This window comes from Sarcophilus harrisii, chromosome 6 (genome assembly GCF_902635505.1).
Source record: "Sarcophilus harrisii chromosome 6, mSarHar1.11, whole genome shotgun sequence".
NCBI classification, from domain to species: domain Eukaryota; kingdom Metazoa; phylum Chordata; class Mammalia; order Dasyuromorphia; family Dasyuridae; genus Sarcophilus; species Sarcophilus harrisii.
In genome coordinates, this window is record NC_045431.1 from 234689094 (window position 1) to 234758445 (window position 69352).

Below are 69352 nucleotides of genomic sequence, written 5' to 3' on the forward strand. Positions count from 1 at the left end.
GGAGTGATTGAAGAAGTGTTGGGACCGGTGAGAAGGGCTTGAGTGGGTGCTCTGATTATGGGAGGCTGTTGGTGATAAAGTGGTGGTTGTGTGAAAGAGTGGGAGGGTGTCCTGTTGGCGTGGATGCCGTCGTACCCGCTACGGTGGCTATGTTGACTATGGTGGAAGAGGTGTGTGTGCTGGATGGGAAAGATGAGGAGGTCCATTGTTGTGTGAGGGAGAGGAAGGTGGATGTGGGTGAGAGGCAGGAATGATTGTGCTGTGCTGGGTGTGTGTGCCAGATTGTGTGCCCAGTTGTTGACATAATCCCAGGGTGCCAGGGCCTGTGGGTTTGATGAGTGGTCCTAGCCAAGGGACGGAGCCAGTTTATTAGCAGGGTTGTGCAGTGGTGGTTGTGATTTGTGGTGATGGGGCTAGAAATGGAGCACTGGTTGTGTGTTTGGGTGGAGTGATTGAAGTGTTGGGACCGGTAGAAAGAGGCCGCGAGGTTGTGCTCTGATTGGGCTGTAATAGGTGATAAAGTGGTGGTTGTGTCACGAGGGGTGGGAGGGTGTCCCTGTTGAATTGGATGCAGTGGTACCCTTCCGCGGTGGCAGTGTTGACTGTAGTGGAAGAGGTGTGTGCTGGATGGGAAAGATGATGTTGTGTACAAATTGTGGTATTCCATTATATCGGGTGTTATCCTCTGGTGCGGTTTTGTGGTTTGTGGTGGACGTCTGTTTAATCTCAACTGTAATGAAAAGTATGTGTATAGATAGAAAAATAGAAATCATCAATATATGAGAAATTAGATATAGGTAAAAGCAAAATAATTATGCTATGCTAGAGTATATATATAGATTATATGTAATTATTAATATAATCAAAATACCAAAACCTATACGTTTATTAAATTAGTCCCTATAGAGACAGAACCAATTATGTGCAGTTGTGCAGTGGTGGTTATGGTTGTGGTGATGGGGCTAGAAATAGGGGCACTGGTTGTGTGTTTGGGTGGAGTGATTGAAGAAGTGTTGGCACGGTAGAAGGCACAGTTGTGCTCTGATTGGGCTAACTGGGTGATAAAGTGGTGGTTGTATGCGAAGAGTGGGAGGAATTATTCCCTGTTGGGGTGGATGCCGTGGTACTGCCCTTCACGGTGTGGCAGTGGTGACTGTGATGGAAGAATTGTGGCTGTGCTGGATGGGAAAGATGAGAGGTCATTGTTGTGTGAGGAGAGAGGTGGATGTGGGCAGAGAGGCAGGAATAGTTGTGCTGTGCTGGGTGTGTGTGCAGATTGTGTGCCAGTTGTTGACATAATCCCATCCAGGGCCAGGAGGGCCTGTGGGTTTGATATGGTGGTCCCTGTAGGGACGGAGCCAATTGTGGCAGGGTTATTGCAGTGGTGGTTATGGTTGTGGTGATGGGACTCAAGTGGTCAGATGGTTGTATGTTTGGAGGTGACTGAAAAGTGTTGGGACCAAAGAAACTCAGTTGTGCTCTGATTAGAGGCTGTTGGTGATAAAGTGGTGGTTGTATGTGAAGAGTGGGAGGGTGTCCCTGTTGGCGTGGATGTAAATCGTACCCTTCACAGTGTGTATGTTGACTGGCAGTGGAAGAAGGTGTGTGTGCTGGATGGGAAAGATGAGGAGGTCATTGTTGTGTGAGGGAGAGAGGTGGATGTGGGTAGAGAGGCAGGAATGATTGTGCTGTGCTGGGTGTGTGTGCCAGATTGTGTGCCAGTTGTTGACATAATCCCAGAAGTGCCAGGGCCTGTGGGTTTGATGGTGGTCCCTGTAGGGACGGGGAACCCATTACAATAGCAGGAGTTGTGCAGTGGTGGTTGTAGTTGTGGTGATGGGGCTAGAAATGGGGGCACTGGTTGTGTGTTTGGGTGGAGTGATTGAAGAAGTGTTGGGACCGGTAGAAGAGGCACGAGTTGTGCTCTGATTGGAGGCTGTGGTTGATAAAGTGGTGGTTGTATGCGAAGAGTGGGAGGGTGTCCCTGTTGGCGTGGATGCCGTGGTACCCTTCACGGTGGCAGTGGTGACTGTAGTGGAAGAGGTGTGTGTGCTGGATGGGAAAGATGAGGAGGTCATTGTTGTGTGAGGGAGAGAGGTGGATGTGGGTAGAGAGGCAGGAATGATTGTGCTGTGCTGGGTGTGTGTGCCAGTTGTTGACATAATCCCAGCAGTGCCAGTGCCTGTGGGTTTGATGGTGGTCCCTGTAGGGACGGAACCAGTTTGTGGCAGGGTTGTGCGAGTGGTGGTTGTAGTTGTGGTGATGGGGCTAGAAATGGGGGCACTGGTTGTGTGTTTGGGTGGAGTGATTGAAGAAGTGTTGGGACCGGTAGAAGAGGCTCGAGTTGTGCTCTGATTGGAGGCTGTGGGTGATAAAGTGGTGGTTGTATGTGAAGAGTGGGAGGGTGTCCCTGTTGGCGTGGATGCCGTGGTTCCCTTCATGGTGGCCGTGGTGACTGTAGTGGAAGAGGTGTGTGTGCTGGATGGGAAAGAGGATGAGGTCATTGTTGTGTGAGGGAGGGGTGGATGTGGGTACCAGGCAGGAATAATTGTGCTGTGCTGGTGTGTGTTCCAGATTGTGTGCCAGTTGTTGACATAATCCACATCAATTGCCAGGGCCTGTGGGTTTGATGGTGGTCCCTGTAGGGAATGAGCCAGTTTAATATGGCAGGGTTGTGCAGTGGTGGTTTGCCAGTTGTGGTGACTGGGTCCTAGAAATGGGGGCACTGGTTGTGTGTTTGGGTGGAGTGATTGAAAGTGTTGGGACGTTGAAGGCTTGAGTCATTATGAGTTGGAGGCTGTTGGTGATAAAGTGGTGGTTGTATGTGAAGAGAGTGGGAGGGTGTCTACTGTTGGCGTGGATGCCGTCGTGCCCTTCACGGTGGCTGTGGTGACTGTAGTGGAAGAGGTGTGTGCTGGATGGGAAAGATGAGAGGTCATTGTTGTGAGGGAGAAGGTGGATGTGGGTAGAGGCAGGAATGAGATTTGTGCTATGCTGGGTGTGTGTGCCAGATTGTGTACCCAGTTGACATAATCCCAGAAGTGCTGGGGCCTGTGGGTTTGATGGTGGTCCCTGTAGGGACGGAGCCAGTTTGTGGCAGGGTTGTGCGAGTGGTGGTTGTAGTTGTGGTGATGGGGCTAGAAATGGGGGCACTGGTTGTGTGTTTGGGTGGAGTGATTGAAGAAGTGTTGGGACCGGTAGAAGAGGCACGAGTTGTGCTCTGATTGGAGGCTGTGGGTGATAAAGTGGTGGTTGTATGCGAAGAGTGGGAGGGTGTCCCTGTTGGGGTGGATGCCGTGGTACCCTTCACGGTGGCAGTGGTGACTGTAGTGGAAGAGGTGTGTGTGCTGGATGGGAAAGATGAGGAGGTCATTGTTGTGTGAGGGAGAGGTGGATGTGGGCAGAGAGCAGGAATAATGAATTGTGCTGTGCTGGGTGTGTGTGCCAGATTGTGTGCCAGTTGTTGACATAATCCCATCAGGGCCAGGGCCTGTGGGTTTGATGGTGGTCCCTGTAGGGACGGAGCCAGTTTGTGGCAGGGTTGTGCGAGTGGTGGTTGTAGTTGTGGTGATGGGACTCGAAATGGGTCCAGTGGTTGTGTGTTTGGGAGGAGTGACTGAAGAAGTGTTGGGACCAGTAGAAGAGGCTCGAGTTGTGCTCTGATTAGAGGCTGTTGGTGATAAAGTGGTGGTTGTATGTGAAGAGTGGGAGGGTGTCCCTGTTGGCGTGGATGCCGTGGTACCCTTCACGGTGGCCGTGATGACTGTAGTGGGAAAGGTGTATGTGCTGGATCTGGGAAGATGAGGAGGGTCATTGTTGTGTGAGGGAGAGAGGTGGATGTGGATAGAGGCAGGAATGATTGTTGCTGTACTGGGTGTGTACTTGAATTGTGTGCCAGTTGTTGACATAATCCCAGCAGTGCCAGTGCCTGTGGAGTTCAGTCGTGGTCCCTGTGGAGACCCAGACAGTTGTGGCAGGGTTGTGCGAGTGGTGGTTGTAGTTGTGGTGATGGGTCTAGAAATGGGGGCACTGGTTGTGTGTTTGGGTGGAGTGATTGAAGAAGTGTTGGGACCGGTAGAAGAGGCACGAGTTGTGCTCTGATTGGAGGCTGTGGTTGATAAAGTGGTGGTTGTATGCGAAGAGTGGGAGGGTGTCCCTGTTGATTGGATCGTGGTACCCTTCACGGTGGCAGTGGTGAGCTGTAATTGGAAGAGGGTGTGTGTGCTGGATGGGAAGATGGGGGTCATTGTTGTGTGAGGGGGTGGATGTGGGCAGAGGGGCAGAGAAAAAAAAAAAAAAAAAAACGTTGTGCTGTGCTGGGTGTGTGTGCCAGTTGTTGACATAATCCCAGCAGTGCAGTGCCTGTGGGTTTGATGGTGGTCCTGAGGGACGGAACCAGTTGTGGCAGAAGATTTGTCACGGAGTGGTGGTTGTAGTTGTGGTGATGGGGCTGGGAAATGGGGTGCTGGTTGTGTGTTTGGGTGGGTGATTGAAGAGTGTTGGGACGTTAGAAGGGGCTCGAGTTGTGCTCTGATTGGGCTGTGGGTGATAAAGTGAACAGTTGTGTATGTGAAGAAGTGGGAGGAATTGTCCTGTTGGCGTGGATGCCGTGGTTCCCTTCATGGTGGCCGTGGTGACTGTAGTGGAAGAGGTGTGTGTGCTGGATGGGAAAGAGGATGAGGTCATTGTTGTGTGAGGGAGAGAGGTGGATGTGGGTACAGAGGCAGGAATGATTGTGCTGTGCTGGGTGTGTGTTCCAGATTGTGTGCCAGTTGTTGACATAATCCCATCAGTGCCAGGGCCTGTGGGTTTGATGGTGGTCCCTGTAGGGACGGAGCCAGTTTGTGGCAGGGTTGTGCGAGTGGTGGTTGTAGTTGTGGTGATGGGGCTAGAAATGGGGGCACTGGTTGTGTGTTTGGGTGGAGTGATTGAAGAAGTGTTGGGACCGGTAGAAGAGGCTTGAGTCGTGCTCTGATTGGAGGCTGTTGGTGATAAAGTGGTGGTTGTATGTGAAGAGTGGGAGGGTGTCCCTGTTGGCGTGGATGCCGTCGTACCCTTCACGGTGGCTGTGGTGACTGTAGTGGAAGAGGTGTGTGTGCTGGATGGGAAAGATGAGGAGGTCATTGTTGTGTGAGGGAGAGAGGTGGATGTGGGTAGAGAGGCAGGAATGATTGTGCTGTGCTGGGTGTGTGTGCCAGTTGTTGACATAATCCCAGCAGGGCCAGGGCCTGTGGGTTTGATGGTGGTCCCTGTAGGGACGGAACCAGTTTGTGGCAGGCAAGTGGAGTGGTGGTTGGAGTTGTGGTGATGGGCCTGAAATGGGGCAATTGGTTGTGTGTTTGGGTGAGGATTGAAGAAGTGTTGGACCGTAGAAGAGGTTGAGTGTGCTCTGATGGAGGCTGTGGTGATAAAGTGGTGGTTGTATGTGAAGAGTGGAGGTGTCCCTGTTGGCTGGATGCGTTGTTTCTTCAGGTGGCTTGTGACTGTAGTGGGAAGAGGTGTTGTGCTGGATGGAAAGATGAGGAGGTCATCTGTGTGAGGGAGAGAGGGATGTGGGGAAGAGGCAGGAATGATTGTGCTGTGCTGGGTGTGTTATGTGCCAGTTGTTGACATAATCCAAGTGCCAGGCCTGTGGGTTTGATGGTGGCCTGAGGGACGGAGAGTTTGTGGCAGGGCTGTGGAGTGGTGGCTGTAGGTGGTGATGTGGCTAGAAATGGGGCACTTTTGTGTTTGGGTGGAGGATTGAAGAAGTGTTACCGGTAAAGAGGCCTGAGGTTGCTCTGATTGGAGGCTGTGGGTGAAAGTGGTGTTGTTGGAAGAGTGGAGGGTGTCCCCTGTTGGGGGATGCCGTGGTCTTCAGGTGGCTGGGACTGTAGTGGAAGAGGGGTGTGTGCTGGATGAAAAGAGGGAGGGGCTTGTTGTGTGAGGGAGAGAGGTGATTGGGAAGAGGCAGGAATGATTGTGCGGCGGTGTGTGCCATTGTGTGCCAGTTGTTGACATAATCCCACAGGGCCTGTGGGTTTGATGGTGGTCCCTGTAGGGACGGGAGCCGTTTGTGGCAGGGGGAGTGGTGGTTGGTTGTGGTGATGGGCTTAAAATGGGGCCGGGTTGTGTTTTGGGGGGAGGATTAAAAGGTTGGGACTGGGGAAGAGGCCGAGGGCTGATTGGAGGCCGGGTGAAAAGGGTTGTATGGGAGTGGGAGGGTGTCCCTGTTGGGGGGATTGTGACCCTTCAGGGGCGTGGTGACTTAGGGAAGAGGGTGTGTGCTGGATGGGAAAGAGAGGAGGCGTTGTGTGGGGGAGAGGTGGAGGGGGAGAGAGGAGGAATGATTGTGCGTGCTGGGTGGGGCCGATTGTGTGCCAGTTTTACATAATCCCAAAGGCCAGGGCCTGTGGGTTTGATTGGTCCCTAGGGGACGGGAGCCAGTTTGGGCAGGGTTGGGAGTGGTGGTTGTAGTGTGGTGATGGGCTGAAATGGGGCACTGGTTGTGTGTTTGGGGGGAGGATTGAAGAAGGTTGGGACGGAGAAGAGGCCCGAGGTCCTGATTGAGGCTGGGGGATAAAGTGGTGGTTGTTGGAAAGTGGGAGGGGTCCCTGTTGGGTGGATGCCTGGCCCTTCACGGTGGCGTGGTGACTGTGTGGAAGAGGTGTGTGCTGGATGGGAAAAAGATGAGGAGGTCAAGGGTGAGGGAGAGAGGTGGATGGGAGAGAGGCAGGAATGATTGTGCGGGGGTGTGTGCCAGGTTGTTGAACATAATCCCACGGCCAGGGCCGTGGGTTTGATGGTGGCCCTGTAGGGACGGACCGTTTGGGCAGGGGTTTGTGGAGTGGTGGTTGAGTTGTGGGGATGGGGCTGAAATGGGGCATGGGGGTTTGGGGGAGGATTGAAGTGTTGGGACCGGTAGAAGAGGTGAGTTGTGCCTGATTTGGAGGCTGTTGATAAAGGGTGGTTGTTGGAAGAGTGGGAGGGTGTCCCTGTTGGCGGGATGGCTCCCCTTCAGGTGGCGTGGTGACTGTGGTGGAAGAGGGTGTGTGTGGTGGAAAGAGAGAGGTCATTGTTGTGTGAGGGAGAGGTGGATGGGTAAGAGGCAGGAATGATTGTGCGGTGGGTGTTGTGTGCCAGTTGTTGACATAATCCCACGTGCCAGGGCCTGTGGGTTTGATGGTGGTCCTGTAGGGACGGGACCAGTTTTGGCAGGGTTGTGCAGGGGGTTGGGAGTTGTGGTGATGGGGCTAGAAATGGGGGCTGGTTGTGTGTTTGGGTGGAGTGATTGAAGAAGTGTTGGGACCGGTAGAAGAGGCACGAGTTGTGCTCTGATTGGAGGCTGTGGGTGATAAAGTGGTGGTTGTATGTGAAGAGTGGGAGGGTGTCCCTGTTGGCGTGGATGCCGTGGTACCCTTCACGGTGGCAGTGGTGACTGTAGTGGAAGAGGTGTGTGTGCTGGATGGGAAAGATGAGGAGGTCATTGTTGTGTGAGGGAGAGAGGTGGATGTGGGTAGAGAGGCAGGAATGATTGTGCTGTGCTGGGTGTGTGTGCCAGATTGTGTGCCAGTTGTTGACATAATCCCATCAGTGCCAGGGCCTGTGGGTTTGATGGTGGTCCCTGTAGGGACGGAGCCAGTTTGTGGCAGGGTTGTGCGAGTGGTGGTTGTAGTTGTGGTGATGGGACTCGAAATGGGTGCAGTGGTTGTGTGTTTGGGAGGAGTGACTGAAGAAGTGTTTGTACCGGTAGATGGGGTTCGAGTTGTGCTCTGATGGGAGTTTGTGGGTGATAAATTTGTGGTTGTATGTGAAGAGTGGTTACTTGTTCCTGTTGTTCGGCCATTTGTGGTTTCCGTAGCAGTGGGCTTGTTCAGTTTGGTGGTAGAGTGTTCGATGCTTGTTACATCCGAGGTTGTTTCTGTGGTGTGGGGTTCCCGTTGGGATGTTGGGCTGAGACCTGGAGATTCTGCCTTGCTGGTGCTACTGGCTTCTGACCATGTTATTGGTGTCTTGGTCACCTGAGCTCTTGTGGTTGTACTTGTCTGGATACTTTCCGGGGTTCCTGTGGGTACTGAATGATCTGAGGAAAGATGAGAGATTTTATTTTCTGTCCCGTTCCCCAGGGGTTTCTAACTGAGCACTCCCTCCTCACCTGTTCTTTCAGCCAGATTGATGGCTCCTGTCTCTAACTGTGCCTCTGTCCATGTTGCTGGTTTCCATGTTTTTGGATGCATTGATCATCCTTAGTCAAAGAAAGCCCCTCAGTAGCCCTCCTTCCCCTGATGGACAAATCCCTGTCCTCTGAGGTGTGAGGAGTATCCCAGGCTGCTTTGGGACATGCCTCAGGCCCCGGGGCTCCACATTTGTCTGGAGAAGCTGGCCCTCTTTGTTGCCCCCTGGTGGGTTTTTTTGGTGACCCCCCTAATTTTCTCGATAATGAAGTATATGCAGGCAAAGTCCTTGACCCCAGGGCCCAGAATCCTTCTGAGGTCCCTCCATGATCTCTTCTTGTCTTCCTCTGGCATAGCTAGCCCCACTCCCTCTTTCATCTTCTCCCATGCTTTGCTTAGGGAATCTCCAAAGTATTAATTCTGGGATATACCATGGACTGTACCTCTGAATTAGGGTTCCCCTCCTTCATATTGAGCAGATCCAGCTGGAACTGGCCAATTTTGTGGGACAGAGGGAGCCTGGGCCATGCCGGATGGACCATTCAAAAACCGAAGTCCCATATGCTTTGCTAGTTGGCTCAGGTCTGCTGTGGCCACAGGGGTGGGGGCGAGCTCCACACGCTTCCCAGTTCCTCTTCTCCCACCCCCACCCCCCAGGTACTCCAGGCCACTGGCATTGCCTGGCCCCTCAGTTCAATTCACATCAGGATTAGTTTTCTGGGACGTGAGTGGCTGCAGCAAAAGCGCTCACCAGTATGTGGCAGAGACTCTGGTCCTCTTGAAGTCCCTGCCGGCGTGGCTGTGGTCAGCTTGGGCCGCAGTGACGTCCCTGAGGTTCCTGTGGTCCTCGCCGTGGATCGCGCTGTAGATTGTGTGGCTGTTGTTGGGAGGGAGCCTGGGTTCTCTGAAGTGGCCTTTGTGATGGGTGAAGTCCTCACGGTGGAGCCCAGTGGGCGGGTGGCCGGGGTTTCCGAGAGGGCTGACGAGGTGACTGCCACTGTGGTGGTGGTGCTCCAGGGAATTACTGCGGAAACCAGGGACAGAGTATGGCTGTACTGCAGCAGTTGCCTTCCCCCTGAACTTGACATGGCTGAGTCTTCCCCCTGCCCTTCCCCAGTGCGGGCCCCCAGTCCCAGGGGTTCCTGCCTAGCATTCACCCCCCCACACACACACACACAAAGGGTGTGTGTCCTATGTCCGCTTGTGGGCACAGTCATGATCATGGTCCCTGCGCAGGTCAGGTTTCCCTTCTAGGCTTCCAGGACACTGCTCTCATGGGATCTTCCTGGGTGAGATCTGGCCACCAGGGACCCGCACAATGACAATTCGAGAACCAGCTATAATCTCCCTCCTCCGACCCTCGTGGCAACACCAAAGGCAGGATGACAAGTGGTGTCCCATGTTTCTGCTGAGGACACTGAAGGTCATTCAGAAGTCGTTGACTTGGACCTGATAGAGTGCCCGTCAGAAGCAGGTTTTGAACCCAGGTTGCTGTCTCCGGTGGCCCTTTCCTCAATGTCAGATCTCAGAATTTGAGGTGGAAGACAGGAAGATGGGCACAGTCTGACTTGCCCCCTGGATTTGGACAGAGCAGATTTCTGGGAGTTCAGAGGGGAGATATTGGAGACCCCAGGGAATTATACAGGACAAGGTAGTCCTGGAAAATTCCCCCTGAATTACATTTTCAGGACATAGAAGAGAGAAGATTTTGGTAAGGATGAAATGTATTATCTCAAGAGACTGATGTGGCTGCCCAGGAAGCTCCTCAATGAGCTTAGGACTCTTCAGGCACAGACAGAAGATGGGAGCCAAGGTGCATCCTGTGTGGATGCATCCAGATTCCTAAACCTTGGAACCTTAGGGGCTCACAAGAACCTGTAGAAAGCAACAACCATCTAACATTTATTTACTCGTTCTCTAGAAAGTCTGCAGAAAAGAGGGTTCAAGAGCAGAGAAGACCTACCTGGAAGGATGGGATGAGGACCACCAACAGCAGAGAAAAGACCACCCTGCTTATTGGGAAGCTTAGAGGACACAACAAAAGTAGTGAACAGGAAATTGGCAACTAAGGTCGTTTTTGTTCAGTTGTTTCAGTCCTATCTGACTTTTCCTGATCTCTTTTGGGGCTTTCTTGGCAAAACTAATGGAGTCGTTTGCCGTTTCTTTCTCCAGCTCATTTTACAGATGAGGAACCTGAGGCAAGCAGCATGAAGTGACTTACTCAGAATCACTTGGCTAGGAAGGGTCTCAGGTCAGAGCTGAACTCAGAAAGATGAATCTTCCTTATTTCAAGCCCAATAATCTCTCCACTGCACCATCTAGCTATCCAGGGTAACTAAGCTAAGGAGACAGGAAGAGAACGTGGCCCGTGCTTTTTGATGTCAGGCCCCAGGCTCTGCTGGGCTCTATCCTATGGCACTGACAGATGTGGGGCACACATCTGCGCCTTCCTCAGATCCTTTGGAAAGGCTGTGAAGAAATGGGGCAGTGCTACCAAATCCGAGAAGGGGCAATGCAAACCAGCGAACGTGACTTCAGTTCCTGGAAAGATTCTAGAAAAGGAAAAAGCCAGCAGGGCTTCCCGAAGCCCATATTGACCATATTGCCCTTTCAAGGCAGAGTTTCCAGAGGAATACAGCAGGAGAATCTGGGGGTGATAATTTACTCAGTCAAGAGTTTAACCCCCTCATTCTTAGGAACCATATCAAGGGAGGAGGGAGGGCTGGTACACAGCCCAATTCCATTGGTTCAGAACTGATTGAATGATGAGGTTCAAAGATTGATTATGGAAGGAAAAGGCTGTATTTACACACTCCTTAATTTCCGCTGCCTTCCTATGGGAAAAGCTTCCTCTGGGCATGGTGACTATGGGAAATGGTGAGGTCCAGTTCTCAAGTGATTGCTTGACGCAAGAGATCACTCTGGTCCACTGCACCAGCAAACTCAGCTTGGGGTCTACCCCCACTCCTTCTGGCCTTTACTTAGAAACTTTGTCTGTGAAGGGTGGAGCCAAGATGGTGGAATAGCAGGAAGAAGTAAACCCAACCCCTCCGACAGTCTCCCTCCTCACCCCATACAAGATACATTAGAAAATAGGTTGAATCCTGATGAGGAAATCCACTAAGATTTCCCAAGAACATCACCAGGAGTCACTTTTCCAGTCTAGGTCAACACAGGAAGACAGCGAGGGCATGGAAACTAGGGGCAGGGTATGACCAGGGATTTGCTGAGCATTCTAGTGGGCAGGAGTTGCATCTGTGCATCAGGGCAAGAAGGGGCCCTGGATATACAGGGGAATTCCAGTCTCAGGGAGAATGTGGAAACATGTCAACTGGCTGCTCTGTCCTCCAAAAGAATTAACTCATGGATCCAGGGTAGACTGAGGAAGGAGCCCGAGTCTTGAGGCAACATTCCAAGGTGAGGAGTGTTGTGGGCCCTGGACAATATATTCAGTGAGCAGCATCTCTATGGCTCTGACACCAGAAACAGAAAGGGGTCTCAGTTCCAGCTTCTAGCTTTATCTGAAGCCTGCTGAGAAAGAACCAGGGCAGAAATCCCAGACAGAAAGGGAGCCTACACTTCTATCCCACTGGACCAGTAGAACTTCCAGCTGGATGATAACAAGCGAATCTAGCAAGAGTCTACTGGAACTTTTCACCAGGGTCAAGTCAACAGGTGTGTCAACAGACCAAGAACTGGCTGAACTCAGGCCAGAAGGACCAGGGATAAGAGTTGGCCCTGGATCTCACCATTTTGGGAACACTGAAAGCTTACAGATCCCTACGCAGATCTGTCCCTGAGATTCTGAAATAACACATTAAATACCTTAAGAAAGATCAGAAGAACCCCAAAAGACAAAAGCTCAGTTGAGACACTTCCTTTAAATGTGTTCAGAGCCTAGTACCAATGTAAAATCGAATGTCAGGAAGTTAGCTGGAAGAATGAGTAAACAAACAAACAAAAAAATAATTCCACTATAAACAACTAAGGTGAGAGGGCTGCCCAAAAACAAACCCAGAAGAAGGAAGACCTCTGGAATTCCTGGAAGAGATAAAGCAAGAGGGTTTGTTTTTTTTTTTCTTAAGAGCTAAAATTATTTTATAAACAAAATGAAAATGCTAGAGGAAATAAAGGAAAGGAATCGAGAGTGAAGAAAGATTTGGAAACAGAAGTAATATCTGAAACAAAAGGGACAAAACCTTACCCCAAAATAAAATCCCCAAAATTGGAATTGGCCAAATAGAAACTAAAGTCTCCATGAGACAATAAGAAACAATAAGAAATAAAAGTTTAAAAAATTGAAAAAATACTAGAAGAAAATATAAATTATAGCAAACAACTGAGCAGGAAAACAGATCAAAGGATAACAATAATCACTGGAACTATCCTAAATCCATGACCAAAAAATGAGTCTAGGCATCATATTTGAAGAAATAATGAAAAAAAAAAATAACTGCTCCGATCTCTTAAAACCAGAGGGGAAAGTAGAAAATGAAAGAACCCGACTTTCAGTGACCATAAAAGAAAGGAAACGGGAAAGTTTTCCCCAGGAAAACTCCTAAGAATGTTAGGAATATAAAGGAATATCCCTGTTTCTCAACCCTACATGGCATCTTCACAAAAATCAACTGTATCAATAAAACAATCATAAAATCAATAAAACTTCATAGACTAATGCAGAAATGTTAAGTTGCCTTTTGTAGACCACAATGCAATAAAATGATCTTCAATCAAAGGCCATGAAACAAAGATTAAAAATTAACAGGAGACTAAATAACAAAATCCTAAAAAATAGGTAGGACAAAGAACAGATCCCAGAAACAGTCAATAATTTCATCAAAAATAGTAATGTCAATGAGTCATGATTGTTTTCATCGAGTACTTGAAAGGCTGTCCTGGGGAAGAGATTCATACTTATTCTGTTTACATCCAGAACCTAGAACCAAGAACAATGGGGGAAAGTTGAAAAGGAAATTTAGGTTCAATGGCAGGACAAAAGGGCCTAGAACTGAGTTGTCCAGGAAGACTGCCTTGGGAGGGGGCTTCCGTTCCCTGAAGATCCTTGTGCAGAAGCTTGACAGCTCTGTTGTGGAGGGTTAGGTTTGGTCTGGGGATCTTTGAGGTCCCTTCTGACCACGGCCTCCCAAAATGCTGTGAGAAAGTTCTAAATTGCTGGACAGGTGTGACTGGGAGTGACGGTCTGGCTGGACGGTGACCCAGAACCTGCCAGAGTACTCTGCCCCTAGGGGGAGCCCTCCCAGCTGACTCTCCTCAGGGGTGTGTGTGTGTGTGTGTGTGTGTGTGTGTGTGTGTGATGGTCCTTGAAAAATAATAATGACAGAAGCTCACCTCGGACTTGCCAATTCTAAGACTAGCTAGCATGCTCTAGTGCCTTCTGGCTTACAAAGTGCTCATGGGCCAGAGACCTGGGCACAAGACCTGCCTCGGGCCAGGGGCCTCTAGGACTCTGTCCGAGCAGCTGAATTGGCCCATGGAGTTTTCTCACCAGGAATTCCCTACACTGATGGAACGAGAAATGAGAGAATAAGCCCCAGGTTGTGCAAAGGGCCCTCCTCATCCCACCCCCAAGGGAAGTGTAAAACGTGTGACCATTTTAGTTGGGAAAACTGAGTCAGATGAACTAGCTCTCCCGTGGTCGCACAGCTAGTTACTGTCTGAGGAGGGATTCCAACCCAACTGGTGCTTCTGGTATCTGAGATTCCAAATCTGGTGCCCTGTCCGTGGTCCCGCTTTCCCTCTGCTAAGGCTGGACACAGAGCAATGGGGCCTCCGGTCAGGGCCCTCTGTCCAAAAGCAGAGCCCCTTGGAGTCAGTCCCTCTCCTTTTTTACTGGCAGCAGGGAGCCCAGAATGGGGGCTGGCACACAGAGGGCTTGGCCCCGGGCCAAGAAGGGGCTGTAGGACCCCCATTCTAGCAAACTTCATGTGATGGAGTGCTGCCTTGTCTGCAGGGTGGGGCCACCAGCTCCTCTGGGCTGCTGAGCTTTCTTCCCACTGCTTCACTGCCCAGGTGAAGGTGACAGGCCTTGAAGGCTGAAGGCAGAGGCATTCGGGGTGAGGGAACAAGCTGGGGTCTGCCGTGTGATGGGAGAGCCCAGGACAGAATGCTGTTTACCACTCGTGATCCTGGGCTGCGTGCTGGCGAGGACTGCTGAGGTGGTCCTTCCAGAGGCCTGGGGGCTTGTTGGGAAAGTGGCAGGGCTGGCCGAGGTTGGTCTGGAAGAGGAGCTGATGGTCCCGGTTGGCCTGGTCAACCTTGATGACGTGCTGGGTGTCTGGGGGGAGCTTGATGAAGGCTCGGTGGTGAACACAGTGGTGGTTTCTGTTCCCCTGGTGCTCTGGTGGGTGGTCTTGGAGTGTGGTCCTGAGGAGAAACAGTCTAGATATTACCAGTGCCGCCCTGGTGCAGCCAGCTACCACTCACTGAGGAAAGGGTATTCTGGGGGAATACCCTCCAAAGGGGGAGAGTGGTAACTTTCCAGGAGGCAGGGCCTGACTGGGGCAGGGGTCCTGAGCATGGAGGGCAAAGGTGAGCAGGACAGGAACTCCCATTTATCACCCCCTGCGGCATCTCAGCATCTCTGGGAGGCAGGCCGTACAAGGCTTTGCCCGTTCCTCAGAGGAGCCAGGACCTCTCACCCCTACCTAGTAATACTTGGTCCCCGGCATGCCCGATTGTGAATGTCCTCACTCTCCCATGACCATCCAGCCTCTGGAAGCACTCCCAAGGGCCAAGCCTTAAAGATGGCCTTGGAGGCCAGGGACCTGCTCAGCTTTTTCCTTGACTTCTGCATCCCTCAGGGACAATTGTCTTTCTAGTGACAGATAGACAGTCCTCTATCCTGTCTGTCCCATCCTCTGACTTCCCTCCTGACTCACAGGGATGCTCAGCCTTCTTCCCTCCCTCCCTCCCTCCTTTCCTTCCTTCCTTTCTTCCTTCTTTCCTCCCTCCCTTTCTTCCTTCCTTCCTTCCTCCCTCATGAGCCATGGGGGGTCAGGAGCAGTGTCCCCATGCCCTAAGCCTGCCAACACCTCCCTGACAGCGGGGGCAGGGGCCAGGACTGAGCCAGGGGCCTGAGTCACCTTGACATTTAGAGGTGCTACATTCACCTGTTGTGGCCGTTGATGGAGTCGGGAGAAGTGTGTTAGCTGAAACAGAAGCAGATGATGGGGGGTCACAGAAGAGCCCCAAGCCTCAGGTCTCCCTCCGACCCGCGAGGAAGGTGGCGAGTCCTTGTCCAGCCTTTCTGAGAACAGAGGGAGCCTGCGCCCCTGAGGGCCTGCCTCCCCTTAATGCTTTTCTCTCCCCTCCCTCCAGATGAAAGGGTCAAGGGACTGGAGGTCTGGGCGGGGGTAATAGTGGGGGGTCTCCATGAGCCTCTGCCCAGGTTATGGAAGAGAGTGGGAAGATGGGGGAGCTCGAAAAGCCCTCCATCTTTGCAGCTTTGCTCTGTCTGCCTGCTACTGATGGTGAGTGGCCCTCATGGGCCGGACCTCTGTCTGCCCAGCCCTGGGGACCTCTGTCTGTGGCCAGACTTTCCAAAAGACCCAGAGGGCCCTGGAGAAAGCCCTGTCTGTAGCTCAGAGGCAGGGCCACATGAGGCTCGAGCCCAGGACCCACCTGGCAGCCTCTGTGGAGAGCCCCATGCTCACAAATACAGCCCTGTCTGGGTAGCAAGGCTCTAGGGCTGGTGGCCTGTGAGGGGAAGGGTAGAGGCTCCTTCCTCCCCTCCCCAGGACTGGCCCTGCCCCTTCATGCTTTTCCTTGGTAGGGCTGAGCTCCCCCAGCCATGGGGATCAAGGAGCCCTCCCTGGAGGGGTGGACCATGGCCAAAGGAGGGGCCGAAGGTGAGCCCGCCGCCTCAGAGGGTAGTGGGAAAGTACTTACAGCAAGGAACACACCGGCCCTCCTCATGGTCAAAGTACTGGTCCAGAGTGCAGTTATAGCAGCCTAGGGCAGAAGCGCGAAGTGAGAGGTGTGTGTGTGGGGTGGGGGCTCCTCTGTGGCTCTACTGGAGATGGGGGTGGGGCGGACTGGAGAGCAGGGACTGCCTCCCTGTGGGCATTGGGGAATGGGCCCCAGCCTCTACACTGATGCGGGAGAGAAGAAGAGCCCTTGGGGGTCAACCCTTGAGAGCATCTGGGCTCCTCTGCCCCCCTCCTGTTCCCCGGGGCTACTGTCAGGCTCCCAGGCCAGAGCTGATGCTCCAGCCCAAGTAGTGAGAGCATCTGGGGCTGGTGCGCCTGTGGGTGGTGTGTGGGACAACTCTAGTTAACTTTTCTCTCCAATCAATGAATTCATAGCTGTAGAGTGGTGGGCCCAGGGTCTGGTATACAGCTGGTGCTGTATGAATGCACACTTCCCCTTCCAACCCAGGCAATTGTGCCTGTCTCTTTGTGGTCAGGCCATCACCTTCGACGTTGACGTATTTGTTACTCTGGGGGTAGAATGGGCAGAGGCAGGGCTGGTAATGCCAGGTACAGTTGGCTTCCCTCGTATACTTGTAGTTGCCATCTCCGCTGGTGAGTTTGTGGGTGTTGAAGAAGTCACAGTAGAGAGCTGAAATGCAAAGCCATCTCCCCTCAGCAGCTGGCAGAGGCCAGGACAAAGGCCAGCCTGGGAGAGCTGGCGCCCCAAACGCAAATCTGCTCCCCGGGAGCAGATTGGGTCACACCAAAGGGCTGGCAAAGGGCTGGCCTGGGAGGTGAAGGGGAAACTGAGGAAGCCCAGGTAAGGGACCTGCCCAAAGGCACACAGGGCCTGGGAAGCCTGGGAAGCCCGGGACTAGCTCGGTTCTGTTTGTTCCCTCTAAAGCAGGTGGGAGAGGGGAGAGAAGAAGGTGGCTCTCTGCCCAGGGGCTTACAGGATGGGGTAAGGAGGTAAGGGGGGCAGCTGGATGGCCCAGTGACTGCAGTGCTGGCTGTGGAGCCAGAATTCACATCTGGCCTTGGCTACCACCTCACACCCATTGGGATGAGGGACATTCGTGCTTTTTTAAGTGAAACTGGGTGGTCCAGCCACTCTGGAAGGCCATTTGGAACTGTGCCAATCTACCCTTCGACCCAGTGATATCCCTACTAGGTCTACAGCCCAAAGAGATCAAAGAAAGGACGAAAGGACCATCTGTGCAAAAACATTGATAGCAGCCCCTTTTGTGGCGGCAGGAAATTGAGGGGGGATGCATCAAATGGGGAATGGCTCAACGAGCTATGGGATGTAAAGGTGAGTGAATAAAGGGGTAGTGAAAGGGACAGTTTCAAAGAACCCCGAAATCTGTATGAACTGATATAATAGAATGGTAACAATGTTTCCAGTGCCAAGATATTGTAAAGGCAGAGAACCCTGAGATCTGTGGGAACAGACAGAGGAAATGGAGTAGAATGGTAACAGTGTATCTAGCGACCACTATTGTAAAGACAAACAACTTTGAAAGACTGAGCAACTCCACTGCACACGATGTAACCAGCTGGAGAGAGAAGGGATAGACCATCTGAGAACCCACCCGCTCTTGTTTTTTGTGGATGTGACTAACAAAGAATTTATTTGGCTTGACTGTCTACATTTGTAAAGTTTTTCCCTCCTGGCTTTCTCAAAAAACGGGATGGAAAGCATTTGGAACTCAAAATAAAATAAAATTGAATTTTGAAAAACCAAACATGTCTCAGCTGGAGTAGCTGACTGCATCTACTTCCCTTCCAGCCTCAGCTTCCTCATCTGTAAAATGGGGCTATCCATGTTGCCTCCTCTCTTTCTCCCGGCCTATGAGACCACAAGAAGCAAAGCTTGTGTGCTGAGTAAGTGGGGTTATTTGGATTATCAATTCCAGAGCAAGGACACCAGGATGGATATGTGGATGGACATTCATCATGGGGGCAATGCCCGAGTTTCTCAGCCTGGTGAGAGGGCACTTAAAGGCTTTCAACTTATTCCAGGACCAGAAGAGGCCCAGGAGAGAGTCTCTCATCCAGTCCTGGTCACCTTGCTGACAGAGCCATGTGCCCTGACCCCAGGGCACACAGAGGGTCTAAGTGACAGGGCTAGAATTCATGCCCTGCTTCTCTGCCTCTGAGAGTGCCCTCCCTCTCCTCTCCTTCACACATCACTTCTTAGGACTGAGTCTGCTCTCTTCCCATTCCGATGGACATGGGGATGCTCTGGTGGGGTCCTGAGCCCCTCTGCTCCTTCCGTATCTAGGGAGACGGGCCCTGGAGATAACCAGGAAAGCCAGACCCCAGTCTGAGCCAGTGGGGTTCTGCTGACATGGGCTGAGGGCTCTAGCACCTGCTTGGGATGAGGCAGCAGAGAAAGGACTGACGGCTCCTGGTTGGGCTTGTGAGCATCCCAGTCCACCTGACTTGAAAGGGCCCTCAGAGTCTCTGGGCCAGTCCCTGGGAGCCCTCTGGAGAGAGAGCTGCCCCCCCCCCCGGCCAAGGCAACGCTCCCCCCGGCTTTGCCATTCTCTCATTCTAGGGGCTCTCTCCCACCCAGCCTAAGCCTGCCTCCTTGCAACGGGAGCAGCGAAGACAAGACTCGAAGATCCAGACGCAGCGGGGCCCTTACGGCAGAAGTCGGGAGCCCTCCAGTCAACACAGACACCCACGTCCAAGCACGCCTTGGCATAGGCTGCCACCGCGTCACACATGCACTCGCAGTCCCCTCCGGAGTCACAGCCACAGGTATCACGCACGCAGGCGTCGTAGTAAGGCATCCGGTAGACCTGCGGGCAGGGGGAAGGGGCACTTGGGTGCTTGGTGCCAGGCAGGGGGAGGGCACTTGGGTGCCTGGTGCTGGGCAGGGGAGGGCACTCGGGTGCCTGGAAATTGGCCACCCCCTCCCCTCTGCCAGAGCCAGGCTGGGCCTTTTCTGGCCACTTCTGCCTGGGCGTCTGACTCCCCATGGGTAGTTCTGGCTCGTGCCCTGTGGTCCCAGGAGGGAAGGATGGTACCAGCCTCTTCTCTGGCTTCCCTCCCCCACTCCCCAGCCACGCACAACCTCCTTCCCCCCTCCTCCCACACACACCTTGCTGTGACAGGCAGAGAAAGTGTTGCTGTTGATGATGGCGCACTTCTTCTCGGCCCAAGCCTTGCGGTAGGGGTTCTGGAGGCAGGGATCCACCACGAAGCTGATGTCGCCGCACAGGGGATTCTCCTTCCAGGAGTTCACGAACTCCAGCTCGCTGGAGGCCACATACTTGCTGCGGGTCTCGAAGTCGTCCTTCATGTTGCCGTTGTAATTCCCGCACAAGCCGCACAAGGGGTCCTGAAGAAGGAGCCCCGGGCCGGTCAGCCGTGCCCCATGTGCGGCCCCCAGCCCCTCTCAGCCCTCCCCCCGCCCCAGGAAGGCCCCGCCCCCAGCCCCTCTCAGCCCTCCTCCGTGCCCCGCCCCAGGACAGGCCCCGCCTCCAACCCTTCTCAGCCCTCCCCTGAGTCCCGCCCCCAGCCCAGCCTCTGCCCTCCTCCTGTGCTTTTGCCCACCCCACCCCCGCCCCCAGCTGTCCCTAAATCTGAGCGGAGGGGGGCCCTGAAGGAGCTCTTGTTTTCCTTGGAGATCTCCCCCTCCTACCGTCTTGTCCCTCCCCCGCCAAAAGAAGTGAGGGGTGTCGAGCAAAAAGCGTGGGGCCCATCTGAGGCCGGTGCGCTGAGCTGCATTGAATTTCTAGACTGGGGGGGGGGTCCCAGACGAGAGAGCCCCCTCCCCTCCTCTCCGTGATGGGGCCCAGGGACAGGGGAGAGGCGGGGCGACGCAGAGCCTGAGCCTCCAGGCAGCTACCAAGGGGGCATCTGGCAGCGGGGGCTCCCCCGGGTGAAGGAGGGCCCGGGCTCACCTGGGAGTCCCGGAACACCTTGATGGAGACGCTCATGCGTTTGTTCCAGACCAGAGTCAGGCTGAACTTGCCGGGGATGAGGATGTCGAACACCAGGTGTAGAGTGTTCTTTTTCACGTGGATGCTCACCCTGGGGTTCTGCCCCGTGATGGTGTACGTGGCGTCCGACAGCAGGAGGGACAGGTCCTGCCAGGGGGTAGCTCTCCTTGAGTCCCGGCCTCAGGGGGCCCAGCCGCTAGGGCTGGGGGGGGGGGGCTGACCAAAGCCCCCGGCCCCGCCCTGGGTCCCGCCATCTCCCGCCCCTCTGGACCTCAGGGAGGGTGGCCCTGGTGGCCTAGAAGCCCAGACCTGAGACCTGGGCCTCCCACCGGGAGCCCCTGGGCAGGTGACTTTTCTGAGCCTTGGCGGGGCTGGAGTGACCAGAGGGCCACTGGAGGCCTCACAGACTGGGGCGGGGCCAAGTGGAGGAGCTAAGTGGAGGAGCTTGGGAGGGGGCTGGTGTAGGTCCCTTAGTGGTTGTAGCGGGGTCGGGGAGAGCGCCAACCAATCCGGAACCCTGAGGAAAAAGGGCAGCTCTCCTGGGGAGTGGGGGAGCTTCTGGAGACAACTGGGGGCCATGGGCCCCCCACCGCCTCTGCTCCTGGGGCTTCTGCATTCGTTGTGGGCCCCATAGTCAGGCACAAGGTCTGGCCTGTCACCCCGGGCAGTTTGGGCTCCCAGGGCCCCGGGTTCCAAAGCAATTTGTTTTCCAGGCTCAAGGTGGGAAGGTCCATCTGGGGGGGTGGGGGGCAAAGTTCAGAGCTCCAGTCCTGGGCTTGTGGCCCACGAGTTTGGGGAGAGGAGATAGTTAAACTTTGGTCACCTCCAGGGCTTGAGGGAGACAGGGAAAGAAGTGGGGGTTGTGGGAGAGAAGGGAAGGGAAAGGAGGAGGAAGGAAAAGAGAGAAGGCAGGGAGAAGAAGAGCAAAAGGAAGGGGGAGCAATGGAAGGGGAGGGAAGAGAGGAGGGCAATGGAGAAGAGAGGGAAGGGGAGAAAAGAGAGGAAGGGTTAGAAGAGGGAGGGGAGGGAGAGGGAGAGGGAAACATTGAGAGAGAGAGAGAGACAGACAGACAGACAGACAGACACAGACAGAGACAGATACAGACACAGATGCACACAGAGACAGAAAGACACATAGAGGGACACACAGAGAGATAGAGATACACACACACACACACACACACACACACACACACACACACAACAAGAAAAAGCCCAGAGGCCTGAGACCCTTCCCATCCCTGCCAGGCCCCAAACCAGCTTCTCACCCCAATAAAGAGTTTGATGGCCCGAGAGCAGGTGACCCCTGACTTTCCGCAGATGACATTTTCTGTCACAATCTTGAAGGTGGCATCAGAATTGTTGACGCTACAGCCATCCTGAGGGAGAGGAAAAGCTTGTGTGATGTGCTAGAGACCAATGGAAAGGCTCCCCTCCTGCCGGCCAGGACCCCATCAGTAACAAGTGCATGGGAGCCACAGGGCTGGGGTATATCTGGGGCAGAGCTGCCAGCCTCTGCAAGGGGGCTGGGGCACATCTGGGGCAGAGCTGCCAGCCTCTGCAGGGGGGTTGGGCACATCTGGGGCAGGGGGGCTGGGGCACATCTGGGGCAGAGCTGCCAGCCTCCTGCAGGGGTGCCCTGGCCACAGCCTCCTGCCCATCGGGGGCCGTCTCACCGTGGTCAGGACGTATTCGCAGTTGCCGTCAAACACAAAGCGTTGCCCGTCAAAGGTGGTCAGGTGGCCCTCCCCGTAGAGGGCGCAGGTGGAGGAGCACTTGTCTTTCTTGGCGCATTGCCATTTCCCCCGCATGCAGGTGCTGGTGGGAGCAGGAGACAGTGGTCAGTGGGCCTGACTCTGGAGACTTTCCTCAGGGACGGTGTCTCCTATTCTATGGAGGAGGGCCAGAGGAGGCCTTGGGAACCCTTTGGGGCTGCCCGGTGCCAGGGAGGGAGCTGGAGCCTGAGGACCCGCAGCCTGGGCCCCCAGATCCTGACCGGGGCCAGGAGTGACTTCACCCGGCGCTGGGGCAGTCTGCGGCCATCTCCTGGAGAATGGGGGACGGCCATCTAGCCAAAGGCCCTGGAGGGCGTCGTGCCGGACCCCTCTCAGGCCGGGCCCCTCTCAGGCCGGGCCCCTCGCTGGCCCTTCCCCCTCGCTGGCCCTTCCCCCTCGCTGGCCCTCCCCCTCCCTAGGCCTCTCTGAAAAACAAGGAGTATGGACCAAGTGGCTGCTCAGGCCCCTGGCAGCCCAGAGAGCCTCCAGGGTGGGAGTTCCTGCACTGGGATAGGACGCCCAGACAGCCTGGGCCAGCTTGGGGCCGGCTCCTGCCTTCCCCTCCCGGGCGGGCTCCTGCCCTCCGGGCCCAAGCAGGGGATGATGGGGCCCAGGTCCTTGGCCACCTGCGGGCTCCACCTTCAGGCCCGTTGGGCTCCAGAATGTCCTCCCCCAGGCAGCCCACATGGAAGCAGAAGGCGGGACAGACCCCCTCCCACTTCACATAGCCCACGGCGGTGGGCGTGTCTGGCTGTCATCTCTCCTGTTAGCGGATGTCCCTCTGTGGCGCCCGGGCCTTTCCCAGACAGCCATAGCCACACATACAGAGACACGCACGGGGACACGGTCACAGAGACGCCACAGAGAGACACCCACAGAGACACGGATGTTCCCAGACACACACACAGCTCTGCCCCCTCCCCCGTCACCCCCCACATAGAGACATCCAGACAGTCACACAGAGACACAGATATATATCAGACACACAGCTCTGCCCCTCCCAGGCACCCGCACCCACAATCCCCCCCCCCCCAGAGGTGCCCATTCTCCTGCAGACAAGCAGAGAGCGCTGGCCTTCCTGAGGCCCTCGCCTGTGGGAGCCTTGCCAGGTCCCAGACTCAGTGGGCGGGGGGTGGGGGTGGCGTGGGGGGAGCTTCCTTACCAGGTCTTGCACTCTGTTTGAATCTGGGCTCCTCTGCTGTAAGAAAGGCCCCCGAACTCGCAGGGGCAGTCGTCGGGGGGCACGCAGTCCCCATTCAGGTCTTCGTAGAGCCCCCCGCCACAGACACAGCCAGACTCACATTTGGTGGGTACCTGGGGAAGAAGAGCTGTGAGGGGCGTGGGAAGGGTCCTGGGGGCAGGGGGGGGCGCTGACGCTCAGCCTCACACTTGCTGCTGGGGATCGTGGGCACTGCTGTTGCCTCCTCGGTAAAGTGAGGCCGCGGGACTCGATGGGTTCAGGGTCACTCCACTGCTGGTCCCCGGGCTTCTTCAGCGTTCCTGATTCCCACCCCCCCACCTTCTCCCAGTGCCGCCCCCAGACCGGCCGCTCCTCGCCCTCCAGGGCGCCGCAGTTGCTTTTTCGGCCTTGCCCCGGCCTGGGGTGGGAGCAGTCCCCGGCCCCGGCGTCTTCCCCGCCTCCGTGGGGGCCCCAGCCAGGGTGGGGGCTCCTTGAGGGAGATGTGGCTTTGCTTTGGGGTTTGTGCTCCCAGAGCCAACGCCCTCTCTCCCAGCCGGCGGGGGCCGTCCCCGGGCGCGAGGCAGCCCCTGTTCCTGCCCTCCCCCCCAGGCAAAGACTTACACACTCAATGCCGGTGGCCAACATCTGGCAGGTGGGGGCACAGGCAGCACCGTACTTGCTGTCTGAGGACTGGGAGCACGACAGGTATTTCTTGGGAGCCTTACAGGATTCTGGAGGAGGGGGAGGAAGAGGGCTCGAATGAAGGGGAGGGAAAGAGGAAAGGAAGAGGAGGAGGAGAGGAAGGGGAAGGGAAAAAGGAGGGGGAGAGAATGGGGAAGGAGGCGGGGGAGGGGAGGGAAGGAGGAGGGGGAGAGGAAGGGAAGGAGGAGGGGGAGAGGAAGGGAAAGAGGAGGGGGAGAGGGAAGAGGGAGGAGGAGGAGGGGAGAGGGAAGAGGAGGAGGAGGGGGAGAGGAAGAGGAAGAGGAGAGGAAGGGGAAGGGAGAGGAGGGGGAGGGGGAAGGAAAGAGGAGGGGGAGAGAAAAGGAAAGAGGAGGGGGAGGGGGAGGAAAAGAGGAGGGGGAGGAGGAAGGAAAGAGGAGGGGGAGAGAAAGGGGAAGGAGGAGGGGGAGGGGGAGGTGGTGAGGGAAAGGGGAGAAAGAAGGATATGAGGAAGGAAGGGAAGGAGGAGGGAAGGAGAAGGAAGAGGGGTGAGGGAAGGGGGAGGAGGGGAGGAAGAGAGAGCTTGGATGTTGCTCCCCAGCCCAAGCTGTGGGCTGTAGGGCCGTCCAGCCCTGCAGTCCATCCCTGATTACCTGAGGGATCTTACCTGAGGGATCGGAAGGTTTGCCTGTACAGCTGAGCTTCCCATTGACACAGTAGCTGCAACAAAGGAGAAGGCAGGGGTCAGAGTGGCGGGGGGCGGGGGTACAGACTTTTGATCCCCACAGCATTTCTGAGGACACTGGAGTTTGCAGAGGGGGTTGACCTGGCCAGCCTTCGGGCTCCCCCCTGTCCAAAGCAGGAGTCAAACCAGAGCCCCTGCCTCAGGGGAGCCACCCCAAGGTGCGGAGCCGGGGGTGGGGGTGGCTTCTCTCCTGTTTCACACCACCCCTTCCCAGCAAGCCCCTCTCTCCGGCACAGCGCACATTTCCATCCAGCTCTAGGGCTGGCAAAACACTTGTGGATGGGGAGGAGAAGGGGGGATGTGTCAGCCGAGGAGCTGAGGGCCAGAGGGAAGGGCAGTGTGGGCTGGGGTGGGGTGGTCATGGAGAACCTGTGCGAGTGTGAGTGAGTATGTGTGAGTGTGTGAGTGTGAGTGCTTGTGAGTGTGAATGTGTGAATGTGTGTCCATGTGTGTGAGTGTGAGAGTTTCTGTGCGTGTGTCTGTGTGAATGTGTATATAAAAGACCTAACTTGGGCCTGGACGAGATCCAACCACGTCTCTGCCTACTCACCCCCCAGGGCTCCCTGTTTTTCCTGGGGCCTGACCCCCAGCCCATGCCTCTGGACCGGGGTGCCCTCCCTCCCCGGGGTCTCTCCGTGCTGGGGCCTGACTTTGGCCCGCCATCTCTTCAAGGCTCGGCGCAGGCAAGCGTCTCCTCGGGCCCTCAGCTGTCCCGCTTCTTTCCTCTTTGCCAGACCCTTTCTTGACCCTCCTAGACACAGATTCACTTCATCCACGCCCCTGCCTCTGAGTTTAAGGACGGTAACTTTCCCGCCCAGCCCAAGCCAGAGCTCTCGTTCTACTGCCCTGGTTCTGGCTCGATCGGCACCGGCCTAGCAAATGGGGGGCCCGCTGTCCCCTTGTGCTGGGCATAGCTTCATGCTAGAACTGTGGACAGATCACTTGCTGACCTTGTGCCTCAGTTTCCCCATCTGTAAAATGGGGAGAAGCCCTTCTCCCTGGCCTCAGATGCTCAGAGAGGCTCCCGCAGCTCTGGAGCTCACCAGGGAATTCCACGGATGATGGTGGACTGGTCGGCCAGAATAAACTTGCGGTCTTCCAGGAAGCAGGGGCACCGGGACTGGTGGACACATTCGCTCTTGTGGTCCAGGTAGGTGCCTTCGGGGCAGTTGCAGCCGTCCACCGGGATGTCGCTGGGGTGGCATTCGAGGCTGTGGTCGGACAGGGACAGGCAGGTGCGGTCGCAGGCCTGGCTCTCATAGCTGAAGGTCTGGTTTCCCGAGCAGGAGATGGCTGTGAGCACAGACCGGGAGGGGGTTACTCTGGGTGCCGTCCCAGAGCCCCTCGGGGCCACCGGCGGGCAGGCCGCCGGGTCCGTTCTGGAGCTGCCCGGGGTTTCCCTGAGCCGGGGGGCTGAGGAGGGCCCTGCCCTGGACGAGGGCCCTCGGGGCACGTACTGCAGTTGTCCACGGCGCTCCTCCAGTTGGTCAGGACGAGCCCCATGGAGGCACACATGCGGGCGTAGGAGCCCAGGGCCGCACAGATGTAGGGGAAGGTCTCCTCGTAGTTGCAGGCCTGGTAGACGCACCTCTGGGAGCAGACGGCAGAGCAGGAGGGGTCAGGGGGGCACGGGGGGAGGGTAAGGCAGAGACAGAGAGGGTGGGAAGGCTCTGCAGAGATTCGGGCGCTTTCTGGGACGGTACTGAGGGGGCAGCCCTGTTCGTGGTTGCTACCCGGCTTGTGGCTCTCCCTGGCTCTGTGGCTCCTCCCACCGGCTCTGTGGCTCCTCCCACCGGCTCTGTGGCTCCTCCCCCCGCTCTATGGCTCCTCCCCAGCTCTATGGCTCCTCCCCCAGCTCTATGGCCCCTCCCCCTGCTCTATGGCTCCTCCCTCTGATCTATGGCACTTCCCCCCGCACTATGGCTCCTCCCCCCTGTGGCTCCTCCCCCCGGCTCTATGGCTCCCATCTGGCTGGCACCGGGACCAGCCATGGTATAAAGCCCTGGGGGCCGGGCCAGCCCAGGCTCAGGGCGAGGGCTCCCGGACCTTCTCCCTCGTCCTTACTGCGCATGCATGTAGCACGTGGTGTGTATGTGCGGGCGCAGCCCGCGTGGGGCAGATCTGTTGCAGCGGGTGTGGGGGCCGCTACCTTGTAAAAGGGCGCTGGGTTGACCACAGCGTGACAAGCCTCGAACACGGTCCCTTTCTTCACCAGCACGGAGCAGTGAGACTCTGCGCACACCTCTGAGGGAGGCAGGCGGGGGAGGTCAGGCCGGATGAGGGTCCGCGTTTCCCCCCCATCCCGTGTTCCAAGGGGTGACGGGGGAAGCCACCGGGGAGGGGCTCCTGGCCTAGCAGAGGCTGCAGGCTCGAGTCGCCACGGGGCGGGACCTGGGCCAAAGGGGGCTGGGCCCCTGGGGAGTTCCAGAGGTAGGGGTTCCAGGGGAGAGCGGAGTCGGGCTGGAGGAGGCCAGGGATCCAAAGGCTCCTACCCAAGCTCTCCGGGGCCCTTTGGCAGAGGCCAGGGTGCCAGCCTGAGGCCAGAGGCAGGAGGAAGGGCCGCCAGCCCACCCTCCCTCCCAGCCCGGGTGGCCCAGAGGCTGTTCCTGTGCCCTGGCTCTGCAGGCCCAAGGGGGCCCCAGGGACGGCCTGGGCCTTGGGGGCACTCACTGTTGAGCTGGCTCATGGAGCAGGGGTCGGTCTCGCGCTCCAGCGCACTGGGGCAGTTTCCCGACCTCCAGGAGTCCACAAAGAGGGAGGCCGTGCCCTCAATGATGTTCATGCTGGTCAGGAAGTCATCTGTCGTGTCTCCGTTGTAGTTCCCGCAGAGTCCTAGGGACAAGGCAGGCGGGCCGCTGGGGGCAGCTGCCCTCTGCCCACCCGCCTCCGTCCCTCGGGGCAGCCTCCAAAGCCCGAGCTCCTCCCCCGCCGCCTGCTTGACCAGTGGCCCTCCAGTGTGTGACCCCTGCCCCAGTGGGGAGCTCACTCCTACCCTATCCCATGTGTCTGATGGCAGCTTTCCCTTCTGGAGCCCCCCTTCCCCTCCCAGCCCCCACCACAGGCTTTCCCGGGAGCCTACACCCAGGCTCTCTCCCCCAAACTGCCAAGCCTCTCCCTCGCCAGTCCTTGCTCAGCAGCCTTGAGCTGCACAACACGCCCCCCCCCCCCATGCTTTCAGAGGTCGCAGCCTCTGGGTTCTGGAGCGGCTGAGGAGACACGGTCTGGGACTAGCCTCCCTGGAGTCCGGGGCAGGCTCGGGGTGACCGACCTTATCCACTGGGGGAAAGTCTCTGGGCAGACCCTCAGGCTCCGTGCCCGCAGGGGTGCCAGAACACAGAAGAGGGGAGCGGGCGGCCCACCTCTTTGTTCACGAGGCTAAGCCTGCCCTCTCCCCAACCGGCCCCTGGGGGCTTGGGCTCCCGGCTGGGCAGGGGAAGGCCCTGCCTCTGGGGATCACCAGCCGGGTGATGGGCCTCTGGGTAAATCGAGGCAGTGCATCTCGAGGACCAACCAGAGGGTCTCTGCTGGGCTCCTGCCTGGCTCCGGCGACTAGCAGGGACTCACCTCGGGTGTTGCCTTTAAACTGGGGGCCGACTCTCACATAGACCTGGAAGACGGGCCGCAGCTGCACCACGAGCTCCAGCCCGAAGAGGGTGGCCATCTGCAGGTGGGTGGAGGTCTGCCTGAAGATTGTGATGTCACCTACAAGGCGACCGACTCAGGCCCGGCCCGGGCCCCCGCCCCCTCATCCCTTCCCTCCTTGGCAGCAGCTTGGCTGGGGGACATCTTGGGGACCAGAGCTGGATGTGCGGAGGCAGAACTGGGGGCACCATTGCCCATCATGGCAGGGTGGTGAGTGTCACCTACAGTGGCCGCCCACACCCTGGACCTCAACCTGGCAAGGGACGCTGGGGCTCCCATAGGGACTGGGGCAGGGGCGGGGCTGAGCCTACGGGGAGAGCGTCACCTGTTTGGTACGGCAGCCACTTGACATCCCCGTCATCTGTGAGGAGCTCGTCTTGAGAAATCACGATCTTGTCCTGGAGGGGGCGGGGGGGAGAAGGGGGATGAGGGGGCAAGGGAGAAGTGGGGTGAGGTGGGAGTGATGGGGGAGCGCACTGAGTGGAACTGGCCGGGCCAGGGGAGGGTGAGGCCAGAATTCCGCCCCGTCCCCCAGAAGCTTTGGATCATCAGCCGCCATCCTGCGGCCGGGGAGCGCGTCCTCCTGCTTTCTCCTGTCACCCTCCCCGTGTCTCTGGGTCTGTCCACCTCTCTCCTTCCTACATTCTTACTCTCTTTGTCTCAGTCTCTGTCTCTGCTTCTGTTTCTGTCTCTCTGTGTCTGTCTCTGCCTCCCTATTTCCACTTCTCTCTTTGTTTCAGTCTCTCTTGCTTTTTCTGTCTCTCTCTTTGTCTCTGCCTCTATCTCTGTCTCTGTCTTGTCTCTGCCTCTGTCTCTCTCTCTGTCTCTTTCTATCTCTGCTTCTATCTCTATCTGTCTCTCTGTTTGTCTCTATCTCTATCTCTCTGTCTCTTTCCCACACACTCCCTCACTCTTTTATATCCTGATCTCCTTCCCTTGACCCTAGGTGAGGGGGTTACACTCAGGCCAGGAGGGTCTCAGGCAGAAGCAGTTGTTCTCCATTGGTTCCCCACCCCAACACCAGCCCACAAGTCCTGGGGGGGTCTGGGGGGACTTTGTCGGAGCCCTCCCCTCCCACCTCAGGGCTCTCGGGCCCGGGGGAAGCCTTGATTCTGCCGCTCTCCCAGAGAGGGCCCCATGCCCCCCGGCAGCGCCAGCTCTGCTCCTGCACCCCGGCTTACCTTGGTCGACGTGTAGATGACGGCTACGAGTGCGGTTTCTGAGTGAGTGTAGCCAGACTTGTCATATACAGCCATGAGGGTCCCATTGTTGGGCAGGCTCGGGCTCTGGGGGGCAAATGAGAGACATCTGGGTGACGAGGAAGCCTGGGCCGGGCCTGCCGCCTCCTCCCATGGGAGCAGCGGCCTCCCTTCTCCCTCCGGTGTGAGGATGGGGGCCGAGGGCTGAGGGCTCCCTGGCGGGGCCCCGGGCCTACCTTGACCAGGATGTAGGTGCAGGTCCCATGGAAGCGGTACGGCCGGGAGTCAAAAGTAGTGATGAAGGACCCTCCCTCCAGGGAGCATCTGCCCGGACACGGCAGCTCCGAGCAGACCCACTGGCCTGAGGCACACTGGCTGTCAAGCACACAGGTCTGTGAGGGTCCCCGGGGCCCGGGGCCTCCGTCCGGCCTGGGACGGTCCGAGAAGCCTCCAGTGCCTAGAAGTGTGCCCCGCCCTGGGCTGTGTATGTGTGTGGGGGTCCCCAGGGGGGCAGGGATCCCCATTGCTGACTGTCTAGGCTTGTCCCAAGCCAGGCCTCCCAGGAAGGACAGTCCGGTCACTGGTTCCCCTCCAAGGCCCCTTGGCCATCCCTGGTTCCAGGAGCCAAGACTATTGGGCGGGGCATCTGGGGCCATCCGGGTGGTCCCCAGACTCCTGGGCTAACAGGGTCCAACCAGGCCTGACCCAAACCTCCTGCCTCTGCTTCAAGAGCCCCTCAGGAGGTTCTTGCCCTGCCACCAGCTGTCCAAGTGGACTGTCCCCCGAGGCTGCCTCCAACCTCCTGGGCCCCCAGAGTCCTCCTCCCCAGGGACCTACCAGGTCCTGCAGGCGGCTTTCATGACTTGTCCCGGGGCGTAGATGACTCTGTTAAGTGTGCAAGGGCATTGCTCGATGGGCACACAGCTGCGGTTCCCGGAGATGTCGTCGAGCACCGTGCCTGGGGTGACAGAAAGGGGCTGAGAGGAATCTGGGTGGGGAAGATGCTCTGTGGCCCCTGTGGGGCTCTGCAGGGAGCCCCACGCCGGGCATGGAGCTCCGTGTTGAGGATGGAAAGTGAGTGCTCTGGGGAGGGCTGGGATGCAGGGGAAGGGCTGAGACACAGGGGAGGGTCTGAGGCATAGGGGAGGGGCTGAGACACAGGGGAAGGGCTGAGATGCTGGGGAAGCCTTCTCTTTCCCCAAGGAGGCTACTTCTCTGTAGCAGGATGATGGGGAGGGACACCCCACTGTCCATCTTCTCACTCCACCCCCCACATTTCCCTCAGGGGCTTTGGGCCTCAGTTTACCTTCAGGACAGAAGCAGCCAAAGGTACAGAAGCTGGGGCAGCTGTGTGCCGGGTTGGAGCACGTCTTCCTGCAGGGCGCCCCGCACTCCTTGTATATCTGGTTGGCAGGGCACTTCTCCAGAGCTGTAGCCACAGTGAGGTGCCCACAGTGAGGGGGGCCCACGGATGTGCCAGCCCGCTCCTTTCCTGCTAGCTCTGAGCTTGTACTTGGCCTGTAACCCCCTTGGGCAGATATCCACCTCCCCAGACCGGAGGCCCAGGATGCTGCTCACAGGTGAGGGGTAAGAAAGGCCCAGTGGGTGGCACTTCCCCCTTAGCTCCAGACCAGTAAGTGTTCCCAGGTAGCTCTGGGAGGAGGCTTGGGCCAGGGCCCAGGAGCCTCCGTGGAAGGAAATTCCCAACAGGGGAGAGCCGAGGACCTGAGGGTTTCCCTAGGGAGAAGGTTCTCCTGAGGCTCTGTCCGGGGCTCTGCTGCAGAGCGTGGGGCTCCAGAGGGCCCGGCCGCCCCCCCCCGACTCCGAGCTCAGAGATCCTCCCTCTGACTCATCTGTCTGCAAAGTGCCTTCCTCGGAGGAACAATTGTGGTTGTTCTCAGACGAGGGAACAGTTTTAGAGAGAAATGACTAGACTATAGCCTCCTCTCTGCCACAGACTCGATCCCAAGCCCCTGGGCTCCTGACTGACCCCCAAACTCCTCCATCTCTCACCTCCGGTCATTCTGTCTGTGCCCAGTACCTGAGATGCCCTCCCTGCTCATTTTTACCTCCAGGCATTTTCTCTGTCTGTACCCATGCCTGGGGACTCTCCTCATTTCCCCTCCGGCTCATTTGGAGTCCCAAATAAAACCCCTCTTCTCCAAGAACGCTTTCTTGCTTCCCTCATGTGAGTGCTTCCCTTCCCTTCTCTCCACCATCTCCTCATTTTCCTGCCTTAAAGCTGCAAACTCCTGGAAGGAGGGCTTGTCTTTGGCCTTTCTTTGTGCCCCCAGCTCAGCACAGAGCCTGGCACGCAGTGGGTGCCTTATCAGTGCTTATTGCCTTTCTGAATTCTGAATTCCTGGTTCAATCTGGTGTCATGGAAAGATCGCTAGACCTGGATTTAGAGAACCCCAATTCTATTCATTGCTCCTGCTACTTCCTATGTGAACTTCGTTAAGTGGCTGAGCCTCTGGTTGGGCCTCAGTTTCCTCCTTTGTCAAAAGAGGGGGTCAGATTCAATGATCCTGGGACGTCAGCTCCAATGCCCTAATTTCCCTCGCTCAAGTCTTTCCACACTGGGTACATTCCCATGCTCCCTTTGGGGCTGAGCCTGCCCTTAAACAGAAGCGGGGTTTGCATGCCCAGAACTCCTGCACAGAGTGACTACTTAATGAATGTTGGATTGGGTTGGAAATGGAATCGGGCAGCTTCCCTGGAAAGGCCACCTCGGCTTTGGGACAGAAAAAGGCAGCGGCAAGCTCACTTTTGAGGGGCTGAAGAGATGTCTTTGGGGACATTCCCTCAGACCCTCAAGTTTTCATGAAGGCTGCAATCCTAGGTGGCCCTGGGGGTGGGGGTGGGGGGAAGACTAGTCCCAGGAGGCCTGGGGGTGGTGCAGACTTCTAGGGGCTCCTGTGCTCCTGTCACTCTGCTGAACCAGTGAGGGGAGCCCCTGACTCCTCCCTTTCAGGCACTCACAGCAGAAGTGGGGCCTCCTCCAGTTGGTGACCTGCTGGCCGCTCATGGAGCACTGGCGGGAGTACTCGGACAGCGTGTGGCAGCTGCAGTTGGGCCTGGCCGGCTCCGGGCAGGCCCGCAGGTCCATCTGGCAGCGGGCAGCAAAGGTGTCCTTGGACACGTTGCAGTCGGGGCCCACCTGGGTCAATAGCTGGAGACACAGCTGGGTCTGTGCGGGGGAGGGAGGGAGCGTCACAGCTGGTGTCAGAGGTGAGTCTGGTCCTCAGGACCAGGATGTATGTGTGAGTGTGTGTAAGTGTGTGAGTGTGTGTAAGTGTGTAAGTGTGTGTGTGTGTGTGTCTATGTGAGTGTGTGAAAGTGAGTGTGTGAGAGGCACGTGGGTGTGTGGATGGTCCCCTTCCCCGCCCCCCACCCAGGAGCAGTGCCAGCCTCCCCGTACGTAGTCCCTGGGTGCGCTGTTGGCAGCGGGCAGCTCCTCATAGGTGCAGATCTCTGTGGGGTCGTCCAGCTTCTGCAAGGCGGTGTATTCATATGCTTCCAGAAACTTGCCTGGCGAGGGGGGGTGTGTGGGCTCATTGCCAGCCCCTTGGTTTCGGGGGGCACCCTGGACCGCCCGCTACCCAGCCCCCTCCCCTGGGACAGTCTAGCTCAGTGACCATTGACTGGCTGTGCCAAGGCTGGCCCCGAGAGGCTCCCTCCCGTTCTCGCTAACGGTAAAGGAGCCATGGCCTCTGTGAGGGGCCGGAGCTGAGCTTGGCAGAGCCTGGAGGCCACTAAGAGCAGGAGTGAGGAAGGAGGTCCGGGCAGGGGGCAGCAGCCCAGGACGGGCCAGCAAGTGAGCCCATCTGCTCACTGTGGGGCATTCTGGGGGCAAATGAGCAAGGCCCAGGCCCGGCTGGAGTGGCCAAAGGGTCAGGGGGCAGAGGGGAGGGGGCAGCTGGCCTTAGGAGCTGGGAGACTGGGAGAAAGAAGAAAGGAGAATAACGCAGGTGGGAGCTTGGACCGTGACCGTGGGGGGCATTCTGGGCAGGTGGACTGGATCTGGGGCCAGGAAGAGGAGGCCCAGCCCTGGCCTGAGCCCTCCCGAGGGTCCTCTCCTGGGCCGTATCCCTTTGGCTATGGTGGGGCCTGGACAGGCCAGCTCTGCCCCTGGGGGTGCCTCCCCTTCTCCAGGCCATGACAGGGGCTCAGCGCCAAGGGGCTCCCTCACCTTCGCTCTGGAACTCATTGTTTTCTTCTCCGTCAAAGTTCCCGCACAGTCCGCAGGTCTTTTTCATGTACTTCGCCTCGACCATGACCTGGAGAGGAGAGCCTGATGGTGAGCACCGAGCTGGGGGTCTCCGGGGGTCCCCGGCCCCCCACCCCAGCCAGGTCTCACCATGAGGTAGTCGTCGCCGTTCCACATCACCACCAGCTCCATCTCCAGGAGCTTTGCCACCAGCCGCACGCTCTGCCCAAAGGGCACGATCTGGAGCCCGTTGCCCGTGTAGGGCAGGCTGACCACCCTGGAAGACAGCAGCCCTCAGGCCCCACCTGGCTCCCCTCCCCGCTCCCCGGGGCTCCTCGCCTCTCTACCCCCTACTGCTGGCAAGTGATCTTGGCAAACAAAGGCGAGCCTTTGGGGCCGAACCCTGAATGCAGAACCTGGAGATGGTCACGGTGAACGGGGGGAGAGGGACTGGTGACCCTTCCACGGGTGGGCGGAGCCTTTACTGCTGTTTGCCCTGAGGGGCTGTCACACTGGGGCAGAGACCCAGCCCCCAGCCAGGGACTCCCGGGCCAGCTTCCCTCCCCCCAACTCCCCACTTTCTCCTCTCCTGGCTCCTGGGGGGTCCTGAGGGCCGGCTCTGTCCCTGGGGGGTCCTGAGTCCTGGCTCCTGAGGGGTCCTGAGTCCCAGTTCCTTGAGGGGTCCTGAGTCCCAGCTCCTGGGGGGATCCTGAGGGCCAGCTTCACTCCCCCTGGCTCCCTTGCCTTTCTCCTTTCCCAGCTCCTGGGGGGGGGCCTGAGTCCCAGCTCCTGGGGGTCCTGAAGGCTGGCTCTGTCCCTGGGGGGGTCCTAAGTCCCAGTTCCTGGGGGGTCCTGAGGGCCGGCTCTGTTCCTGGGGGGTCTTGAGTCCCAGCTCCTGGGGGGTCCTGAGGGCCCGGTCTATCCCAGGGGAGCCCCCGCCTGGCAGCCAGAGCTCACCCCACATCCTTGATGGAGATGGCTGAGTCCTCCACGGTGATGCAGGAGGGCCCCACCTCAATGATGATCCTGGCGATCTTATTGCCGGGACCCCTGCGTAGCTGGATATCGAAGTCGGGGGACGCGTTGTCGCAGACGGCAGCAAAGATGTAGTTGCACGTCCCCCCAAAATCGTAGAGGTATTTGTCAAAGGTGGAGATATGCCCTCTGCCCCACGTCGAGCACCAGCCTCTGTCTGGGACTGGGAGAGGGAGAGCGAGTCAGGGATCAGTGGGCACTAGGACAAAGGGGGGAGCCTGGAAACCAGCCTGGGGCACCCTCCATGGCCTCTGCCTCTCCTGGAACACATCCAGTGAGCTCCCTTCCTCCCAGACAGTCCCCGCTATTGTGGGCCAGACTTCCTGGATAAGTTTGCCCTCGGGACTTAGGTCGCGGTCCTGTCCCTTGCTGTCCCAGGCTGGGTCTGTCCCTGGATGTTTTGGGCCATGACTCTTCACGCCCACAGACTGGGGCTCCTCCCGGCCTCCTCTCCAGACGCTCGTTGGTCTCTCTGTCTCACCAGCCTGACTGGCCTTGATGCTTGCCCCAGGCGATTGGGGGCCCGCAGACCACAGCGGGACCCTCGTCTGCCCTGGCCGGGAGCCAGACTCTCTGCCTGGCATTCGGTGTCTTGGACGCCTCCCCCCCCCCACTCCAGCTGTCCCAGCACAGAGCCCCCAAGTGTCCTCTGGGGGTGGGCCTCAGACCCAAGCCCAGGACCTTATATTTGTCCACCGGGGGTTCGAGAACGAGCCTGGCCCAAGGCATGGGAGGCAGCCCCTGGGAGCCCGGGCCAGCAAGGGGAAAGAGAAGCACTTCTGGTGGGTCTCCTGTGTGCCCGGCACCAGACCGAGCCCCTTTTACAACTCATGTCTCCTTTGGCCAAGGAGAACCTGAACTCGGAGCCTATAATGGTTTTCTGGAGGCAGCCTTAGTCTCAGTTGAAATAAATAATTACTCCAAAATCGCAGCCAGCTGGTAAAAGTGCAAACGTATTTCTCCTTCCAAATTAGCCCGGTTAGCTAGGCCTATCTCTCTGCCTGGCTCCAAGAGATCTTGCAGCTTTGTCCTTGGCTTCTGCCTCTGCTTTCTTCAGCCTCCAGTCAGCACCAAGGTAGAAGATACGATGGATCTCTCTTGCTTCGAAGATAGGGCTTGTAGGCTTTTCTTCCAGAGTGTTCGGTCTCTGAGCCCCATCGATGTTCCGGAGAAATTCTCTTGAGTGGCTCACTAGAACTGTATTTATGCTACTTCTCTGAGAGTGGGATTGTGGGATATCTCCCAGCATGCTCTCTGAAATCTCCCAAACATGTGAACTCCATTGAGTTCTTAGATACTTATAAGCTCTCTAAAGGTGTGAACACAAGCATTGTTTCCATCAGTTGTACTTAGTACCTAGTTCAAGTTCTGGCCCAAAATATCTCCTTCTAAGATTAAATCAACTCCAATGGCTTAACACTTTGTAAAGATTCCAACAGGAGCCCTTTTCTGCATGGGCGGCCTCAGAGGCTGGCAGTGCCTGCCTGAATGGGTGAGTCTGTCCTGCCAGGGACCACGGGCTGGCCCAGGGTGGGAGGAAGCACATGGGTCAGTCTCCTGGGCTGTCCTGGAAGGGTTGGGGGCCCTTGGAGAAGCGCGGGCTCGGGCTGGCTTGGCCCCCTCCCCGCATCTTCTGGGCTGTCTCCCTTTCTGGGATGCCTACCCTGATGCCGGGCAGGGGCTGCCCTCCCCCCACGGGCCAAGCTCCCACTTACTGGAAGGCAAGTCTTCTTCCTCTTCCCCGGCCAAGGACACTGCAGCTCCAAGGCCTAGAGGACAGAATGAGCAGTTCAGAGCCATGGAGAGTGTGCCCACCTGGTCCCCTCCCTCCTGGCCTCCCTCCTGCCTCTCTCCTGCCTCCTTCCTGGTCTCCCTCCTGCCTCTCTCCTGGTCTCCCTCCTGCCTCCCTCCTTCCCTTCTCAGCTTCCTCTCACAGGGTTTCCCAGGGAGGAGTTCAGGGGTGCCCAGCACTCAGCCTCCCCCAAGACTCTGGGGTCCTTTTGGGCTCCTGAGACTCTTCTGCCTGGGTATGTGTGGCCCTTGTAGGGGGCTGAGGGGCCGCTCTGTCCTGACTTTCCCACAAGCCCTGGGGCAGTGAGCCAGCCGGGGTTTGGGGCCCCCCAGGCCCTGCCCTCCCCTGTGTCTGGAGCCTTACCTGGAGTGGTCGGAGCCTCGGTCTTGCCACCTGGAATAAAGAAACCAGTAAGGGAAGTGAGTCCATGGGCACCTGGAGGTGTCTGTGGGTAGGTGGGGCCCCCACTGCCCTAATCCTTACTCTGGGAGGCAGGGGATGGGCACGGCAGGGAGCCGTGGGCACCCGAGTTGGAGTCGAGGGGCCCTCGGGCCCAGCCCTGGCGCAGACATGGCTTCCTGGTGGGGGGGAAAAGTGCCTCCCTCCTGCTGAGTCCCAGAGTTCCTTTCTGCTAAATGGGGGCAGTGCCATGGCCCGTGCCAGGCTGTACCATGAGGAACACACTTAGCAAATCTCGAGTCAGTGGAGAAACTGGAGCTTTGGGGGGGCCTGGCCTGGGGAAGGGTCTGGCCCAGAACTCCTCGAGACAGGGGGGCCCTGCTCAGATGGTGTCTTACAGGGCTGGGGTGGGGGTCCCTCGGGTGCCCATTGAGCCCTTGTAGGGTCTGGGGTCTTCCTCATGGAACCCAATGACTTCCCTTGCTCCACATCACCCTCTGAAGAACGAGCCTGGGAAATCAGGCCTGGTGGACATATGGAGCCCTGAGGTCATTCCGTCCAGCTGCAACATGGGAAACTAAGGCTTGGGCAGGGGGCAGAGGCTCAGCAGAGGTCCGACTTGGGTGGGGGGCAGAGGCTCGGCTTGGGCGGGGGGCAGAGGCCCGACTCGGCTTGGGCAGGAGGCAGAGGCCCGGCTCAGGAGGGGGCAGAAGCCCTGCTCGGGGGGTGGGGGGGGCAGAGGCCCGGCTCGGGAGGGGGCAGTGGCCCAGCTCAGGAGGGGGGCAGAGGCCCAACTCAGGTGGGGGGGGAGAGGCCCAGCTTGACTTGGGCAGCTTCTCTTAGTCCAGACCTCCACGGGCAGCCTTGGGCTGAAGTTGCAGAGCCAGGAGTCACTCACCCAACGTCAGGGCCCTCTTCTCTCTCTGGCGCAGTTTGTTGGCAAAATAATTGTCCTTCAGGCCTGTCCGGGGAGAAGGTGCCATCCATCAAGCACTCGGTCCGTCCCCCCCATTGTTCATACCCTGTGTGTTAAGGCCTGCGCCAGGCACAGTGCCCACCCTTGGGGAGCTTACAGTCTAGGAGGGGATGACCTATGATAGCAATGGTGAGAGCCGAGCCCGAGGCTCTGTGGGGCATCCCAGAAGGCCTTCCTCCCTGATGTGGCCCACGAGGGGCCAAGGGGCAGAGCTGCGAAGGCAGAACTTGCTGAATACCCTCCCTGGGGGGCACTGGAGCTTGAGTGAAGATCAGGGTTTGGCAGCAGCAGGGACAGCAGTGGGGCCACGCCAGGCCCTAGAACGATGGGCTGACCTCCTGACCACCCAGGGCTGGCAGCTGGCATGAGGGGAGCGAATAGGAGCTGGGTCTGGAAAGGCAAGGGGGCGGCAGCCCTGGAAAGGCCCCAGTGCTGGACAGAAGTTGGTTCTTTCCTCAGTGGGCAAAGGGAACAAATGGAGATCTTTGAGCAGGAGAGGGCAAAGGACAGGGTGATTTGGCAACATGCAAAGTGGGAAGCCAGGATGGAGAGAAGTGAAAGAAGTGGAGAGGAGGGGGAGTCAGGGCAACAGCCCCTGCAGGCGGGAAGGCCGGGCCTGGGCCCAGGGCAATGAGAGTGGGCAACACCCTTGGCTGTGGCCAGTCATCCTGTTTGGTCCACTCCTTGCCCTTTGCCACTCTGACAACACTGGCAGACCCGTGGTGGGCACCAGAAGAGCCCGGGTCCATTCCTGGAAGCCAGGAGGATCAGGGGGCAGTGGTGAGTCAGATGGGCCAGTCAGAGCCTGAGATCTGCCCAGAGTGAGAAGGGCAGAGAAGGACAGAGAGCTCAGCCTGGGCACTGTCAGTGCCCGGGCCATACCCAGGGGCACAAAGAAGGGGCGCTGGCTCTCAGCTGAGGCTGGTTCTGGATGTGCCCAGCTCCAGGCTGCCACACAGAGTGTACAGGCTTAAGGAGGCCAAGGAGCAGATGAGAGAAGGTTGGCCCAGGGGCAGCATTGGCAGGGGAGGGCAGCCCTGGCACCCCTCCCTCCAGTGAGAGTGCTTGGCATGGGCACTTGGGATGGGGGGGGAGCCTCCTGCCCTGCCTGCTTCCTACTGGCATCCTGTTTGAGTTTGGAATACCAGCCTCGGCATCAGGGGCTTTTGGGAGAAGGCCCAAGTCCGGGTCTGCTCCAAAGTGCTGAGAGGAGAGTGATGGTCCCACTGTCATGATGCTGGCAGGAGGGGCAGCATATGCCTGATGGTGGGGGGCAGGTGATATATATGCATAGTATAAATGCACACAATACAGCACACATGTCTACACGTGCACAATGCACGCACATGTATATGCACACAGCACAACTTAGCGTGTTGCCACACAACACAATATGCTCACACTGTGCATACATACATGTGCACATTGACATGTATATATATCTACACACATGCATGCATGCAATACGCACAACACAGGTCTATACCAGGCTGCTGCACAAAACAACACACACACACACACACACACACACATATATATATATATATACACATACAGAATTACACAGATGTACACATTCATACGTATGCAAACACACATGCACACAGCACACACACTATGCTAGAAATCATTTGCATAGAGATAATGAACTCATGGAAGCTGACCACCATGTGACAGTGTAATGGAATATTATTGTGCTATGGAAATGGCAAGTAGAAAGATTTCAGAAAAACATAGAGAGACTTCTATGACCTGATGCAGTGTCAAGTGAACAGAACCAAGGGAACATCGTACACAGTAAAAACTATATTGATTGAAGAAGAATTGTGTTCTCAACAGGACAATGATCCTAGACAATCCCAAAGCACTAATAATGCTATGGAACCAGGCAGGAACAAGATTTAGCAACTTCTACATTCAAGGATTGGGGAGCTTGGAATATGCTATCCCAAATGGCAAAGGAGCTAGGATTGCAACCAAGAATCACCTATCCAGCAAAACTGAGTATAATCGGGGAAAATGGATGCTTAATGAAATAAACCGAAGACTTTCAAACCTTCCTGATGAAAAGAGCACAACTGAATAGAAAATTTGACCTAAGAAAACATTAAGAAGGTAAACGCGAAAGAGAAAGCACAAGGGTCTCAATAAAGTTTGTTTCCATTCCTACATGGCAAGATGATATTTGTAACTTCCAAGTACTTCAACATTATTAGGGCAGTTAAAAGAGTTTTCATAGAGGTCATGCATGTGAGTTGATTATGTTGGAATGGTCTATTCCCTCCAAAAATAAAGAGGTGAGAAAGAGGATGCACTGGGAGAAGGGGGAAGGAAAAGGCAGAGTAGGGAAAATTTTACTCACATTAATGAGATATACAAGGAAGAGCTTTTATAGTAGAGAGGGAAATGAAAGAGGGTGGTATCAATGTTTGGATCTTACTTTCACTGGAATTGATTCAAAGAGTGAGGACCATATATATGTGTGTATAGAAATGTGGCTTACTCAGTAGGGAAAGAGGATGAGAAATAGGGAGGGTGATGAAGGGCAGAATGGGAATTAAGGGAAGTAGTGATTAGGAATAAAATAGAGTTGGGGAGGGACAGGATAAAAAAAGAAAACCAAAAGATAAAACAGGAAGGAGGCAAGTACACATTTGAGGCTCATAACTGAACGTGAATGGGATGAGTGCAGTCATAAACAGAAGCAAACGTCAGGGGATTAGAAACCAGAATCCAACAATGTGTTGTTTAGAAGAGATGCACTTGGAAAAGAGACATGTGGAATCAAAATGAAGTGCTGGAGCAGAATTTATTGTGCTTCATTGGAAGCACAGGCAGCATTCATGAGCTTGACAAAGCAAAAGCAAGACTAATTAAAAGAGATAATCAGGGAAACTGCAAAAGTTTTTTTCTGCCAGAGACCTCATTTCTCAGGTATGTACTATACACAGAAGTGAGTCAAATTTATAAAAATAACAGCCCTTCCTCAACTGATAAATGGCCGAAGGATAGAAGCAGGTCATTTTCAGAAGAAATCAAAGCTATATAGTCACATAAAAATGTTGTAAATCTCTATAAATTAGAGAAATGCAAATTAAACAGCTTTGAGATACTGCCTCACAACTATCAGAAAGGATAAATGCTTGGAGTGAGGGAAGAGGGATGAGAGAAAAATAGACATACTAATGCATTGGTCCAACCATTCTGGAAAGCAATTTGGAACTAAACCCAAAAGGCTATAAAACTCTGATCCAGCAATATCACGACTAGGTCTATATCCCAAAGTAAACATAAAACATTTATTTGAACAAAAGTATCGACAGCAGCTCTTTTTGTGGCACCAAAGACTTGGAAATTGAGGCGATGCCTAAGATGGGGAATGGCTGAACAAGTTGTGGTATATGATTGTGAAGGAATACAGTTGTGCAATAAGAAATGACAAGGGAGGTAGTTTTGGAAGAATTATGGCAAGACCTTCACGAATGGATGTAAAGTGAAGTGAGAAGCGCTGGAGATCATTGCTCTCAGTAACAGCAGTGTCGTCATGATGATCCATTGTGAGAGCCTGGGCTACTGTGATTCATGCAGAGATCCAAGACGGGGACAAAGGACTCGGGATGAAAGAATGCTATACATCTCCAGAGAGAGAATTGAAACTGAGTGTACATTGAAGTATGGCTCTTTGTGAAGGGCACTCACTCCTGGACGGCGATGAGTGACCCTGGTACTCCTGGATCTTTGTAACGGGCACTTACTCACAGGGGGCGATGAGTGATGTTGGCACTCAGCACCAGGCAGAAAGGACTCCTCCTACAAGAAGGGAGCTCCCATGCCCGGGGATCTTTGAGAAGTGACTTGATGGCTACCATGGGAGGTGTTAAACACACAGCTTGGTCCCTTCCAAATCTGGGAATGGATTAGCTGGTGCAGGGGAGGAGGCTGACCTCAAGCTTCTTCCAAAGTGACCTGATCCATTGTTTCGGATGACTGACGGTCTCTGGGTCACGTCCTCATCTTCCCTCGGCTCAGCTGCTCCCAGAGAAGCAGTGTGGAATAGCAACTGGAGTTCTGCGCTGGAGTCAAGAGGACCTCAGACCAGGTGAGCCCAAAACCTTTGAGAAGGGTGAGGGAGTGGGAAAGGTCGAGTGAGGGAGGAGGGAGGAAGGGGCAACTGATGGAAAGGGAGGGATGGCCAATGAGGGGAGGGGAAGCCAATGGAGGGGAGGGGCAGTGCCCTGCTTTCTGACTTCTTGCTGGTGATGGCCATGGGCCAATGGGTGGGCTGCTCCCCAAGGCTCCGGACAGGGTGGTGGGAGTGGAGGAGAGCAGCCCTGAGAGGCCCTGCCCGGCCCTGGCACCGAGGACCCCCAGCTCACACAGTAAGCATCCAGATGCTTCTCTGCCTGGAGCCTCTCCTGGCTGTCTGGGTCTTACCCAACCTCTGTGAAGGAATGCTTCCCCCGGGAGGCTCCGTTTCCCTGCTCTCCAGCCCAGACAAGGGAGGTGCAGACACATCGTGGGATCCACCCTGGCTGCCCTCCCCTCAGCGGGAGAAGCATTCCTCCCTCTTGCAGGGAGGGGCTTGGCCTCCTACCCCCAGCCAGGGCTGCTTTCCAAGCAGGATGTGAGGGAAAAACCCCGGCTCGGAGACAGGGGGCGGAGGCCCCGGTTCTGAGTTCGGGCTCTGCCACTGGTGCAACTCTGAGCAAGGCCCTTGCTCTCTCTGCTTTCCTCTCCATGACAAGGGGGCTTAGACAAGATGATCCCAGAGGCCTCGTCTAACTCTGAGGCTTTGGACTTTATGCTAACAAGGCAGCGGGTTGTGTCGCTTGGATATGGCCGCCGGGCTCGCCAGCTGCCAGCCCCAAGGGTCCTTTCTGACGTCCGCCCCGATCTTCCCTGTGGGCACCTGCTGGCCCCCGAGATGGGCACCCCCCTCTCTACAGCCCGGAAAGTGACCACCCCTGAATGCAGCCCAGCTGCTAGGGACCCTCCGGGTGGGCAGGGCTTTGCTGCTTTGCTGCCCCCACATCTGTGGCAAACTCTGCGAGCTGAGGAAAACATGGATCCAGGGCCCCAGATTGCAATGATTCGCCACCGTCTACACAGTCCGAGTCTTAATCCAATTGGGAAAGTCTGAGTGAGGCCCGTGGTGGGTCTTGCGGGTGAACCGAGAGCAGCCGCCTCTATTGGGCTGGGGGTCAGGAGGGGGTTGGGCCAGGGACACAGCTGCAGAAGGGGGTCCTCCGCTGGGGGCATCAGGGAGGCTTCTTGTGGAGCTGGAGGCTGGTGGGGAGGCTCCCAAGCTGGGGAGGTGAGCACGGAGCACGTTCCAGGTCTGGCGGGTGGCTCTCATGAAAAAGCGGAGGAGCTTTGAGGAGATCAGCCTGAGAACAAGTTCCGGGCCCAAGGAGAGCTGGCTCACTGGGTGCTCAGCTCAGGGTGGCCTCCGGACCAGACAGGTGGGACTTGTGGCGATAAACAGGTTCAAGCCTTGAGGGGCTGCTGGGGTACAGACCCTGCTGCTTAACCAGCTGGATTGTGGGGCCACAGACAGTGGGACGTGATGCTCCTTGAGCCCAGCCGGTCTGGGGAGGCTCTGGGAGCCTCAGTGTCCTTATCTGGTGAATGGGTCAGTGATCTGGCCAGTTGCCCTCCCAGGGCAGTTGTGAGATCATGAGTACAGAGGGCCTGAGAAGAGCCTTCTCCGACTGCAGGAGGCCTGGTGGTCAGCACCCCTTGGGCCCAGCTGGCTCCCCGGTCAGCTCCTGGGGCTTCGATGCCTGAGAGGAGACTCGCGTGGCTTCCATGGAAGGAGCCTGGCTCCCACCGGCCCTGAGGCTGTCTGCAGAGGTCAGGCAGGGCAGACCGAAGGGAGGGCCCGGGGGATACTGGGGGCCAGGAGGCCTCCGTTAAAGCTCCTGACCTGAGCTGGGCCCAGCCCCATCGTCCCAAGGTGTGGGCATTCTGGCCCATGGAAAGCCACAGAAAGCCTCAGCATCCTGGCCAGCGCAGCCTGGAGCCCACCCATACAGCTCCCCCCAGGCTGGCCTCACCTGCCACCCAGCTCAGTGCCCTGGGCCACCCCGCCCCTTAGCCCTACCCCTTCCTGGAATGGTTGGCAGCCCAGAGGGCACTGGAGTGGAACTTCTGATTTGTGGCCTCTGAAGACACTCGCAGGAAGTGACCCGAGGCAGCCCGGGGTGGGGAGAGGTGCTCCCTGGGGCAGCCCCCAGGGTTTGGAGGCCAGGGGTTCAGGGGCTTTGGTACATGAGCCAAGGCACTGGAAAGCAGGGGGTGGTTCAGGCAGGGCGGCAGGACTGAGACTGAGCTCACCTCCCCCTTCTCAGATGCTTCCTTCATCGAATCCAGGCTTCTTCCCCTCACCCACAAAAGCCTGAGTCCTAGGCTGGGCTGGAACTTTGGGCCAAGTGACTCGGGACTGCCTCCTTCCCCTCAGAGCCCATTTCCGCCTCTGCCAAAGGGCTGAGCTCACTGAGAGGTGTGCCGGGGTCGGGCCCCAAGGCCCGTTGCTCAGTGTTCGGTGTGAGCAGGCTAGCCTTGGACATTGGCCCAACTGCCAGCTAGGGCTGACTGACCCTTTGGGGGATGGTCCAGTCTTAAAAGCCTCGGAGTCCGTGATGACAAGGTGCACTCAGCTTGGAAGTGAGTCCTTCCTAGGAGAGCCGGCTCTTTCCCAGCATGCCCCAGGCTTGATGATCTTCGGACCCCTCTGACACTGGCACCTCTGGTCCTTTTTCCTGCCCTCCCCTTTCGAACCTCTCACACTGGAAGAGGTGCTGAGGGACAATTCCATCCACCCTGGCCTAGAATAGAACAGCCCTGAGGCGAAAGACATCCCTGTGGGCCAAGGATTTCATTCCTCCTCCCCTGCTGCCCCCAAACTTCATCTGTGATGGTCACAGGAGTTTCAGGGGCGTTCACTTTGGCCAATCTCCTGCCCATCCTAGCCTGGCAAGGCTATGTCAAGTCCAAAGAGAGCTCCAAGTGCCCCAGAATCCCTATGTCCTCTGACCAAGGAGGTGACCTGAGGCTGGGAGAAGCATGGTGGAGCAAGGAAAGGCTGTGGTCCTGAGCAAGAAACTGAGACCGAAGCCTCAGGAGGCAGCAGCTGCATGGAAGGGAGCTCAGATCCAGCCCCATCCTCATCTAAAATCTGTAGTGGAATAACCGGGGCTAGAACCTGGAGAGCTTTCCCAATAGCTGAGGCTGGGTGAGTCCAGCTGCAACCTACTGGTGACCTAGTCAGGGTCAAGCCCACACCCACCTCCAGGTCAGGAATTTGCAGAGAACAGACCAGCAGGACAGATATTGCCCTGGATTAGACCGCTTTGGGTGCACCGAAAGCTTGCAGGTCTCCCAGGCTGAAACCCTTGAAGAACTCAGCTGGGTCATGATAAAAAGTGCTATTAGAGTGACTGGATGCTCAAGACACAAACTCAGAAGGGAAAAATGGCTCTAAAGCAAAGCCTTGAAGGAAAATATAGGCTGGACACAAACTCAGCTAGAATTCCTGTATGAGATGAACCAAGAGTCTTCAAATAATTTTTCAGAAGAAATGAGAAAGAAGAATGTATTAGAAAAAACGGAAGGTTATGAAGGAAAAAACTTGGAAAGGGAATCAACAGCTTAGCATGAGGTACAACAAGCTTATCCGACAAACACAGTCCCTAAAAATTAGAATGGACCAAATAAAAGTTACTGACTCTATGACACAACAAGAAATAGTAAAACAAAGTAAAAAGTTTGGAAAATGGGAGAAAATGTAAGATATATCATATAAAAACCATTGATGAGCACCAAATATGTATACATGAAATATATGTGAAATACACACACACACACACACACACACACACACACACACACACACCATAATATCTAGATACTTAATGGAAAAATTAAATTATGGGGAGAAATAGACAGTAAAACTAATAATGGGGAACTTTAGTGTACTATTTTTAGACCTAGAGAAATCAAACAAACAAACAAAAAAAGTTAAGTATCTGAATAGAGGCAAAACCAAGATGAAGTAAATAAATTATCAAGAGGGGCAGCTAGATGGTGCAGTGGATAGAGCACCAGCCCTGAAGTCCGGAGGACCTGAGTTCAAATTGATCTCAGACACTTAACCCTCCCTAGCTATGTGGTCCTGGGCAAGTCACTTAACCTCAATTGCCTCAGCAAAAAAAAGAAAAAAAAAAAAAAAAGAAAAGAAAAAGAAAAGAAAAGAAAAGAAAGAAATTATCAAGGAAAACTGTCCTGATATTCTAAAATCATAGGGTAAAATAGAAATTGAAAGAATCCACAACTACTCTGAAGGACTTATGATGAAAAATCCTATCTGTACCAAAAGAAGAAACTGATTGTTTCTGAATACAGATTGAATCATACTCTTTCTTTAACCACCCCCCCCCCAAAAAAACCTTTATTTTTCTTGAGCTTTTTTTTTTTTTTTTTTAGATTAGGGTGGGAAATATCTTTTCTTTCACAACATGATTTTTATGGAAATGTTTTGCATAACTTCATATGTGGTTTCTTAAGGGGGGTTGGGAGTGGGGATAAGAGAAAAGATCTGGAACCCAAAAGGTTTTTTGAAAAACAAATGTAAAAAATGTTTTAAATGTAATTAGGAAAATATTAAATAAATATGATTTTTAAAATGATATGAAAACCCTTTAGTGACTACTGAATGGTAATAGAAAAGAAGAGCTTTATAATCTAAGCTTTATAATACCACTTTTATAAAAACTGATCATGTAAAAGCACATAAAATGTCATAGATGCAAAGAAGCAGGATGTTAATCAATGATAATGCAATAAAATTTACTCAGCAAAGGGCCACTTGAGGAAGTGACTGAAATTAATTAGAGACCACACAACTTAATCCTAAAGAATGAGTGAGTCAAAGAACAAATTCTAGAGACCATAGATAATTTTATCACACAGGATAACAATGAGAAAATATATTAAAAAACTTTAGATTCAGCCAATACTGTTGCTAGGAGGAAATTTTATATCTTTAAATACTCTCATCAACAAAAAAGAGGAATAAAAACAGTCAATGAATTTAGTAAAAAAAAAAAATAAAGTAGAAAATCAACATATTTTTTAAAGTCTTGATTAAAAAATAAAGTAGAAATAATGAAAATAAAAAAAATTGATGAAATTGAAAGGATAAAACGTCCACAGAATGAATAAGTAAAATCGGGAGCTGTTTAAGAAACACAATAAAATAGATATACTATTGGCTAATTTGTTTTAAAAATAAGAAAAACCAAATGACCAGAATCAAATCAAAGAAAAAATCAAAGAAGAAAGAATTCACAACAAATAAGAAATAAAGGAAATATTGCCCAATTATATGCCAATAAAACATGACAGTCTAAATAAAATTGATGAGTATTTACAACAATATAAAATTCTCAGATTTACAGAACAAGAAATAGAGGACTTAACATCACCTCAGAAAAAGAAAATAAACAAGCCACAGATGAGCTCCCCAAAATAAGAATAACAACAGTCATAACCAAAAAAAAACCATGGGACCAGAGGATTGTATCAAACAATTAAAGAACAATTAATTCCAGTGTTACATAAGATACTTGATGTATACATATATAAAAAAGACAGGAAAGCATCCCACCAAATGTTTCTATGTTATAAATATGGTTTTTAAACCTAAACCAAGGAGAGTCAAAACAGAGAAAGAAAACTATAAATCAATATCCGTAATGAATATTGATACAAAGTTTTAAAATAAAATATCAATAAGTTATTATAGCAACCTATGACAAGCAGCTAGGTGGTGCCATAGTGCACATAACACTCTGTTTGGAGCCAGAAGGACTCATCTTCCTGAGTTCAAATCGGACCTCAGATACTAGTAGCTATATGATTCTGGGCAAGTCACTTCATCCTGTTTGCCTCAGTTTCCTAATCTGTAAAATGAGCTAGAGAAGGAAATGCAAACTACTCCAGTATCTGCCAAGAAAAGCTCAACTAAGGTCACAAAGAGTCATATAAAACTGAAAATTATATGAAAACTGAACAGCAACACAGCAACATCTCACAGAGATTATAAGCTATAACCAGGTTGGGTTTATACCAAGATGCAGCATTGAGAAAACAATCTGCATAATTGACTGTATTGATAATAAGAACCACATGGTTATGACCATGGATGGCAGAAAATGCTTTTGACAAGATACCTCACCCATTTTTGCTCAAATTAAAAAGCTCTAGAATTACAATCACAGATGGGATCTCTCCCAGGGTGCCAACAAGGATCCATCTCACGCCAAGAGGCAGCATTCTCCATGGCAGGGTCAGTGGTGAAGCAAGGACAGACATCATCAACATTACCATTTTCAATGGTTTTAGAAATTTGCAGTTTAGCAATAAAGCAAGAAAAAAACACACGAGGGAAGAAATGCAGGCAAAGAGGAAGCAAAATTGTTGCTTTTTGTAGGTGACATGACAAATTAGAGAACTTTACAACGAACTAAAAATGAATTGAGACAACTTCAGAAAAATTGCAAGAGATAGTCAATCATATAAATCAACCAGAATTTCTATATATTACCAACAAAATCCACCAGTAAAAAATAAAGAGAAATTCTGTTTAAAATAGTTACAGATAATATAACATACTTGACAATCTATTGATCAAAACCTACACAGGAACTATATGAATATAATTACAAAATACTCTTTGCAGAAATACAGACTTAAATAATATGGGCAGTTGTGGGGAGCAGTGAATATAAGATGCTGGGCCTGATGTCAGGAAGACCTGAGTTCAAATCCAGATCACACTGACCAGCCGGTGACCCTGGGCCAGTCACTTCACCTGTTTGTCTCAATCTTTTCATCTGTAAATATGAGCTGGAGAAGGAAATGGCAAAACCCTCCAGGATCTTCGCCAAGAAAACCCCAAATAGGCTCATGGAGAGTCAGACTTGAGTCAACAACAACTCCCTGGCTTCATGTCAGCTCCCTCTCCAATGCACCTCTAGAAGCCTGGGACACGGGGGGATGGATGGATGACGAAGCACCCTGCTTGGTGCCTGACAGAAGGGTGACGGATCCAGTGTATATGGAGGTATGTATTTTTTAAACTTGGCCAAGTGTGGAATTAATTTTTTTTTGCCTATTACAAGGGTGGGTGAGGTACAAGTGAGAGAAACAGACTTTGGTTAATGGAAAGAAAGGAAAAGTATGATGCCGTATCTGGTTCTCATCTGTTTTCCCACAGTGATTCCACGTTATCTTCCCTCACTCTTTCTCCTCCACCTTGGCTCTCCAAACCCTGCTCTGTCTACACTGTGACCTCCAAACGCTCAACCTCTCAGTGCTCTCCTAGCCCATCTCCCCTGCACTGGCCACACCCTCTTCCTTTCCCCATCTTGACTCCTAATTCTGTCCTCTTGGGTCTCCGACCCCTTGTCCTGTTGAAGATCTTGCCTCAACAAGTCTCAGCCTTGGGTCATTTCTACCATCTCTCTCCCCCCTTTGTTCCTACATCTCTGCTGCTGAATGAAGTTAGAGAAAAATCACAAACCATGACGGCTGGTTTCCCTATGAGCCTCAACTGGGCTCTCACTGCTGCTCGGCACTGATCTCACCTTCCTTATCTATCCACTCTCTCACTCTCTATTACAGCCCTTCCAAACCTCCTCAAAACCCCACAGTTTCTTCCCCCCCCCCCTTCTCAGCTGAAGCTGAATCACTTCATAATTTACAGAGGAAATTGTGGCCATTCCTTGAGAGCTCCTCCTTCTCTCCTCCTCCTCCTCAGCTTCCATCACTTCTCTCTCTCCTCCCTCATGCCTGTTCCAGATGCAGATCCCCTCTTCCTTCTTTCCAGAGCAAGCCCTCCCATTCTAGCCCACGTCCTCCCCCACCTTGCTGCCTCCATCTTCACTGGTCTTCAGATTCTCCCTGACGCCTGGCTGCCTCCCTCCTGCCTGCAAACATGCCCGTGTCTCTTCCTGCTGATCCCCCCATGGGTCCCCTATTTCTGCTTTTTGTGCTTAATTCCTTGGGGAAGGGCTCTGTAACAGACGCCTCCACCCTTTCCTCTCGCTCGCCCCTTAGCTTACTATGGTTTGGTTCCAGCCTCGTCATTCAGCTGAAACGCCTCCCTCCACAGTTACTCCATTTGCTTAACTGTCACCTTGAATGTCCCATCCTCTTCCTCCTTGACCTCTTGGCACCCTTGGACACTTCTCCTTGTGGGCCTTTCTCTTTAAAATGTTGTGACCTTCCCTTCTCCTGGTTCTCCCCCTGTATGTTCGACACTTGCTCCCTCATCCCATCCCCGCCTTCTCTGTCAGGACCACCTGGGTCCTGCCTGCTCTCTGTAACTGCGGGTGGCCCTGAATACGGTCCTGGGCCCCTTTCTCCTCTTCCTCTCGTCGGCTTCCATGGAGTTAGTGATTTCCTCTCTGCCCACAATTCTCAGATCTGCTTATCTTACCCCAAACTCTCTGCTGGCCTCCAGTTTTGCATCTTCAGCTGCCGGTTAAATGGCCCAACGGCTGTCACATAGACATCTTAAACTCGGCTCGTCTAGACCTCTTCCCCATCCCCCACCCCTCACTTTCCCAAACTCCCCATCCTCCTCCTTGTTGCTCAGATGTCACCGTAAGCCCCATGTCAGGTTCTCTATCTGTCACCCTCCATATCCAATTGGTCCAAACCTGCCGATCTTGCCTTTCCACTAGCCCTTGCTCCCTGCCCGGCCACCGTCACTACTGCTCATCTGCCTGACTACTGCGACAGGTGCCGGTGGGATTGCCTGCTATAAGTCTCTCCCCACTCCAGGCCTCTAAAACACATTACCTCCCTGCTCGACAAACTCCACTGCTTCCCATTGCATCCGGGTTCAAACATCAGATCCTCTGCTTGGCCTTCAAAGCCCCTCACAAGCTGGCCATCCCCTCCCCCTCTCCAGTCTTGCATTTTCCACCCCTCTGTGGCCCAGTGCTGCTCACTGGCCTCTTGGCTGTCCCCCGAGTGAGACCCTCCATCTCTCATCCTGGGCACTTTCTCTGGCTGCCTCCCCCCGCCCCAGCGGGTACACTATCCCTCTGCATCCTGGCTTCAGATCCCAGCCAACATCCCCCCTTCGGCAAGAGCCTTCCCTGACCCTCCCTGTGAGTGCTGTCCTGGACGTCTCCACTTTCCCTTCCACAAAGCTCGCTCATACCCGTGTCTGCCTGTGTCCCAGACTGGGACAGCCCCGGAGCAGACACTGTCACCTGCACCTCTCGCTCCCCCGCTCTCAGCCCTGTGCCGGGCACATTGTGGGCACGACGCTGGGTGAACTGGCTGCTGTTGCTGAAGTCCTCTAGTTTCAGGGGGGAGGGGGATGGGGAAGGGGTGTCCATTCCTCCCCTGCCTGCTCCACTTTGACACTTCTCTCCTGAGCTGGAACTTTCTCTCGACAGCTGCCTGGAATGAACCTTCTTGCAAGGTTCCTGTTAGAAGGTTCTCGATTCAGTGATTTCCAATTCAGGTGAAGAGACATTTGGGGAGCACCTTCTTCCTGGGCTGCCGGCCTCCTCAGCCTCGCCTTGCCTCCTCCGGGCTCTCTTTCCCCTTAGAGACTGGCACAGTCTGGCAGAATTGGGGTGTCCTTTTTAGTTCAGCCTTCAGCTTCTTCCTCACCTGGGCTCAGGGCTCAGAGAAGAGCCTCCTCTCTCCGGCTGCCCCCCAAAGCTGGGGGACCTGGAGTGGGGGTGGGGGTTGTGGCACAGAATAACAGCCTCCTTTGCAGCCTCTCATCCCTCTGCCACTGGCCTCCATATACTTCCTGCCTCAGTCATTTCTTCAGGTGTCCTGGCTGTGGGGTCCTGAGAAGGAGCTCCCCGAAGCCTCTGTTTTCCTTTTGCCTCCGTGGCCTCGAGCTGGGGACTATGCACAGGGAAGGTCCTTGGGGAGTACTTGTCCAAAGCTGCCCAGCCAGCAAACGGGTCCTCCATTTGGGAGTAGGGTCTGCAAAGGTTGCCAACGCACTTGTCTGGTGTCCCCCGGAGAAGGTGTCCTAGCTAAGCGCTTCATCTTCAAGGGAACAGTCTTCTCCAGGACTAGATGGCAGTGGAGACCCAGGAAGGTAGGCACACCTGGATTGGAGGCCCAGCGCCCGTACCCAGGGGGTTGCACCAGGCTGTGTAAACCCTATCATCCCTCACGGGGACATGGGGCGGCTCCTGGCCCCATTGTCCTTCTCAGGCCAGTAGCTCTAAGCTTTTCACTCCTTCCTCTGGCTCCCCTCAAAGATCCTCTGCTGGTCACCTCTTTCCTGGTCTCAGAACTAGGGAGGCAGCCACTCTGGCATGAAGTCCAGCTCACTTCCCTGGATGGGATCCTGGGGTAAGGTCATTCTGGGACTACCCCTTTTCTGGGGCTCTTCCTTAGTTGATGACAATGACTCATTCCTCTCCATGGCCCCCTCCAGCTGCCCCTCTGCCTCTCAGTGTCCACTGTCTATCTCTCCTCCCGGGGCCACTGGGGATTTGGGCTGGCTCCCTGGGTTCTGTCTGCTGACAGCTCTAGAAAGTGACCCATTGCTGATCAAAGGATATGAACAAACAGAAATCAAAGCTATCTATAATCATATGAAAAATGCTTGAAATTATTATTTATTAGAAAAATGCAAATTGAAACAACTCTGAGGAATCACCTCATACCTATCAGATGAGCTAAGATGTCAAGAAAAAATAGTGATAAATATGGGAGGGAGTGTGGGAAAATTGGGACACTAGTGCGTTATTGGTGGAGTTGTGAACTGATCTAGCCATTTTGGAGAGCAATTGGGAACTAAGCCCAAAGTGCTCTAAAATTCTGTATACCCTTTGATCCAGAAGCACCATTACTGGGTCTGTATCCCAAAGAGATCCAAAGGGAGAAAAGAATCCGTATGTGCAAAATGTTTGTGGCAGCCCTTTTTGTAGTACAAGAAACTGGAAACTGAGTGGATGGTCAGCTATTGGGGAATGGCTGAATAAGTGACGGTCTATCAATTTGATGGAATATTCTTGTTCTGTAAAAAATAACCAGCAGGATGATTTCAGAGAGGCCTGGAGAGACTTACAGGAACTGATGCTGAGTGAAGTGAGCAGAACCAGGAGATCGCTGTACAAAGTAATAGCAAGAGTGCATGATGATGAACTATGAGAGACTTAGCTCTTCTTGGCAAGGTGATGATCCAAAACAATTTCCAGCCTTTAGATACTCATCCAGAGAAAAAATGATGGAAAATCAGTACAGATGGAAGCACACTATTTTCTTTTTTCTTTCTTTCTTTCTTTCTTTTTTTGAAGCACACTATTTTCACCTTTTTTGTTTGCTTTTTGTTTCTTGTGCTTCCCCCCTTTGTTCTGATTTTGCTTTTACAACATGATTAATATGGATTTTTTTTTGGCTGAGGCAATTGAGGTTAAGAGACTTGTTTAGGGTCACACAGCTAGGAAGTGTTAAGTGTCCGAGTCCAGATTTGAACCTAGGTCCTCCTTCCTATGGCTTTCTTAAATTCAATAAGTCAAAAGTAGAACTTATTCTTTTCCCATGAACCTTCCCCACATCTTCCCTTCCCTGTTACTGTTCATAATAACACTATCCTCCCCATCCTTCAGGCTCCCAAGTTGGGTTTGTCATAGATTCCGCACCATCTCTCACTCCCCCTATGTCCAATCTATTGCCAAGTCTTTCAATTCTGTCGTTGCAACATCTCTTCTCCATTTCTTCTCAGCAATATCTTTTATCTGTTTCTCTTCTGCAACATCTCTTGTCTGTTTCTCCTCTGCAATATCTCGTTTGTTTCTCCTCTGCAACATCTCTTGTCTATTTTTCTTCTGCACCGTCTCTTGTCAATTTCACTACATTTCTTGTCCATTTTTCTTCTGCAACATCTTGTCCATTTCTTCTCATCAATATCTCTTGTCTATTTCTCCTCTGCAACATCTTTTGCCTGTTTCATGGAAACATCTCTTGTCTGTTTCTCTACAGAATCTCTCATCAATTTCACCTGTGCAGGATCTCTCCAATGCATCCCTTTCTCTCTTCTGGCGCTGCCACTCCCAGGCATTGACCTCATCCCCTGAGACCTGGATCTTTGCAATAGCTGCTAGAAGTCTGCCTGTCTTCAGTTTCTCCCCATACCAATGCTTCCTCCATTTAGGTACTAAAGTTTTTCTTAAAGCATAGGTCTGATCATGTCATTATCTCCTATTCAATAAACTCCAGTGGCTCCCTATTAGTTGTAGGAACAAATATAAAATGATCTGTTTGGCCTTCAAAGCCATTCTTCATAACCTGGCCTCTTCCTACTTTTCCAGTCTTCTTATATATTATTCCCATCCAAGTGACACTGGCTTCCTGGCCATTACTCCAACAAGACCCTGGACCTCTGGGCCTTTTCCCTTGCTGTCTCTCAATACCAGGAATATACTCCCTCCTCAACTCTACTTCCTGGTTTCCCTGTATTCCTTCAACTCTTAGCTAAAGTCCCACTACTGCCAGAACCCTTTCCCAATCCCACTTGAGCTTAGTGACTGCCCTCTAATGTTATTCTTAATTGAATTTGCATATATTTTGTTTGTATCTGGCTATTTTTATCTTGTTTCCTCACTAGACTGGGAGCCCCTTGAGGGCAGGGACTTGGCTTTTGCCTTTCTTTGTATGCCCCTCATTTAGACCAGAATCTGAAAGATAGTAGGCATTTTTAATAATTGCTAGTTGACTTGATTTCCCATTCTGGATCCCCTCCACATAGCCTGTAATGACCTCCTGCCTCTGCCTTTGCTCTGGCTTTCCCTCATGTTTGAAATGCCCCCCCCCCTTCCTCAAGTCCTCCTCTTAGAGACTAATCATTTAAAGTTCAGCCCAAGGTCACTTTCTCTAGAAAGCCTGTTCTGATTGCTCCCAACTTTGCCCCAACTGCTGGAGACTTCTTATCAAAATCCCCTTGTATCCACATCTTGTATATCTATAGCAACATATATGATTCTCCCTCATTACTTTGGAAGCCACTCATGAGCAGCCCTGTTTCAATTTTGTCTTTACATCCCAGGGCCCAGCACTGGACTGGAACAACTGATGCTTGTCAATTGATTCACTTATTGAGAGCTGGGCTTTGTGTAGGAACGGGGAAGGGTGAATTGGCATTGGGGCCAGAAGGTGATGGCCACTGGAGCCCAAGAACTCATATCATATAGCCTGCAGGCTACTCTGCAGGGAAAGAGCCAAGGAGGGGACCCACCCTTGCTCTATCTCAGAGGAAAGAAGCAATTCTCATGAGCAAGTGATGACCCCTCTGAGGGGCGAAGCAGTCTAGTCTTCCCTTCCCTTAGAAGCAGCTCAGGGAGGAGTTACCCTGCTTGGACTTTTGGGGAAAGGTTCCTGAGCTCTCATTCCCTCGGTCCCTTCCTCGTCACCAGACTAAGCACCTGCTGCATTCTCAGGGCCAGAGAAGGGACATCTGGCTGTTCACAGGATTTTGGACTAGAAGAAGCCCCAGTGAGCAAAGTAGGAAACTGAGGAAGCTTAGTCAGAGTGAGGAACCTGCCTGAGCTCAGAGAGGAAGGGAATGTCAGAGGCAGGGCTGCCACCAAGCCCCCTGCCCACACACCAGGCTGATTGCTTTGCCCTTGCTGGCAGCCTCCACAGCCACATCTCTCTTTACCCGAAACCCCGTGAAGCTTGGAAATGGGGAGACTTGGGAGCCAGACAATCTCCAAACCCAGGATTCCTGGGAGAGAGGGCAGGCAGGTGGTGCCGAAGGTTGCCTCCTCTCCCCCCGCTCCCCTGTGAAGGAGACTTCCTTCCCAGAAGAAGCACCCCCACAACGGGCTGTGGAGTGCCCAAAAGCTGGGGAATTGCCTTGTCTATTCTGTGGGATACCTCAGTGGTTCCCCTTGGAGCTGAACCTGAGCCTGTCTGGGAGCTTTGGGTCTAAATCCATCCTGGGAGACCAAGTTGGTCCCAAAGGACTGGAGTGGGATGGGGTGGAAAGGGATGAGAACTCAGGTAGATGGAGGTTTGATAGTGGAACAGAGCTCATCAGGAAGAACATGGAGGGACCTCTGGGGTGTAGGAACCTGCCCAGGATTCCTGGGAGGAATTCTCTCCGCAAAGGCTGCAAGATCAGCTGAAATCTGTGAGTGTTGGGGAAGGCAGGAGCTGGTGTCCCCCTGACCCAGAGGAGAGAGGAGCAGGAAAAGACCCAGGCTGCCTTCTTTTAAGGATGTTTGAGCCATCAGCAGGTGCTGCACGGACCCTGATGATGGGGAGCCCCTCTACCAGCCCCAGCTGCTGGGCCTTCGGTGTGGGAGAAGCCATGGCTTTCAGGAGCAGCAAATCCCGGGGGGCTAGGGGAGGGCAGCTCCCCTGAGTGGAGGGCACCTCTGGCCTCCTCCTGCCATTTCTGCAGCAGACTGTCCAGGAGGATCCAGGACTCTGCCATCCCCTGGCACAATCTCCCGTGAGACCAGCGTGACCCAGAGCCCACGTCCCATCCTAACTGGGCTGTGCCCAACAGGCCAGTGCCCTGCCAGTTCTGTCTGGTCTTTCCACGACTGTAGAAGTGACTTTGTGTGCACAAAGGAGCTCACTTTTCCCAGGCCCTCTGGCCAGCCCGCCTTTGCTTCCCAGGGGCGTGCTGTGCCAGGCTCTGAGACACAGGCCAGGAAGATGCCCAGGCTGGAGCGGAGGCTCCATCGTCCTGGTTGAACTTGGGCAAGGAACGAGGCCTCGTACCCGCAGTGAGGCCCTTCTCCAGGGGGCGGGAGCCGCTCTAGCGACCGCCCTGTGATTTATTGGATGCTGAGCCAGGGAGCGGGCATCCCACTCCCTCGGTCCCATTCATCACACTTAACCATGTGAGACGCTGCTGGCCCAGTGGCTGTGGGCTGGCCCAAGCCCCAGCTCTCATTCCCACGGGGTCGGGAGTGCTCGGAAGTTCGGGGGCGCTCCCGGCTCTGCCGGGCTCTGAGCCGCCCCTCGCAACGAAGGCTGGCACACTCACCTGTACCGTGCAGGGCCCCCCAGCAGAGCAGAAGCAATGGTGCCCATGACCAGACCATGGCAGGCCCCGAAAGGGAGAGACGCTTCCTCTCTTTGTCCTCGCTCTCCTCCTCCTCAGGGCCGCCTTGGACAGCGGGTCCTGCTCTGTGGGCGCTGAGGATACGGCCACCTCTGAGCCGCCCGGAGGCTGGGACACCTTATGTACTGCAGGTGGGGCCCTCCCTCCTTCTCAGGAACTTCAGCGACGACAGCAGCGGGTGGAGGCGGGCCGGGGCCAAACAGGATTTGCTCTTTATCGGGAGCACCTCAGAGTGTTTGGAAAGCAGAATGTGCACCCCTCTCACCTCCTGCACCATCCCCCCCCTGCCCCCTTGGGCTCTCCTTAGGCAGAATCCTGCGTGCTGCCGGGGGGGGGGGGGCAGGTGGGAGGGGCTGCTGCTGAGAAGGGCCCGGCTGAGGGGCGCCTGCTCTTACTGCCCCCCACCCCTCCTCGGCTCCTCGGCACTAAATGCTGGCACTCCCCCCGCACGTTGCACCAAGGTATGGGCGAGGGGGTGCCCTCTGCAGGTATAGAGGGTGGCTGCCCTCTGGCCCAAGCCCCTTTCACTGTCTGTCCCAGGGACGAGAGCCTTCAGTGCTGTCTCGCTCCTTTTGCAAGGTCTCGGGTGGTCGGCCAGGCCAGGGGGTAACCGTGGAGGGCGTGACCCGCCCGGGCTCTGGGGAAATCCCAAGGGGAGACCCCCTGAGGGAGTGAGTGGTTTCCTCTGGGGCAGGGAAAGGCAGGGGCCCCAGGGCTTGACTGCGCCCAATGAAGGGGGAGGCACAGAGAGGGGCCCCATCACTGGCAACGTGGTGCTCAGCTTTGTGGAGGGCCGGCCTCCAAGGAGGGATCTCAGGCCTCCAGGGAGGGATCTCAGGCCTCCAGGGAGGGATTGCCGGCCTGACGGGCCCCAGGAGCCTCCAGCCCCTGCCCCGTGTGCATGGCTCCCCCCTTCCCCCCCACATCCCCTACCTCAGGGGCTGCCCGCCTCTGCCCATCTCCTGCCAAGGTTGCCCTGGGGGAGGGGCCCCTTCACACAAGCAGCGGTGCCCACAGTAGGCCCTCAGGGAATGTTCACCGATTTGCCTGCTCGGGCAGTGCTCCCGGTCCTGCCTGCCTCGAGGGGCCCAGGAATCAGCCCCAGCCCACAAGCACCTCAGGGGCCCGGCCACCTGCATCCTCCCAACCCCTCCACTGGTCTGGGCCCCTGGAAGTGCTTAGTAAATGTTTGCTGAATGAGGGAAGGAATGAATGGAGGGAGGGAGGGAGGCGGGAGCGGGGCCCAGAGGGAGGGAGGCCGCAGACGAGGCCCGTGAGCTCCTGCAGCGGAGTCGCTGCCCAGCACGCTGGCAGGCTCGGGGGCCGGGCTCTGGGGCTCCGGGACTTTAAAGCAGCACTAGAACTTTTGGGACGCCCGAGGCTATAAAAGAGGCTCATCCGGGCTTGCTGGAAGGAAATCTTCCCACTGAGGAGGGTTATCCCAGCACAGGCAAGGAAGGGCTGCTCCTGGAGCCTCACACCAGGGGCTCCCCACATGGGGGGGGGGAGGGCTCCCCGAGCCGGCAGGAGCTGGGCTGGTGGGAGCTGCCCGGATATCTGAGATCAGTAATGAGCCCTCCGGAGGCCCCGCTCCTGGCGCTCTGGCAGCAGCTGGTCAGGATCTCAGCAAACCTCAGGGTGTTGGGTGAATGTCAGGTCCTGTTGTGGAGGGGGAAGAGGAGTCCCTGGTCAGAAGGGACTCCGGGGATGGAGAGTTTCTAGGGGCTGGCAGTGGATCCGAAGCTGGCCTCTCCCAGGACCTCATGAGAAAGGGCCTCTTTGCATTGCCAGCTAAGGAACCTGTGGCTCCGAGAGCAGGACTAAGGAGATGGTCAGTGTCACAGGCAGAATCCCACCCCAGATCTGCCTGATGAAGCAGTAAAGCCCCACTCCAAAGCCACATGCATTTATTAAGTGCTTGTTGTGTGCAGCCCACTATGTAAAGCACTGGGGATACAAATGCAAGGAAAAAGACAGTCCCTGCCCTGTCTTCTCTTCTAGCCAGAGAATGCGACACCTAAAAGGTGCCGAGGAGAGGAAGACGGAGGTCTTCCCTCTGGAGACACAGATGCCTTCATCTTCTCTATGGCCAGTTTTGGCTTGGGCCAGACCCCTGGAACCCTCTTGCTGGGGCTGGGGGTGTGGGGCTGAGCCTGGCTTCCGGGGAAAGAGTGAATGATTCCCCCTGATAGCTTTACCCCAGAGAAGAGGATCCCACTGGGCCCTGCCCTGGGCAGACCTCCTCGGGTGTCAGCTTCGGGAGGGCAGCCAGGATGGGCAAGGCTAATTTAGCTTGACCTCCGAGTTTGTGAAGGAGAATAATGTCCAATAAGGGAAAAAGGTAGGCTGGCTCAGGTTGTGAAGCACTTTAAACACCAGACAGCTGATATTTGATCCTAGAAATGATAAGGAGTCACAGGAGTTTGTTGGGCTGGGGAGAAAGAAAAGCTTACAGGAAGATGCTTAGGGTGCCATGAAAGAGTCCAGGACAGAGGTGACGAGCACATGGAATAGGATGGTCACTTTGTGTGTGTGTGTGTGTGTGTGTGTGTGTGTGTGTGTGTGTGTATGTGTGTGTATGTGGCCCTCCAAGGTCTTTTCATCTCTCTACAACTTGATTTTTATAATTTTGTTACATTTTTTAAATCTGTGTTTATTCTTTCAGTTTACATTATTAAAGTTACTATGTAGAGAGCTTTCTTGGCTCTGCTGACTTTACTCTGCACATAGATCTTTCCAAGCTTTTCTATATCCGCCACAGACACCATTTCTTACAGAACAATAATATTCCATTGCATGGACTGCCATTCCCCAATTCTATTTTGTTCCTAATTCTTAGTGATCACAAAAAGTACTGTTGTAACTAGGTTAAGGGGCCTTTCTTCCTATTGATGGCTTCCTTGGGGTATAAGCCCAGTAGTAGAATCTCTGGTTCAAAGGCTATAGACGTTGTCACGTTATTTGCATGATTCCAAATTGCTTTCCAAGATGGCACCAATATTAGAGTGCCTGTCATTCCACAACTCCTCCTCCTTCTCCAAGGTGGACATTTTGACCAATTTTCAGTGAAGCGAAAGCTCAGGGTAGTTTCCATATGCATTTCTTTTACTACTAGTGATTTTGTCATTCTATCGTGGTTTTGAACACCTTGTTTTAAGAACTGTCCCTTTGATTATTTCTCTACTTAGGAATAGCATGTGTGTATATGTTTGTGTGCATGTATGTGTCTCTGTCTCTCTCCCCCCCTTTTCTCTGTATCTCTCTCTGTCTCTCTTTTTCTCTGTCTCTGTGTTTCTATCTCTCTATACAACATACTTATAAATATACGTGTATATGAATATATAATCTTGGATTCCAAATCTTGTTTTCGGTGCATTAACGTTTAATGTGCAGAAGGTTTTCAATTTCAAGTAATCAAAGGTAATGATTTATCCTTTGTAATTGCCTCTATCTCATTTGATTAAGAATACAGAGAGAAGTGTAAATCTCTGTCTCTGTTTCTCCTCTCTGTCTCTGTCTTTCTCTCTCTTTTTTAATGTTAAGTACATTATCCACTTATAATGTATTGTGGAATGTAGTATCTAAATCCAATTTTTGCCACTCTGCTTTCCAGTTTTCTTTAAACTTAAAAAAAATCAAATAAGAAGGTTTTTCTTAAGTAAATTATGTTTTAGGGACAGCTAGATGCAGTTGATAGAATTCTGGGCTGTAGTCAGGAAGACTCATCTTTCTGCGTTCAGATCTGGCTCCAAAACTTACTAGTTGTGTGACCGAAGGCAAGTCACTTAACCCTGTTTGCCTCAGTTTCTTCATCTGTCAAATGAGTAGGAGAAGAAAATAGCAAATCCCTCCAGTACTTTGCCAAGAGTCATAGGGGACTGAAACAAAAATGGATGTTTTCTACTTCATCAAACACTGGTTATTTAGTCCTCTTCTTTCTGATTCTCTCCTTCCAGTCTGTTCCATTGATCTATCTAATTTTTTTTAACCATTATCAGATGATTTTGATGACTATTTTTTCATTTCCCCATTTTTATTAAAGTTTTTTATTTTCAAAACAAATATATAGATAATTTTCAACATTCACCCTTGCAAAACCTTGTGTTCCATATTTTTCCCTCCTTTCCCCTATCTCTTCCCATAGATGAAAAGTAATCCAATATATATTGAACATGTGCAATTCTTCCACACGTATTTTCACATTTATTATGTTGCAAAAGAAAAATCAGATAAAAATGGAAAAAATGAGAAAGAAACAAATGCAAGCAAACAACAGCAAAAGAATTGAAAACATTATGTTGTGGTATGTGAATGGGGTCACATTCAGTCCCCACAGTCCTCTCTCTGAGTGCAGATGACTCTCTCCATCACAAGACCATTGAGTTGGCCTGAATCACTTCACTGTTGAAAAAAGCCAAGTCCCTCACAGTTGATCATCATATAATCTTGTTGTTGCTGTGTACAACGTTCTCCTGGTTCTACTCACTTCACTCAGCATCAGTTCATGTAAGTCTCTCCAGGCCTCTCTGAAGTCATCCTGCTGATAATTTCTTATGCAAAATTAATATTTCATTATATTCATATACCATAACTTTTTTAGCCATTCCCCACTGAAGGCATCCACTCAGTTTCCAGTTACTTGTCCCTACAAAAAGAGCTGCTACAAATATTTTTGCACATGTGGGTCATTTTTCCTCCTTTAAGATCTCTTTGGGATACAGACCCAATGGAAGCACTGCTGGATCAAAGAGTATACACAGTTTGATAGCTCTTTAGGTTTTGACTGCTTTTTATAAAACAGTCAAGAAATACTATTCTTTCTTCATGTCTCTGTCTTTTTATATTTCCCTTTGATATTCTGTATCTTCCCAATGAATTTTGTAATTTTTTTTATCAAGTTATGTCAAATATTCCCTTGGTGATTTGATTTCTCTAGGTATATAGTTAAAAGTATAAATTACTTTTGATGGTATTGTCATTGATATTATATTGGCACAGCCTAGCCATGAACACTGAATATTTCTCCAACTATTTAGGTTGTACTTTTTTTTCTCTAAGGAACACTTGGTAATTGTGTGCTTTCATAGGTTGAGTCTCAGCTATTTCATGTATTTTATAGTTAATTTGGAATAGGATTTTCTTTCCTATTGCTTATTCTTTTGTTTTGTTGTTATTATATTAAAATGCCTTTGATTTTTGAGGGTTTATTTTGCAGCCTGAAATTTTGCTGTAGTTTCAATTAGTATCTTTGCTGATTTCCTAAGATTTTTTTTTTATTTAATAGCCTTTTATTTACAGGATATATACATGGGTAACTTTACAGCATTAACAATTGCCAAACCTCTTGTTCCAATTTTTCACCTCTTACCCCCCCACCCCCTCCCCTAAATGGCAGGATGACCAGTAGATGTTAAATATATTAAAATATAACTTACATACACAATAAGTATACATGACCAAAACATTATTTTGCTGTACAAAAAGAATCAGACTCTGAATTATTGTACAATTAGCTTGTGAAGGAAATCAAAAATGCAGGTGGGAATAAATATAGGGATTGGGAATTCAATGTAATGGTTTTTAGTCATCTCCCAGAGTTCTTTTTCTGGGCATAGCTAGTTCAGTTCATTACTGCTCCATTAGAAATGATTTGGTTGATCTCGTTGCTGAGGATGGCCTGATCCATCAGAACTGGTCATCATCTAGTATTGTTGTTGAAGTATATAATGATCTCCTGGTCCTGCTCATTTCACTCAGCATCAGTTCGTGTAAGTCTCTCCAGGCCTTTCTGGATTTCCTAAGATTTTTCGAGTTTACTATCATATCACCAGCAAATAGGAATAGTTTTCTCTCCTCTTTACCTATTGTTATGCCTCTAATTCTCTTCTCTTCTCTTATTCTTTTTAGCATTTCCAAAACTACATCAAATAATAGCGGGGAGAATGGGTATGCTTGTTTCGCTTCTGTATTCTCTGGAATATTATGAAAGTATTTAGCCTACTTCTCCAGATCGTGTGCTTGTCATTAATCAATGTGGCTCCATCAGCACTGAATACATATACTCCATGATCTTTGGTCCATAAATAGCCTTCAGGGCATCATAAGAGCTCTTTGGATTGTTACTCTCAGCACAAAATTGAATCCCATTTGCCTTCTTCCTGAGCCAAGAATCTTGTATCTCTCTCAGCTTTGTTTGCACTTTATTTCTAATGGAATTAAGTACTGCCTTTTAAGAGATGTGCAAATTATCCTGATGGTAGACCTTGTAATGTTCTCATTGTTATTTACTAGTTTCTGAATTTCCTCATCATTTATTCAGTAGGGATTGAAATAATCAGGTCTGGATTTTAAGACATTCACTTTGGCAGCTGTGTGAAGACTGAATTGGGCAGGGAAGAGGTTTAAGGCAGGGGGACCAATGGGGGGGAACATTGAAATAGTCTAAACCAGAGGAGCAGAGGGCCTGAAAAAAGGCAGGGACTGAATGGAGAAGGGGGAGAATGCGGCGTGGGTACAAACATCAAGATTTGGCACTGATTTGATTCAGAGTCATCAAGGGCATCATCAAAGCAGTGATCCTGGGAGACCAGGACACCATCAGAAGTAGGGAAGTTTGTGAAGGGGGGTTTTGGGGGAAAAGATAATGAGTTCTGGGGTTGTACGTGTTGAAATGTCATCAGGATATCTAGGTTTAAATGTTCAATAGACAATTATTGATGTGAGATGAAAGATCAGACGAAGGACTGGGGTTGGATAGAGATGGCTGGAGATCATTAGCATAGAAGTAATAATGAAACTCATAGAACTGATAAGGGATAAAATGAGTTGGGAGAGAGAGAAGGAGGAAGGAAAAGAGAGACACAGAGACAGAGAAAGACACACAGAGACAGAGAGAGACGGGGACAGAGACACACACAGCCAGAAAGAGCCAGAGAGAGGGAGAGACACACAGAGACAGAAACAGAGAGATACACACAGAGAAAGAGCCAGAGAGAGGAAGAGACACACAGAGAAAAAGACAAAGAGAGACAGAGAGAGAATCAGAGGAAGAGAGAGAAGAGAGAGGGAGAGAGAAAAAAGAGAGAAAGAGGGAGGAAGAGAGAAAAGGAGAGACAGAGAGACTGGGAGAGAAGCATCCTAACCATCCTCATTTACCACCCTGGGTCACCACCCCACTTAGTCATTGCAGGCTTTCCTATAAAGGCTACTTCTCTGAGAGCCTCTGTAACCACCCTCTTCCTTTAGGACATTTATTTGAAGTGGATCTCACCCTGCCTTGAATTGTTCCTTATGTTTTCATTGGCACCTTTGATTATTGACCAAAAGAGCTGAGCAGTTCAGCCAGGAAAAGTGAAGTTCCAGTTGCTTTCAAGCCTCTGGGGCGCAGTCCCATGGATGAGGGCCTTGCCTCCCTGTGACTCCCCCCAGGGCAGGAGCCGGAGCTGGAGGAGATTTGGGCTTCTCCCAATCAGAGCTGGCTCAGGGCAGAAGGGGTTAAACGTGTTGGTCTGGAAGTGTCTGAAGCTACTCCCCCAACACTGGGGCCTCCCCAGGGACAGAGCTGACTCTCCTTTCCTCCGGGAGCCCACTGTGGTCCTGCTGGGAGCTTTGGGCAGAGTCCCAGTCCAAGGACTGCTTGTACTTAGGGTGAAATAAGGCTGACTTCAACCTAAGGAACAAAGCAGGGCTCCCCAGCCTTTTAGAAAAGAAGAGCCCAAATTTTTCCTGGTCCCTCCCCGGGACCATCCCTGGCCGGGGCAGGCTCTAAAGGGGCAGCCCAAGGCGGGGCCACCTTCCTGTGGAGATTTCTCAGGCTCAGGCCTCAGCTTCCCTCCCAGCGGGGAGCCTGCCTGGTTCCAGGAAAAAGGCCGCTGCCCTCGTGTTAGCAGCGTGTCCTAACTTAGTGGGAAAATGACCCGCTATCTCCCCCTTATCTCTGTGGGTTGGATCAGCGGCCCCAGGATAAGCAGAGGAAATGTCAAGCACGGATCGGGAGTTAACAGCTTTGGAAAAACACACTTAGAGGTGCCGGGGTGTGGCCATTGTGTGGCCCAGGGTGGGAGCCAAGCCAAGGGCCCCTCTCCCCGTGCTTGTGGCTTCCTGGAAGGGCAGGGCTGACCAGCCCTCCTCCCAAGAAGCCTCTCAGACCGCTGCCAGATCCCCACCTCCATCAGCGACTTTGCAGAAGTGCCAGGGGCTCAGCCCGAATTAAAGTCCAGTCTCAGAATCCCTCTGTGCCAGCCTGCTTCCCAGACCTCAGAATAATAGGGACCGCAGAGGCCCCCAGTGTCATCTGCAGATGCCCAGGAGCGCCCTGGACAACATCCCCAACAGGTCCTGGAGCCCCGCAGGGACCCTCGCAGGGGATCCCATCCCACTTTGGGACAGAACTCAAGGCTTTTTCATGACAGCTCCCAGATACCTGGTGACTAGTGAATGCCTCCCTTGCACCTTCCCTCTAGGCTAAGATGGCATCAGCAGGAGCCCAATCGGGTTCAAGTCACACTAATTAAGCCCTTGATAAGTGTAAAGCAGTTACTCTGAGCTGGGGGCAGGGGAGACCCAAGGAGTTCACCTTGCGCTGGGGAGCACGGCAGGCATGGGCAGGGCTGTGGGACCTTCCCAAGTCCCTTCTGAGTGACCCCCCAGGCAGCAGTCTCTGTCCTGAGGTACAGGGAAGCTGCTCGCCTGCTTGGGCAGAGGTGAGGGTGCAGTTATTCCAAGGATAAAAAGGATAATGGCTAGTATTTACAGGCCCTCACAACTACCCTGAGAAGTAGGTGCTCTACTCATTAAACCCCCATTTTATATATGAGGAAACTGAGGCAGGCAGAGTCACAATGACTTGCTCAGTTAATAAGCATTTGAGGCTGGCTTTGAACTCATGATGTCCCATCTCTAGACCCAGCGCCCTGTGCTCCCTGGCGTCCTGGGCACCACGGCAGGCAGCCTGGAACCTCTCCCACCTCCTGCCCCGAGGGCATCCATACGGAACCCCAGGCCTAGCATCGCTGAGTGACCAGCTGGCCCATCCCTGGTCAGGTCTCTGGAGGCTCCGTGTTCCCATCCGTGGAGCTCTCCCATAGGCTGGCGTGGTTTGAATGAACCTTTGGACCAGAAAGGGAAAGGAGCTGCCTCCCTGCTGACTACTTCCAGTTGAATGGACGCTTTCTTCTTGTCCTCTGTCTACATGGCCAATCACACTGACTACCTCCACTTCTCGACTCTACAACCTGGTTCCCAACCTCATCATCCAACTCACCCTCTTCTCTCCAAATGACCAATTTTCCCTTAGTGGCCATATCACGTGGCTTTTTCTCCCGCCAAATTCTTGACCTCTCTGCAGCCGGGGACACTGGGACGCTCTCTTTTCCTCCACACTTTTCTCTTGGGGTTCTTGGGGCACTGTTTCCCCTGGCTCTCCCGCTCCCTGCTGGACTATTCCTTGATCAGAAATCCCAAACCCCCGGGGATGCCAGGATTATGGGTAAGGCCCTTTCTTCTGTTCTTGACAATCTTCTTGGCTCTCATGAACACAAGGGTCATCTTGATGCTGACGATTCTCAGGTTTGTTTTTTCCAACCCCAGGTGCATGCTGGGCATCTCAAACTGGATGTCCTGTAGACATCTTGATGTCAGTGCTGAAGTCATCAGTCCCCCTTCACCCTCTGTCCCACTTCTGCGCACCCCCTTCCCCTGTCACCCTGCTGACACAACCCGGGCACCTGCCTCCACTCCTGACTCTGTCTCACCTTTCCCAGGCCTCTGGATTCTACATCTGTAACGGTTCTCCCATAAGTCCCTATTCTGCTCTGTCCTTGACCCAACCCTGTGCAGGCCCTTATCTCTTCACAACTGGACCGTTGTGTGACCTGTGGCCCTGGTGTCTGCCCACGCCATTCAGCCTCCAAAGCGATTTTCTGTAACACGTGTTTGACATGTGAATTCCAGGGGCCATTTGGAGCCTTGGGGAACACATGAAATGCAGTGCTCTGTTTGGGGTTCTAGCTCTTCAGAGCGCCCACCTTTCCAGTTTCCGCTCCCCACCTTGGAGCAGTGACAGGAGCCTTCTCGTTCTGGACACTCCATCCCTTGCTTCCGGGTGTTTTTCTGTCCTCCTAACCTAGAACACCCTCCCTCCCTTCTCTCCTCTGCTTCCTGGCTTCCGTTGGCCCTTCCTGATTCCCCTTGATGTCAGCCTCTTCCCTCCTGGGAATTAACTCCTGGTTAGCCTGCAGTTAAATCAGAAGTTCCCTGAGGGAAGGGACTGTGTTTTTGCCTTTGTCTTGCCAGCACGGAACATGGTGATTGGCACTTAGTAGGTGTTTAATAAGTGCCTGCTGACCACCTGACTCATCAAGTGGACAGGAAATCTCTAGGGGTGGTCAGAGGTCAGAGGACCCTCTCCCCGGATGGACCAGACCCCGGTGGGCTGTTGGATTCCTGCTGCTGCTCCCCTGCTCAGGACGGCAGGTCCCAGTCTCCGAAGTTCGGGGCTCTCCGAGGGGCCCTGACACTCCTCACACCCCCCTTGGGCAGGAACGCCTCTCCTGCATCACCCACAAGGTTTCCCTGGCCCTTGTTGGAAACCCCAGGGACAGGGAACTCTGGAGTCCTCCGGAAGCTGCTGCTCGGGACGCCTCCTGTTCTTTATCAAGTCAAACCTCAGTTTGGCTCTCCGAGGTCGGCCGCATCCTAGGGGATCAGTGAAGGCTCGGGATTAATCAGCCAGAAGACACCTCTTCACACTCCCCACATCCTACGGCCCCTCCCCCAGGTCTCTTTCCTGCAGGATAAACACCCCGGTTTTCTGACCCCCCCCCCAGTTTTTTCGTGGTTACAGTGACCCACGTGAAGCCCAAACCTCTTCCTGTCAGAGCGGGGAAGTGAGGGCTGCGGCCCAGGGAGCCACCGGGGAGCCCCCACGAGGCCACTGGGTTTCTCTCCTAGCACCTGGAGCTGTCCCAGGAGGAAGGTTCCACATGATTGCGGGCCCTTGGGCTTGCAGGGCTGCGGGTTGGGGTGTGTCACGGCAGGAGGTGGGGGGGGGAGGAAGAAGGGGGTGCTCAGGGAGGCCCTCCCAGGCCCGACCTTGGGTGATTGTTTTGGTAACGAGTTATAGGAAAGCTTGGGGAATGCTGGCTCTGGCTGCCGGCAATCGGGCCCCAGATAACCAGCTCTGATCCCTATTGTTAGCCTGGCCAATTAATCTAAGGCTGATAAGAAGACGTGTTCCCTTGGAGGCTGCCAGGGAGCCAATGTCCTGGAAACAGGAGCTTCCTGTGGGCCCCGTACCCGCGGCAGAGGCCCCCGGAGGGTCTGCGGACTGGCCAGGGTTGGAGGCAGTGCGGCTCAGTGGGCACTGCCAGTGGCTGGAGGTCTGAGTCGATGCTGGCCTGCCCTCCCTGGTGGGCTCTGGCTGCCGCTGCCTGGGACACTTAGCTATATGGCCTGAGCATGTCACCTAACCTTGGCTATTTATTACTATTATTGTTATTTCCAGCTGGGCTCTGCTCAGCCCCTTCCTCCCCTCCCTGCAAGGGGACATATGCCCTCCATGCTCTGGGCTCCCTTCAGCTCAACCGTCTCCCTCTACACTGTGGGCGTGTTCTGAGTACTTCCTCCTGGGCCACCTGCCTGCCCCCTATGCTAAAAGGGAATCCGAGTTTCTGGAGTCATACAGGGAATGTCAGTGAGGGGAAGGACCATTTCATAGGGGGGGAAACTGGGACCCCCGGGGTTAAAGGACTTGCCTAAAGTCATGTCAGCAATGAGCAGAAATGAAGCTTTGAGTGGGCTATTGGTTTTTCTGGTCTTATTTCTTCCCAGGTGATGGGCAGGGAGGTGAGGCTGGCCTTGCTGTTACTTCAGCAGCAGCTGGCCACAGCTCCAGGCCAGGGCACATTTAATGATCAAAGCCCTGCAAGCCCCAAATACCCGTCAGGCCCAGAATAGCATTTGGCTCGACAGTGGTCAGTAGGCACTTCATAGTCTCCACCAGTGAGGGAGGCCCAGGCCTCTGGCAATACTCTGCAGGTTTAACAGTCTTAAACTGGTCACAGGCTGGGCACTGCCCATGGGCGAGCTGTCCACAGGCTGGGCATTGCTCACAAGTGAGCTGGTCACAGACTGGGCACTGCCCACAGGCGAGCTGGTCACAGGCTGGGCACTGCCCAGGGCGAGCTGGTCACAGGCTGGGCACTGCCCAGGGCGAGCTGGTCACAGGCTGGGCACTGCCCATGGGCGAGCTGGTCACAGGCTGGGCACTGCCCACAGCAATAGAAGCCACCCCAGTGGGGGTGGTTGGTTAAGGGACAGGTGCATGTCCAAGTAACTCCCACCAGAACTCTTTTCATTGCATCTATAAGTAATAGATGAGATGCTGTAAATCTGAGACAGTTCCTTTGCACTACAGGTTTGGGTGGCAAGGGATTATTGGAAAAAAGCCTGGGGAGGAAAAGTTCTCTTGACTTCTGTGCCTGAAATGTTTCTTCTCCTTACAGGTTTACTTCAAAACTGATCTCGAATTCCCCTTCCCTCCCCAGGGCCCCTTCCCCCTCATTCACTTTCCTT

General features: G+C 53.8%; 1 protein-coding gene across 1 annotated transcript; it reads right to left on the reverse strand.

The window, feature by feature from the left end:
- Window positions 1-3663: 3663 nt before the first annotated feature.
- MUC6 (mucin 6, oligomeric mucus/gel-forming) lies at window positions 3664-56950 on the reverse strand. Its single transcript, XM_031943588.1, has 37 exons — window positions 56702-56950; window positions 37573-37635; window positions 36639-36668; window positions 36199-36252; window positions 34406-34646; window positions 33599-33725; window positions 33431-33518; window positions 32660-32769; window positions 32221-32428; window positions 30545-30667; window positions 30076-30196; window positions 29475-29613; window positions 29221-29325; window positions 28365-28437; window positions 27962-28099; window positions 27068-27229; window positions 26547-26641; window positions 25855-25987; window positions 25441-25690; window positions 24320-24372; window positions 23614-23723; window positions 22975-23126; window positions 21714-21855; window positions 21306-21416; window positions 19999-20184; window positions 19194-19433; window positions 18735-18891; window positions 16587-16733; window positions 16062-16124; window positions 15257-15322; window positions 14289-14537; window positions 8905-9177; window positions 7289-8062; window positions 6763-6932; window positions 5758-5870; window positions 4947-5075; window positions 3664-3763 (listed from the first exon to the last, which is right to left on the reverse strand). The coding sequence occupies exons 1-37, from the start codon at window positions 56757-56759 to the stop codon at window positions 3664-3666; spliced, it is 5553 nt and encodes a 1850-aa protein (XP_031799448.1). The 5' UTR covers window positions 56760-56950.
- Between the last annotated feature and the right edge of the window lie 12402 nt (window positions 56951-69352).

Coding starts and splice junctions, on each gene's coding strand:
- MUC6 (XM_031943588.1), bottom strand. CDS start 56,759: ATGGTCTGGTCATGGGCACCATTGCTTCTGCTCTGCTGGGGGGCCCTG. Junction 27,230..27,961: donor GTTTAAAGGCAACACCCGAG/GTGAGTCCCTGC, acceptor CCTTGTCCCTAG/GACTCTGCGGGAACTACAAC. Junction 21,856..22,974: donor CAAACAGAGTGCAAGACCTG/GTAAGGAAGCTC, acceptor TGCTCCCACCAG/CACCTGCATGCGGGGGAAAT.